The sequence below is a fragment of the Gymnogyps californianus genome, chromosome 6, assembly GCF_018139145.2.
Source record: "Gymnogyps californianus isolate 813 chromosome 6, ASM1813914v2, whole genome shotgun sequence".
NCBI lineage: Eukaryota > Metazoa > Chordata > Aves > Accipitriformes > Cathartidae > Gymnogyps > Gymnogyps californianus.
The window spans coordinates 37816404-37886851 of NC_059476.1; the positions used below are offsets into that span (position 1 = coordinate 37816404).

The following is a 70448-nucleotide window of genomic DNA, read 5'->3' on the forward strand; positions in this document are numbered from 1 at the left end:
TATAAATCAGGACACAAAAGCATTAATACTATTAGCTAACCGCCTCAAAAGCCCGCAAGGGCTAGCAAACCCGTCCATCCCTCTCCACGCGGAGCAACCGGGACACCACACCTGAGAACGTGCTCGAGCAGAAGGAGCCTGAGTGGGGACACAGGGACGTTATGTTCCCTCCCAGTCTCCCGCTCTGCGCGCACGAAACTCACTGAGAAACTATATTGAGACTCAACACACATTTACTCCGGGGACTCGTATATCATCCGAGCAAGTCGGCTGCAGCATCAGTCAATATCCACCAGCCCACCTCGCACAGAGGTCAGGCTGGGCACGCAGAAAGCAATAAACACAGCAGAGGGAGAGAGATTTCCTTGCCAAGATTGCAGCCAAACGCTTACATTTTCAATCCATTTTACGTCTTATGCTGTTAAAGCATGTCTGCTCCATCTCCTCCCCTCGAGGTGCTTAATCCCTTGTTTTTTCTGTGGGAATCTCAGCCAGCAGGTAGGACGGTGCTTGCAAAGAGGATGACCTACATATCCACCCCCATCACGACGGGCTTTCATTTTCTGCAGTTACCTAGCTACAGAGACGGGGCCACGTCGCGTCCGAGCGCGAGAAGGCACTTGGCACGTTTTCTCTGCACATCACTTTTTTTTTTTTTTTTTTTTTTTGCAGCTTTGCATCGTAGTCTTTTAATCAGTTTACAAGCAGGTTCATTTATTCTTCCCTATCAGGAGCTTTACTGTAAGCAACAGGAAATCTAATAATCGCTCCTAGAGGGTCCATATAGACGGAGACATAGATGCCTGCACTTATGGCATCAGCTTAGTGAAGCAGGAGGCTCAAAGCTCTATGGCCATACGATGAATTACAGGAGAAAAGACAAAGCAAAATGCAAAGTTGGCTGCTAAAACTAAGACTTATTTACCAACCTACTTAAAACAAACCTCCAAACCAGCCTGGGGATATTTAATATACTCCCGAGTTAATTTTCTTTTGGGGAGGAAAAAAGACTTTATAACGCTTTCCACCAAGCAGAAGTGTACTTGAAGTAATCCAGCAGAGATGCTGCATTTCGAGCACCCCGGGGAAACGTTCATTCATTCCCAGCAAACGTGCTCACACCAGCAGTGGGAAGAGAATTGGGGAAGCATTTAAGAAACTGAGGAGCCTGCACTGCACTGGGAAATTCTACCTTGCCTTACCCATGGCCAAACCCTGCTGGAAAAGAAAAGCCAAGTAGAAGGGTTTCAATTGCTGCCGTTTCTGTGGAAAAGGAAAGCCCTCACACCACATTTTTAATGCAGCAGCAGAATGGCGGGTGGCAAATTTAATCCATGCCCGGATCAAGGGAAAATACCGGGCTCCGTACTCATCTCACCTCTTCGTTCCTGCTCGCTAGGTGTTAACCCAGCTCAGATGGTAACTCTTCTCCCTACATGGGTATTCCCATGCATCACAGACATGCTTTCAGAGCAAATTTTTGGCTATGCAAGATACACCTAGTTCTTCTCCCTTTCTGTTGAGCCCTCCCTGACCAGCCAGCTCATCTCCTCTGGGCATCCCTTGCTCGCAAGAGCCGAGCTCCCTATTGCCAACATTGTTTTAGAGGAGAAACGCAAACACTGAAAGACCGTCATCCCTTTCCTGGCTAATAATAAATAATAATCCCCAAAGCAAACCTGACATCTTCCTCCTTGCCCAAAGCCACCTTCTTCCCACCTCCGTCTCTTGCGGCGATGGTGTCATCCCTCAGCCACGGAGCCGAGGCACATAATGGAGGCGTTTGACCCTATATTAACCACAGCATCTTCAAACACGCTGCCGTGATGCACGCCGCGCGCTCGGTACCTTAAAAAAAAAAACAAACCCCAAACAAGAACAAAGCATCGTGGTGGCAAATTAGTCACCGGCGTCAGCCGGCGTTGCCAAGATGCTTTTGCAAAGTAGTTTTTATTCTGCTCCAGCCCGGACTCGGCAGCTGGGCTCCCGCCAGGCTGGAAAAGCAATCCAGGCCCACAGTGGCGGCTGAAGGCACCCGAGCGTTACCTGGAGCATGGGGCATGAAATTAGCAGCAGCGAGCAGGCTGGAGCCAAGAGCCGGCTGCCAGTCACAGGCGCATCTTTCCGGAGCTGAGCTCTGTTTGCAGGTAAGCCCTCCTGCCGCAGCACCGGGGCTTGCCATCCCAGGGCAGAAACGGGGCCCGACTGGTTTATTTTTGATCAGACTCGACTGCCGCGGAAAAGCCAGGCTGCTTTTCACGGGAGGAAGTAAAAAGCATCGCGCCACGGCCATGCAGAAAGAGGAGGAACATCTTTTTAACAAAGTAATGGCTGATCCGACCAGGAATACAGCTGTGCAAGAGTTTTTCGGAGGAAGACACCTAGTGATACTTACTCTACTTGAAAGCAGCTTTTTCAAGAACTGCCCTGGATAAGCGTGACGTAGAACCCAGGAGGAGTAGGTGGGATGCAGGGAATGTGGGAGGACATCGCGTCGTGTGGTGGCAGAGCACCCTTCGCCCCCTCTCTGAGCACCCTCGCTAGCACAGGGGCAGCCTATTTGCGATCTTTGGGCACCACGGGGGCTTGCTCTCCGTCAATTTAATCCACCCAGTATCTCGATTTACACCAGCACACCGGTACTTCAGCATCCTGGTACAAGCATTGTCAATGACGCTCTGCTTCCTCCCCATCAAAAACGCAGCCGGCTTAACAACTATTAAAATTAAAACAGCCGTGGATGCCGTACTGGTGTGAGAAATCATAGAGAAAACATGGGCGTCGCACCCAGCTCTGTGTTTTGTATAAAAATAAGATGTGCCCAAACCACTTGAACAAGCTTGGCAATGGGAGGAAGACGGGACGCAGCCTCATCACGCCAACCCTTTTTCCAGCCACAAAGAAATGGCATTGCTTTGTCAGGGCGGGGGGGCACAGGGAAACAATCTTGCTGTGACAGGAGGAGCAAGAGAAGGCGGCTTTTTGGGGGAGAAAAAGAGAGGCCATCACGCCTGCCGCCCCAAGGCCGGCTCATCAATCGCCCTGTGACAAGCTCCTCGTCCCATATGCCAAAAGCCAGATGTTTATCGCTGCAAGGAGATACTCCGGTCACACTTGCCGGATCTTGAAGGAAAAGCAGTAAAGCATCCGGGGCTGGGGGGGGACGACACACAGCTCGAGACTATCGCAAGCCACACGCTCCAGGGCTGGTGCTCCTGCAAAACCCTGCTGCCGCCTCCGAATGACGTGCTGCGCCAGCCAGTGCAAGGGAGAAAAAAAAGCCTAAAACCTGTTCGATGCCTCGCCACGGAGCCAGAAGTTCGGGGCAATTTATCTCCCAGCCCGCAGGGAGTTGAGGCTGAGTCCGGCTGGAAAAGCACAGAGCCCCGCAGGGCTTGGGGGCTCACTGAGCATGAAGGACAAAAAAAAAAAAAAAAAAAAAAACCACAACACCACAAAGAGATTTTTTTACCTTGCACCGCAGAAATTGTCCTATGAAAGGTAGCCTTGCTCATGGGGCAGATTAAGCCAAAGTTTTTTAAACGCACCTGAAACCTTAGCACTTCAAATACTGGTAAAAGACAGACCACAAAGTGCTACGCCTTCTAGTTTTAAGCATCTTTCTCGCAACTATTTGTGCTCCCCAAATAAACCTCTGCCCCTGGTTTGCAGCAGGCAAAACCCCAGAGGACGTTCACTCACCTTCTGGGGAAGTGGAGGGGAAAAAAGAGCAAGTTAGGAAGGAAACCACCTTTTTTTTCCGCCTTGAAAGCGGCACACTTACCCGCAGATCTGACGCTGCCTGTCCCGCCGGGTCTGCCTGATCCGAGCAGTTTTGCAGCTTGTACGTCCAGTAGTGCTTTGCCGTGATGAAAAAATTCCAGGGCAGCAGGGACCCAATGCCCAGCAGGAAAAAAATAATGTAGGCCCCATGTAAGCGGTCATTTGGCTTTTGCCGGCTGTATCTGTTCACCAAGGGCTCCTCAATCAGGGGGTCCTCGTCCGGGGCAAAGCTGCCGGCTGCCGGGTGCATAGCGCTGGCACGCTGCTAAAAAAACAACCACCAGAAAAGATATTATCCATGAGGGTTGCAAACTGTTGCTTGCAAGCCGCTGTGCATGGCTCTCTCCTCCTTTGGCCTACGATTGCCCAGCAAATGCCGGATGAGTGAGCTGAACCGGCTCAGCATGGGGATGGCTGGATCCCCGAAAGGCGTGGGAGAGGGGACTGAGACACGGAGTGGACAGGCTCTGCCGTGGCAGCTCCCATGTTTCCATCCATAATTAATAATTAACCTGTCCCCTTGGCCTTGCAAAAGCAGGAAACCTCGGCTCGTACGAGGCTCCAAAAAAAATTAACAGCTTGTAAACTAACAACGCCATCAGGCTTTGCAGAGCAACCTGTAAACTAGTACAACACCATCAGGCTTTCTAAAATGACTTGTAAACTAATGCAACACCACCAGGCGTTGCAGACCGGCCTGTAAGCTAATATAACATCATCAAGGCTTTGTAAAATGACTCATAAGCTAGCATAACATCATCGGGCTTTGGAAAATGACTTGTAAACTAATGCAACACCAGCGGGCTTTGCAAGGCGAGCGTAAACCACCGCAGCAGAACCGGGCTTTGCAAAACGCCTCGGAAACGACTACAGCACCGTCAAGCTTTGCAGAGCGGCTTGTAAACTCTCGCCGAGCGGCCCCGGGGAGGGGAGGAAGGGCCGAGCCAAGTGCAGGGGGAGAGGGAAATGCCGGAAATCAGGGATTTTGCAAAAAAACCTTCGATTTCAGGAGGAGGAAGCAGCGCCGCATCCCGCCGCGCATCCCTGCATCCCTCCCTCCACTCCCGCGACCCCCCCCCCCCCCCTCCTCGTAGCACTTACTGGGGCGCCGCACGGCCCCGCCGGCTCCTTCCCTGCCGAGCCGAGCCGAGCCAAGCCGGGCCACCCACCTCCGCTCCGCTCCGCTCCGCCCCGGCGGGGGTGGCCCCGGCCCGGCCCCGCGGGCGGTGCTGCGCGGCGCGGAAGGGAAGGAGGGAGGCGAGGGGCGGGTGCGGCCCCGCGGTAGCCGGGTACAGCCTGCCCGCCTGCTCCCCGGCCCTCCAGCAAAGCCTTTTCCCCCTTTATTCTTTCTGTTGGGTTTTTTTTTTTTTAATTATTAAGCCTGGCGCTACTCCAGCTGACCTCTCGCAGATGCCCTGCAAGCAGCCCTGGGCGTCGTGTGTCCCCCCCCCCCCGGTTTTAAATCAGAAGCCATTCTCTTAAAATCGGTGTTATTCACAGCCTGGCTTATGGCGCGGGGATAACAAAAGCTTCCGCCCCCCCCCCGGGCTTGGTTTTTGGTGGAAGTCACCAAAGCGCCAGCGCATCATCCCCTCCTGAGGATGTGAGGGTGGGGAACGGGGAGCATCTTCTGTAGGATGAGGGGCTCCTTACCAGAGCCAGGACACGAGCTTCTCCTTTACTCGCTTCGCTTCCTGCAGTGCCCGGTTAGGGTGAATTTCACTGTAAAGTCCTCAATTTCCTCCAAACTACACTTTAACACTCACCTTGAGGGCACCAAGGGACTGTGAAGGAAAACATCACCAGCCTTCTTCCTTCTTTCCCTTTTTCCTTCCCCAAAGATGGGTTTGGCTCCTCAGCATGTGGGCAGCCACACAGGAAAATGATAAACTGGTGGGGCCCCAGCTTTTCTGCAAGCCTGCTACAATCAGACATGCTTTGCCAATTTGTCTGCACTTGTGTTGGCAATTAGTGGAGTTTTACATCTTGTCTTCCCTGTTGCCAGCTGTTTGCCTTTAGCCTTCCCCTTCTCCAGTATCTAAGGTAATTATAACCAACCTGGGTCTCTTCCTTGCTTTTTCCTCCATTGCACATGTATCCAGCCTTTCTTCATCAAAGCAAAATAGTCTCCGTTTTTTGCAGAAGGCCCCGAGATGATCTAGTCTGGATTTTTTCCACGTACAACTGCCTAGGGGACAAATGCAGACGGACCCGGGTACCTCGTCTCCCAGCAGCACCAGTGCACACCCAGCTGGCCACCGCCTGGGAGCCAGGGCCAGCCACCACCCATCTCCAGCCCCTCTGAGCCTTCGAGGAGAGCAGATCAGATGGCCTTGGCCACCCAGATGTCAAAATAGCCCAAGACACATGCACGCTCTGGGTTTTTTTTTTGTCCCTCGTTCACGAGCAAGCAAGCAGAAGCACGCAACCAACCCACCGGCGACGTGCTGAAATGGAAAAGCTTTAGAGGAGCGCATGGGTTTCTCCCTGGGATTTTCATCCGCATTGACGTGCCAGGCTGGGAAAGCACCTGAGGAGATGGCACAGCCTATCCGAGTCAGTAACCCATCAGCTCACAGGGATTCGCCTGATATTTCTGACCTGCTGCTGTCTATCACGTCAAAAAACCCACTGCGGAGAAGAGCCTCAGGTCACATCAGCACAAGGCACCGTGACAGCCGAGCAGGGGAAACAAAGCCAGTCCACGCTTAACCGAAGCTGTGACGGCCCCTTGAGTCAATATTACCCACACTCGAGAGACCCTCCGCAACACAGACCCCCCCATGGGCTCGGGGCAGATTTTAGGGACACCCCTATGCTCAAAGCGGGGTTCGGGCTGCTTCCCCTCCACCCCAACCCCACATACAGGGCCAGCACTGGTTTGAAAGCAAGGCGAGCTGTGCTGGAGCAGAGAGGGTTTCATGGTTATCCCCAAGGAGTACCGGGCATGCCATAGCGCTGCTTGCCTTCACCGCGCTGGAGGCGTAACAGAGCAAAGGGCATGTAAGTAATGGTTAAAAGATTAAAATTTAAGAGGGACTTACAGAGCTGCTCCCCCCACCCCTCGGTACAGCTTGCTGCTGTATGGAGCAGCTCACAATAAGTGAATTCTAAAATCCAGTGGGACTGGCCCAAAGGAAATTTCCTAAACACGCAATGGAAAAGCCAAGAGACCTTGAGGTGGGCTGCTCTGGGACTCCCAGGCATCCTCTCTCCAGCAGAATAAATCTGTCAACACTTAGTGATGGCACGGCAGTCACTTTTGAACCTGTCATGGGGACTGAATTCAATACATCAACTGCAGAGAAGATTTGGGCCAGCTTAATTTTAAGGGGAATTAGCAAGCTGGGTATTTCAACAGGAGAACATCAGATGAAATCAGGCACCAGTTGGTCAAAGCTATCCACAGATTTGGACCCTTGGAAAGATGGGTTAGTGCAAAAGGTGCCCAGTGAAAGCAACTTGGGAGACAGAGGTTAAAGGAATTAAGATGCAAAGAAAAGAAAAGGTTATCACTTCTGAGAAGATATCTGCCTCAGCATCCTATTTGGAGCTGGGAAGCCCAGCTGGGAGGGTTTTGCATCTTTGTGTGGCTGCGTGACAATTGCTGCCGTGACAGGGCAGCAATTTTCTCCCCGTTTCTTTCACTGGTTGCAGAATCCCCACGCCTGCCCGGAGCACGGACAACGTTGCCATCTCCTGGTGGCACCTTGTCCCCATGAGCTGGGCAAGGCGAGTGGCCCAGGGCAGGGCGGACAGGGGCAGCGGGACCCTCACCTCTCCCTGGGACCCTCACCTCTCCCTGCAAACCCTTCTGGCTTTGCTTCCTCTGGCAGAGCCGGAGCGATGGGACTGAAGCAGGGGAGCAGCGTGGCGGAGCTGGTCCCAAAGCGAGGGATGGGGCAAGGCGAGGAGGCAGAGGAGCGAGGGGGGAGTTGGAGGACAGGGATGCCCGAGTCACAGATTGCAGCTCCGTGCTCCGTTCCCCCCTCCCAAATTAGGCACCCTGGTCCTGGTCCTTGCTGGAAGGGGCATTTCTTTCTGCAGGGGCTGCCAGATATCCCTCGGGGAAGGAAATGAACTGCTTGAGATGGTGGCTTAGCCCATGAGACGCGGTTGTAGCACTAGTCTCCCGCCTTGTAATCACCCATGCGAGTCCAAAACAAACCATAAATCAATCTCTACAGCTTACCTCCATTAGGGACTCCCGACAGCAACATCCTCCCGCTGCCGGCACTGGCACGCCTGAGGCATCCGACCCAAAAACAGGTTGGAGGGATGCTCACGGGGATCCCCACGCTGCCGTCGCTGCTCAGGCTGGACCCGAATCCCTGCAGATGCTAAACCCAGCAGGAAGCGGTGAGTGATGAACATGAGAGGAGCGAGCAGATTGTTTCTTTTTTTTTTTTTTTTTTATTAGACTAGGAAATATAATTTATTGCATAAAAATTAATTTGTTACAATAGGAATGCTAAACTTTATTTACAGTTCTTTAGTTTACAGAATAAACAGATGCGGTTTTAGAGGATGCCACCAGGCCCATCCCCCGGACATATAAATATGGAAACAGATTGTGGAGCAAGAGACGGACACTGCCAGCACGACATGGACCGCGGGTTTGCCTTTGCCAAAACGCCCAGCCAGAGAAACCCCCGGTCGCGGAGGGAGGCACGGAGGGCTCCTGGGAGCTGGCACCCGTGGGAGATGGGCACAGGCGCTCAGAGGACTGGGGGGCAAAAACCCTGCTTCCCCCCGTCCCGTTCCTGACGCAGGTTCCCTGGTCTGAAAAATGGGGAGAACCTCCCCAAACACGCACCTCGGCGGATCCAGGCCGCTGGTGCCCGCCAAAAGGAAGGGGAAGACGAACGTGGACAGATGGGGATGGAGGCAGAGGCACCCGTGGGTCGGACGGACGGACGGACGGACAGACAGGTGCGCATGCCAGCGCAGTGATCCGTGAACCAGAGACAGCGAGAATGAGAGCGAGAGAGATTCAGACACGACCCGAAAAGAAGAGCATCTCGTCTCACGGAAAGCACCGCGGCACTGAGAAAGGAGCCCTACGAAACGCCAGCAGCCGGTTTGATCCATCAGTTCTTCATTTCTTTCCAAATTTGCTTACTCCCCCTCAGCTCAGAGACGGAGTCTCAGAAATCGGATGCTCAAATGCAACCTAAAGGATGGATAAAACCCTTTCTACGTGACACAGGAGCTCACCCAGCAGAAGTCTTCCCATCCAGCACAAATGAAAAAGATCCCCTCTCTCCCACAGCCTTGAAAACCCAGCAAGAAATGAACCCCGGAGACCCCAAAACTCAACAGGGAAGCAGCTCGACGCGTTCAATCACTGCTTCAAGAGCTGCCGAGAGGCATCATACCCGTGCCCGAGCAATACTGAAAACTCCCCCCGAGCCACCCTGCGAAGGCGATGCTCGCGCTTGCGGCAGGGCTCCCTGAGTTCGCTCCGGTCCCCAGCATGCTGCAGGATGCTGCAGGCACCCCACGGCACCGCTCCAGGGCTTCGCAGCCAGGACACTGTGCATGGCAGCCCGAAGCAGGACCTGCTCTCAGACCCTCCTCTTAATACTTCCACTGATGGAGGATCCACAGCCTTGCCGTGCAATCTAGTCTAGTCCTGAGCTTACCATCCCCTTCCTATTTTTTTTTAAAAACCAGACAAATTTCTAAGATATAGCACTTGCTGAGTAACTATTTCTATCTGCAGGCAACCTAAATTCTTACCTTCATTGAGACACCGTATCTTTGTGAGGAACTTCATTCCTTGCCTACCCCTTGATTACCTTCCATTCATCCCACAACTTCCCCTTTGTTATAAAAAGTCTGTTACAGGGGAAAAAAAAAAAAAGGAGCTGCAATGAGAGGATGGAAACCCGGTCACCGCTTATGATGCCGTCCCTCGCGTGAAAATGCTTAGCCTGGCTTGCAACTTGGGGACACCGAGGTCTCTCTCCCCGAATCCCCGCTGAAATACTGCATCAAAAACCGGGCGCGAGCGCACGGACCCGACACCGACGTGGTTTGCAAAGGGCCGCATCCTGACCCGCCAGCCCTCTGCTCTCCCCGGGCCCCTCCACAAGCTGCTCATCACCTCCCTCTGACCCCCGAGCCCAGGTTTGGGGTGCTCACCGCAAAATCCTGGTGGGTTTTAAAACATCCCCCCTTTGGCCTGTGGGTCGGTAGGTTGGTGCAGGACTGAAATCTTTGGTTTGTACTGAAGTTATGTAAATGAAGGCGTAGTCATCCTAAAAAGCTCCCCCAAACGATGCCAGGGAAGAATTCATTAAAAATACCCATATCTGGACACCCCCCCCCCCCCCCCCCCGAACCCTAAATGCAGGGCAGCATCCCTCATCCCTCCTTGCAGGCGGAGGGGGACCCCTCGCTCCGCCGGGCACTGCTGCCGGGGAAAGGGGAGTTTGCAAGGAAAAAATCTTGGGGTGGGGGGGTGGTCTCAGCTGGCCCTGAACCAGAGGGGCGTAGAGGCACTTCACCCTACGGACTCCCCAGGGGTCCCGGGACATGTAAACACGTTTTGCTCAACTTGGATCGCACGCTTTTCCCTACAAAAGGGTGTTCATTGAAATCTCTCTCTCTGCCACCCCGACCATGGCAACGCTCTTGCTCTCACGCACAAGAAAAGATTTATAAATCTGTCTTTTTTTTTTTCTTTTTTTTTCTTTTTTTTTTTTTTTTAAAAAGGACTCATCCAAAGATCTGGATAATAAATTATTTGCGTTTCCTAAGAAACTTTTTTTTTTTCCTTTTTTCTTTCTTATTCGCCTTGTTAAGCTGTCTGAAGCTTTTGACAGAAGTAAGCCGTTCACCTAGATTGTACTCGTCTCTCCAACGCAGAAATGCTATTAAAGGAGGAGGAGGGGAACCCAAACGAAGAAGGAGAAGGAAAGCCCCCGTCCCGACTCGAGAAGCCCTAATTCCTCCCCACGCCACGAGGAGGAGGAGGAGGAGGAGGAGGAGGAAGAGGAATGCTGCGTAACACTTGAATTACTTGTAAACGCTGAGGATGGGTCTCTAAGGCTGACAGTGATGCGGGGAGGGAGGCAGAAGCGACGGCCTCGGCCCTTCCTCGCGCAGCCGCTGCCCGGGGATGGATGTACCTCCCCCCGCTGTCGGGGAAACATCCCCTCCCTCGCCCCCGTTTCGTCCTCCCGGCCCGCTTGCCGCGGGGAGCATCATCAGCAGTCCCCCTCCGTGGCCATGACCACCAGCATCTCGCTCTTGCCCATCTCTTCTAAGGCACTGGCCAGGGTGTTGAGATCGCCGTCGTCTTGGTGCTCGGCTTCCCATAAGTCCAGGAGCACCCCGGTGGGGCTGGCTTTGGTGGCAAAGTAGTTCAGATACCTGCGCAGGGGAAGCAGAGAGGAGGTCCAGGTTGGTGCGGTGCCCTTCGGGGACGGAAGGAGGGAGGATGGCGGAGCAGCAAACCTGTTCACAACATCAACCCTGATGGAAATGCCATAACGCAAATGCCAAAGCCCTTGAGACATCGCCTTCAATTTTTATACAGAGCTGGCATTCATGCAAAAGCAATGCAAGCTTCGTTTTGCTGAAATTACCCTCCCTTCCTTCGGTCCTCAGAGGTGAACCCAGGCAGGAACAGCACAAGCATGGTCCCAGGTAAATAAGGGCCAGTTCAAAGCGACAAAGAGACCCAGGACTGTGGCACAGATCGATGCATGGATATAGATGGGTATACCTATGCATAGCTATATCCATATTTACGGGTGGACCTATATAGCTGGACATAACCTAGCTGGATGCCTGCAGCAGGGAGGGAGTGCAGAGCAAAGCCCCCCTGCCTGGGGCACAGGAGGGGAAAGCAAAGCACGGGGAGACCCACCGGTCCATGGAAAGCTTCTGGGCGAGAAGTCTCCAATCGTTTCCCCTGGAGTTGGGAGCATCCAGGCTGTTGCAGATCTTCTGCCGGATGGAGAGGGGGATTTTGAAGGCGTAGGGTCCCAGCTGGGTGGTGGTGGTGGCGGCACCGCTGTGGTGGGAGCGGAGGGTGTCGAAGGAGCTGGCATGCTGCAAGGGGAAGGACGGGGCGAGATGTTGCAGCACAGAGCGGCTCCCAAGCATGTCCCCTTGCTGTCCCCCCACCTCCCCACCGCTCACCTCTCCCAGCGTGATGTGGAGCTGGAAGATCTGCCCTTCCCCTTCCACCTGCCGGACGCAGATCTTGCAGGTGAGCTCGGTGGAGGCCTGGCTGTACCTCTCCAGCGTGAAGGTGCAGTGCAGGGCTCGCTGGCTGCCGCTCCAGATGTGATAGAAGGGGATTTCCTGCGGACCACCAAAGCATGGGCTCAGCAAAGGCTCCAGCAGCTCCCTTGGGAGATCCCACCTCCTCCAGCCACCCCACGGGGATGAGATGGGACAGAGGGACCCCACAGACAGCATCCCACCAGGAAAGACCAGAAAACTGGTGTGTGTCCCCCCTTCCTCCTCCATCCCTTTGGGAGACAACTCTGGAGACAAGCCCAGGGCACTCACAACCCCGTGGTGCCTGGCTGAAGATGGTGTCCCCGGTCTGGGACCCCGGCTGCCCCCGCCTCAGCCCCTCACCTGGTACTTGGCCAGCAGCTTGCTCCTCCACAACGCGTGGGGGATGTCGTGGATGGAGAGACGCAGGTTGTGGTAGCTGTCCTTGAAGGGCAGGGGCTTGGGCTCCTCCAGCAGGTACCCGCCCAGCGTCCGCTCCAGCTCCAGCACCTCCTGCAGGCAGCGGGACAGGCAGCGTGAGAACCAGGAGAAGAGCAGGGGCTGCTCCTCTCCCCCCTCCATACCCAAAGCCAGGCATGATCCTGCCGAGAGGAGCCAGCAGCAGCAACAAGCCCGCGGGGAGTCCTCCCCGGGAGAGCAGCCTTTGCCACCCCGACAGCTGCTCCCCAAGAACTCGCCAACTCATCTCACACGCCAGCCCCACCTACAACTTTAATTTTATAACAAGTGAGCATCCCTATATGCCTCTGTACTCCTCAGACAATGCAAAGGTGCAACACAAAGGTCACGTAGTCTCTTGAAGAGTGCCACCCTATCTGTTTTTAACACCGTCCCACTACTAACACCAGCAGCTCGTAGGAGAAAAATACAATCCAGGAGCCAGAGCGCTGCCTACATCTCCACCTAGAGGCACTACAGCAATCCTGACACCACGGGACAAGTCACAGGGAATTAAACAGCCACCGCACCGGTGGTCCAGGTAGCCAAAGCATCAAAACTCAAGCTTCCCGTGCTGCACTCCATGTTATCTATGCCACAAAACCCTTCCAAGAAGGGCAGAGACACGTCTCCATGCAGGAATAACAGGATCTATAAGAAAACCAAGGCAAATCACAGCAGCATTTTCTGCGTAGGAAAGAGAAAACCCACCCAGCAGCAGCAAAACCTCTCATGTAATGTCTGCAGAAAGGGGGCCCAGCATAGGAGCCAAGCAACACCCTCATTGTTTCCTTCGGAGAGGGTGAGGAAGGATGGGGAAAGCAGTAAACACGCTTTTTGTTTCATTGTGGTCACTTTGCAGGCAGTTGCATCAGGTTGGCTGCTCCCTGGGGCCAGGCCATCCTGAGAGGCACGAGGCAGCAGCTTGCCACCAGCGCAAACAGCTTTGGGGAGCAGGGGCAGCCCGTGCCGGCGTCGCAAGGCGACATTACCTTCAGAGCATCTGGCGTGTCCTCCAAGCAGTAGACCTTGAGGCTGTACTCCAGGGAGGTGCAAACGGTGGGGGCAAAGATCGCCAGCTGGAGCCTCTTGATGGCTGACCTGGAGTAGGACTCTCCCACGAAGACGTAGGTGCCAAGCTGGTCGAGCAAAATGTGACAGGACTTGGCTTCCAGCTGGCAGTAGCAGGGAGTGTTGAGGGTCTCCTCATCCAGGGTCACAACTTCCTACAGGGAATCAAGGTTGGGGGTCAGCCCATCATCCAGGGGGGTTCGCTAGGGGCTGTGTCCCACAACACTCGTGGTCTCCTCTGGCTGCCGGGGCTGGGTTCCCACCTTACCTCCCAGTTTCCCTGGTGGGACTGTGTTTTCAGCTGGTAAATCCAATCCGAGGAGCCGACATCGGCGCAGTGGGGAATGGTCAGGACGACGGGGCGGCAGAGGAGCAAGCCGGTAGGTCCGCAGGTCACCGCTGGGCTCAGCACCGTCTGCGTGCCTTCGGAGGGCAGGCTGGGGAAGGGAGAGGGGACACCGGTTGGAAAGAAAGCCTCACGGCGGCCAGCGAAGAGCAGAAGCGCGGGCGGCGCGGTGTGACTTACAGGGTGCTCTCTGCCTTGTTGAGGACCAGGTACATCTCGTAGAACTTCCCCTGGGGGATGGCCCCGTGGGGCACCAGCAGGCTCACCCCTAGCATGGCACACACAGGCGTTAGTCACAAAAAGAGGGAGAAACCACCAGGGAGAAACCAGCCCTCCACCCCGGCCGGCGAGCACAAGGACAGCAGTGAGCTAGGGCAGCCCAGAGTGCCCCAGGAGAAGCATCGCCAGATGTTCCTCAGCTGCACCGCTTGCAGGGAGGAGCCAGGCCACTGCATTAGGAAGCAAAACCACAGGCTGGATCTTTTTGCAAGGCACTGGCCCTGGATCGATGGCGGAGCCAGCCAGGGAAGTCCCGGGAGGCTGTGACCTCCAGCCTGAGAAGCCTGGCTTGGGAATGGCTTGCTGCCTTCCTCCCCTGAGCCAGCTTTGGGATAGCAAAGGGCTGCTCATGGCAGGCAAGTCTGCTGAGACAAGAGCAACTCCTTGATCATTCAGCAGCCAAACGCGCCCTCCTCTCCAGCCCGGGGCTTACCAGTGCCCGGTATGGTAAGCCTTCCCCCCAGGTAGCCAAACGTGCCGCTGGCGCTGTTGCCATGCTCCCGGGGCAAGCTGAGGAGATGCTGGGAGCCCAGGGCTTTGCTCCGCATGTTCGCAAAGTGGCCATCCCTGGTGTTGTCCCCTGGATAGGTGCCAGTGGCGGGACCCCCCGAGCAGGTCCGTCCCGTCGTGGAGCCCCGGCGAGGAGGCGGCGGTGGAGGAGTTGTACACCTTGATCTTGAGGTTGGGGAGAGGGTCGAGGAGGGGGGAGTTGGTCATGGGGATCTTGTCGGAGGAGTCCTGCAGGGCGTACATGGGGCCGCGGTACACCCCGGCGCTGGCCGTCAGGTCCGGCTGCATCGAGGGGTGCAGCAGCTGAGGGTTGTCTGCGGGAGGAGGAAACACAGATGGGATGAAGATGGCAGTGGAAACAAGGGGACGTAAAAGCACTGCTTGGCTGGAAGATATGCCTGTGAAAAGCCCTCCTCGCCCAGCAAGAGACAGAGGAAGTGCAGGAGGTACAACGAACAGGTACAGCTCTGCGCTACGTCTGTCCGCCTTCCACCACGCACTTGGAAGGGAACTGCTCAGCATCACGACTAGGCGAGGAGCAGCATCCTACAGTAAATCCTCACTGCATCTGCTTTGCAGCTGCTTTGCCCTGACTCGCACCATCAACACCTGACCACCTCTGTGGAGCCCTCAGCCTTCAAAAATCAGCGTGTTCCCCTAGAAAATTGTGGCTGGGGGTCTACCGGGGACCCGTCCCCTACTGTGATTTGCAGCCTGACTTTCTTTCTGCCTGAGCTTGAGCTGGTGAGCAGGACCTGCATGGGCTACGGCTCTTACCATGCCGGGAGGTCTTGAAGTTGACAGGGTGGAAGCCTCCGGTGAGAGCGGCTGATGAGTCTGTGATGTCCGTGTCGAAATCCCGGCATCTCCTCCGGTACACCACCACCCCCACAGCCATGAGGATCACGATGAAGACGAAAATGGCTACCACCAGCCCGGCGTAGAGGGCCACGTCGCCTGTGGCCTCCAGCACTGGGAGGGATTGAAGAAATGGAGGTGAAAAAAGGAGCGCCAGAAATGCACGTCAAGACCCACCAGTGCTCCCCAGTCCTACCACTAACTCAGGACATAGGCACGAAGGGGAAGACGTGTACTGGGCCTGCTGGAAAGGCTGTGGCAGGAGGATGGAGGGTGTTTTCTAAGAGCAGTCCAGAAGTCAGAGTGATGCCACAGATTGAGATAGGGTTGAACCCCTCAAATGTTTGGAGGACACCTTGCCATGGCCCATGCAAACTTTACTCGAGCACCAAGAAGCCCAGAAACATTAGGTTTGCGCAGCTCAGATTCGTGAAGCTATCAACCCTCACATCCTAACAGAGACAACCCTGAGGAGTACATGTAACGCCTATCCCTGCATCTCACATATGTGTACCTGAGCTATGCATCCATCCAGAAAGATCGAGTGTCACTGTATCTATATAGACACCCCTCAGCTTCCCCATCTTCCCTTCCCCTGCCACAAGGCTCTTGATCTTTAAATGCCTGGTGTATCTTGGATATATCTGCCCAGAAAGGAGAGGGATGAAGCGGGAAGGCAGAGCATGGTAAAGCCTCCAGCAGCAGGAGCTGAGCACGCTCAGCCCATCCTTCTCTCCTTCCTCCCTCCACGCTCGCCCGCGTCTCTTGGTTTCTATGGTTTTGTGCTGGAGTGAAGCCCTGTCCTAAGCCTGGCGATCTCAACCGCGTTAGGACTATGCCACTTCTGGGAGGTGTCACCTCGTCCCCAAGTCCCCCCGCCCCCGGATGCCAAAAACGGGAACCCTGATGCGCCCCTGGGACCCCCAACTCGAGGGAGGGAGTCCTCGTCGGGGGGTGACGATGCTTAGAGTAGCTTTGGTGGTGTGACACCGGCTGCATCGTGGTGCACCCAAGAACCGCAGGCAGCAAAAGGGGGATAGGAGCGGGGGTGGAAAAGTGGGTTGTATTTATAGCTTCAAGCAGAGCACATGATTTAGTGTACCCAGGAGTTCTGGGGTGGGCTTCAGTTGTTCTCTCTTCCCACCCTGTCCTTCCCCAGCTGCCGTGGAGCCCTATGATGGATGTGACAGAACAAAACCAAAGCAATGCCTCGCAAAGAAACAAAATGGCCATGAAATGAGCACTTACGGTGGCTTTTGGGTTCGCTTAGAACTCTTTTATCTGTTAGGAAAAAAAAATTAGAAAACAAAAGGTGAAGGTGGCGATGGTGTGATGGGGATGAGATGAAACAAAAGGCCGAGGGGGCGGGGGGGAAGCCAGCCCGGGGGGCACAAGGAGCCACAGCATGGTGGGGAGGGACGGGAGAGCAGCAGCATTTCCCCGGGCATGCAAGAAGCCGGGTAGCAGTACGGTGACCAGGACATCCCCGTGCCCGGCCAGCATGTCCCCAGCTAACAGGACTTTGGGCATTTCTGGCTGCGGCAGTGGTAAAGGGGACAGTGGTGTCACACAGCAGCAGGTGGCAGCATCGGCTGCGCAGCCTTCCGTGTGCCCACTCGTAGCGTAGCAGCGCCATTATTTTTATTATTATTGGGTTTTTTCCTAGCTGCTGCTCCAGGGCTCCTACCGAGCAATGACCCAGGTCAGGTGTTTTCATGGTGGGGCTGAGAAACCCCCCCTGGCTTGCCCCCACTAACCACAACCAGCCTTATTTCAACAGAGACCCCAAACCTAGCGCCACTTCAGAAGGCTTGGTGGGACATTTAGATCCCACCAAAAATCCCCCAACCTTTCTTTCCACCGGGTGAGAACTAGCTTTGGAAAGGGTGAGTCTGGTTAAAAAAAACCTTGTTAAAGACACAACTTAAAAATCGGGTGCCAGCGGCGCTGCTGCCTGCCCCGTCAGCTTGGAGGCACGGCCAACAACAGCGTGGCCAAACGCCGGAGCACCACGGCCGCCAGCATCACCTAGGGCACGGGTCCCTGCCCGCCTGCCCGCATACTCACTCTGCAGGCAGAGCCCGTCGGTGCAGTTTTTGGAGTCGAGCAGCACGCCGCTGCAGTCCTTGCCGCCGTTGCGGGGGGCCGGGGCGGTGCACTCGCGGCTGCGCCAGTGGGTGCACTCGGTGCTGCACGCCGACCACTTGCTCCACTCCGTCCACGCGCCGTCCACTGCGGGCCACCAAACACAGGCGCGTCGGTACACCCCTCGGCACGGCCGCGGGGCTCGTTCCCCCGTGCCGGGATGTCTCCGGCAGCAGAAAGGTGCCCATGCCCATCTCAGGGTTTCCAGAGACCTTTGGGGAGCGTTATCCCAGCAAACCCAGCCCTGCCGCTATCTGGGAAGGCTAAGTTGTGTCTCTGCAGACATCTCCAGCTCTTTCAGGTCTTGGCAGACTGAAAGATGCTTCAGACCGGTCTCCTGAGCCCCTGTCTCCTTGGGGAGCACCAGGAGCACAGCTGGACCGTGCAACCTGGGGGACGGGCAGTGTGGGCAAGGTTTCTGAACCCGCCTTACCTGGGCAGAGGGTGGTGCAGGTGATTTTCTGGAAAGGCTGCCCATCGCAGAAGGAGCCGCCGTTCAGCGGCGCGGGGTTGGTGCACGTCCGGGTGCGCTTCTGCCAGCCCCGGCCACAGCGGTTGTTGCAAGGAGACCACTCGGACCAGGTGGACCAGCCACCGTTCACTGCAAGAGGAGATGGACAGCATTAACACGTCAATGGAGCCCATTTCAGCAGGGACTGGAGCTCAGCCCAGGGTTCACCGGGTCCTCTGTCCTTCCATCTTCTGTGACACCCTGGAACAGCTCACCCTCACGAAAAGCAAATCATGAGACTCCTTCTCGTGTCGCACACCCCGTGCACAAGATGCTCAAGCCTGCTTTGGTCCTTTTTCCACTTTGCAAATATTTTTGCATCTGGCCACAGCAGATCTTTGGTTTCATAGCAAAGTTCAGCCAAATGCAGCTTTTCAGCTGCTTGGAGAGTCAAAGCAATCCGGCTGGGTCCAACCTCCGCCCACCTTCGTACCCAACCGAGAAGGCTTGGAAATACTTACACCTAATAAGCTCTCCCAATAGCCTGTGCAAGCTAGTAGAGGTTCCTGTTTTGCAGACATTGGCTATTACCTAATTTAATGCAATGCCCTGGTGGGGTTCACTCCCACCACTCCCAGAAAGCACCCATATTTCCCCTTGGCTTGGAGACACGGCCGGCAGCAAAGGTCCCCTCCGCAAGGGCAAAGGGCCGGTACCGTAGACGATGACGGCGGCTGTGGTGCTCCGGCGCTTGGCCACGATGTTCTTGGCCATGCAGGTGTAATTAGCAGTGTCCAAGAGGCGGGCCTGCTTGATGATGAGGTTGTGATCGATGGTGATCAGGAAGTTGGTGTCCTGAGTGGGATCGATGACATCCTCATTCCTCAGCCACTCCACCTGGCAATGCAAAGGAAGGGATGGGTAAGGATGGTGATTAAGCTGAACAAGAACTGAACACTCAGCCAGGAAAAGCTCGTCACGGGTTTCAGTGGAAATGCCCATCCCACGTGCTCCCCACCACGAGGGTCTCCAAGGGCCCCAAAGCTAAGCTAGGACACAACTGCTTAACTAGGCTGTTTGGGAAGGGCTTGAGCCGATACCATCACCGAGCATGGGTGCAGGCAGGAGAAAGGAGAAACGTGAGGTCAGAGGGGCTGAATTCACCAGCCCTGATAGAGAGCAAAACCCCTCGGACCAGCCTATGACCTGCCCCAAAGCCCTCCCCATCTTCATCGCCGAGACCACCGACGTCCTCAGCACCACAACCATTGACTGGCCAACTTTGCCTCTGACTGTATTTCTCCTCGAAAGCTGGGCCAAACCAGGCCTGACCGGGCCACATTACTGCTGGTTTGACCAAGGATGGGACATTGTGGCTACCACGAACGCACAGCTCCTGGGGGCTGACGGAGCTGTGGGCAAGGAAAGCACCGCTACCGTGCTAGGGAAACCCATCTGCATTGACTTTCCCAGCCCTTGGCTCTCACTTGTGACTGCTGCCCTTCAGACAAGTCACTGGGTGCCTCCTTGTTAGATCTCCCCTCTAACGGGTTAACGGCACATCAGGAAGCGTGGGAGAGGCGGGTTGAGCAGGTGCTGAGGTTACGGGTGTTATTAGATGTCAGAATAACAGATCCACTGCCCAAAATAAACAATTCTGCTGAATAATGAAAGCTGACGGTCTCGGCACGAGGCCATCCATCATGGCCGCAAGCCATCTGCAAGGACGTGCCCCGTCTCTCCCCGGGATGGGAAGGGACACCCCACCGGGCATTTCTTCGGGCTGCTGAGCTGCTCACCTCGGCCTGCGGCACCCCCTCGGGCGGGCGACACTGCAGCAGGACCTCGTGCTCCAGCGGGACTTCCTTGCCCAGCGGCTCCTGGTCGAAGTTCTTCCGTAGGTCTGGGAGGGAAAGGAAAACCCAGCGGTTACCAGCCCACTGCAGAAACAGGGCAACCTGCAAAACCTTGGTGGGGAGAGAGCATCGCCTTGGCACCAGGGGCCCACAGGTAGGGAAATCCCTCTGGCATAGCACAGCTAGAACAAAACATGTCCTGGGAGGAAGGAGCCAAAGAAGCATCTTTTCCAGGATGGATTTGGGACAGCATGTGGTGCTTGAGGACGATGCCTTTCCTCCTTCATATGCTTGCAAGCTTATACCCCCTCCTGTCTTCTCCTTTTGGGGCTAAACCTCAGCTTAACCACTGTTTCTTCAACCCTCCCGTTTCTTTCCCCCTCCGGACTCTGCACCAGGGCCCTTCTTTGTTGAAGGGAGGGAAATGAGATTTGCACAACAGCTCAGCTCCCACGCCGGCGCCAAAGCGAACCCCCAAATTTCAGGGCTACGGGGGCTTGTTGCTCGGCTCTGCCCCAGTTGGTCCTGGCTGAGCCACGTCCCCAGACTTGCTGGAAACCCGGCCATCGCACTCCGGTGCCCAAATGGGGAACGGCCGCTGCTGAAAAGCCAGGCTCGCTCAGCAAGGGGTTGGCCAGTGCTTTGGGGAAGGGGGAGAGGCGAGAAGCTCAGCAGAGCCCCCAGGATCTTGGGGGACCATGGCAGGGTCCTGCTCCAGAGCCTTGAAAGGAGCAGGAGCATCACTAGATGGTGCTGCAATCCTCTGCTACAGCACCCAGCCCTCTCCGGCGGCTCCCGCTCCTGCAGGGCAGCGAAGCCTCAGTTCATCTCATCTGCTCGGCTCCGAGAAACACCAAACCCTTGGCTGGGGCCGGACAAACGGACTCCCTCAGTAGCCAGCCCTGTGCCTTGTAACATTTTCCCCGTTCAGACTAAATCCTTCAGCAGCGTAGCTGATTCACCAGCCACCTCCGTTTTGGATAATGTGCTGGATTATTAGCCCTCTAATAGCAAAATCTGTTTACGACTGGGGAAGCCTGGCTGTTCTCCTATAGCTTTGCCATCTCATTTGCTAAGAGAGCAAATTCAGCCGGGTAACAGCCTGATTAACTCGCCCTTAATCAGGCTGACACCCACAAACAGCAGCTTAGAGAAGTGACATATGACAGCAGGGACTCCAGGGACACGGAGTCGCTGATTCAGGCAAAGCATGCAAGGTGCTAACCGCTGGGTTATTAACGATAATAAAGCACTGGGAAGAGCTGAGCACGCTGATGGGCAATGCGGTATTAACCCAGGCAGTGCCACGGCCTCTCGCCCAGGCGGGTTGGGACGATGCCTGCTCAGATGCAAAGCCAGAACTGGGATGGGGAGCTAAGACCAGGGCCATCCAGCAAGGATGGGTCATCTCCGACTGATCAAAAAGCACTGCTTTCAACAGGGAGCCGACTTTTGGAGACGGCCAACCCAACTCAGCTGCACCCACCGTGTCTCGGGGGTCCCGGGAAGCCGGGAATGAACAGCCTTGGCCACTACTTCAGCTGGTGTTGCTGCCAGAAGCAGCACTCGCCAGGCTTGACACCACTGCTTTTTCAGCCTGGGATCCAGGGTCACACCTCAGGCTTTGCAAACAATTTCAAAATCGGTGGGTTGTACCCTCTGGAAACCTTTTAGGGCCCCCAAAGTGGAAAAGAAGGTGGGAGAAGCATTCATTTAAAAGCAACAAGAACTGAGGCAGTGCGGGCGGGCGCAGGCAGCTCTCGCAGAGGGGCAGGGAGCACTGCAATCGCATCTGAGCAAGCACTACGCGTACCGGGCACTTACACGCTATGCGGACGTACGCCCTGCGGCTCTTCGTGGTGCCCGCGGAGCTCCAGGCCACACACTGGCACCAGTAATCTTCTAAGCCGAAGAGCTCCTCCACCTGCTGCCGGGAGACCTCGATCTGCACCTCCCGCACCAGCATCCCTGGAAGGGGACAGAGGGACGGCATCAGCTCGGCAGGAGCACCCAGGAGGAGGGAAACTGAGGCAGCACCCAAGAGGGCTGGCGATGCACAAAGCTCGAGGACAGAGGCAGCGGGTTGGAGGCATCTCAGAGGCATCTGGGTTTGGCACCTCTGCAAATCAGGGAGACTGTTCCCTCTGGAGGGTAATGTCGAGCTGAAGCCAGGGCAACGGCTCATGTGGAAGAGTCTTTTCTTTCTTTTTTTCCCCAGTCTGGCCGGGTAGGACCAGGACCTCTTGACCATTTCAAGAGGCATCACCCTCCTCTACCAGCCCTCAACCCGGGCACCGACGTCCCCGTCTCTGCCCAGACCCCTTCCCACCCACCAGGGATTAAAGGACACCTCCGAGGCTTTGCTGGGAGGAGAAACCATCTCTGTCAGCTGCTGTTTAAATACAAATATAACAAGACAAATAAAAGGTCTTAAGGAAATCATCCAACGATGATGGCATTTCATGCCCACTGACTCCAAAAAGGGTTCCACACCTCCATCAACCCCCCAACACCCCCGTGAAGTCTGCCAGGACACCCTGGCCATGGCAGGGGTGCGATGCCAAAGGTGGCACCACCACATCCAGGACACGGTCCCCTGGACCGCAGGATGCTGAGGCTTGCCTGAAGCATCGACCCCTCGCGGCGCAGCCATCGCCGAGGGCGGGAGGGACTCTGGGCTTACTTTTCCTTACTTTAAGCAATACCTGTGCTTTTTTTTCAGCTTCTATTTATAAAAAGGCCTCAATTTCATGGCGATAGAGAGCCGCATGCTTCCCAGCTGTAATTTTGTTAGCTCGCTCCCAGTGCTGTGAGGAGCAATTACTGTCTCTCTGCCACCTTCCTGCAAAAGAGCTGACAAACGCGCACCAAGGAAATACAATTTATTTTGCCACTATTAAGGGCGGGGGGGGGGGGGGGGAAGGCATTTGGGCCAAGCACTTTTGGAAAAATTAGGGCTTTTAGAAGGATCCAGGACAGAGACGCCTCAAAACCACCTCGTCTTTCTGGAAAGCCCCGGTGGGGTGGGTTGAGCAGCCCTGGAAAGGTGGGGAGCATCCTGCAAATACCCTGCTGTCTCTGTAACCCCCGAAAGCAAAGACTACCCAAAACTGTAGACTGAGCTTATGGGTCACAGGAGTGACTATTTAAAGGGCTTACAGGCATCCAAACACAGCCGCTCCTACCGACCGTCCCTTCTTGTCCGGCTGAATTATCCTCTCTGACTTGGCCTATTTTTGCTTTCTTCCGCATGAAACGTTTTGGATCAGACGCAGTCAGAGCATTACCATGCCCGTCTCATTCAAGACATGTCATCTTAAAAGTTGCCTTTTTTGTTTGTTTTTTTTTAAAGGTCCCTTTTTCCAAGCTTTTAACCGAGGACACTTAAAAAAGCCGTGAACGCCTAACCGTGTTAACCCGTCACTTTGTGGCCGGCTCTCCCCCGTTGCCCTTTGCGGCAGCTTTCCCTACGGAAGGCAGGCGCTGTAAACGCGGATTTTTTAGCACAATAAACCATTTTGGTTCCAGCTCCTTTTTTCTTAGGGTAAGCTGCCGGGCAGATATGCCCACGCTGACAGAGTTTTACATGCACGGCATCGCTTCTGCACTGAAGGTATTGTCAGGTTTGTTCACTGGTAGCAGCAAGACCATCTCTGAAGCCTGGGTGAAGAAGGTGTGCCCTGTTTCCTCCCCAAATTGCTGCCACAGGTTCTGCATCTGCAGACTGGGATCTGAGAGGGAGATGCTGGCCCAAAGCAAATGAGTCCCCCCCAAAAAACACAGGGTAGGGTCCTGCTGCACAGACTTTCTGCTCCCTTTCTGCTATGTTTTCTCCAGCCTGTTTTGCTCCAGAGTTGCGTGAGGCAGGTTATACGGTAAGGGCTATTCACCCAAGAGGTGGATCAAGCGGGGGGGGCCAGAAATACAGTGCTTTTTCCACGCTGCACATCGCTAAGCCATGAAACTCCCTGCTACAGGATGCTGAGGCAACCCAGAGGAGAAATGAGTCCCAACAGCATTTAGACACATTAACAGGGGGAGAATCCATCCGGGGCTGGACCACACTGCTAAGATATCGCTGCCAGACCAGGGAGTCCCTAATCACAGACTGCAAGAAGCTAGGAGGGTAACAGAGCAGGGTCCATCGCTCCCGCCTTGTCCCGGTTCAGTGCTCTTCCCCTAAGCATCCACCGCTGCCGCACGCAGGGCGCACGAACCTTTGGCTCGACCCAGCGCGGCCACACGTTATAAATAAATTAATAATCCCTCGGCGAAGGCTGCTCGGTCACTGATCGGCACGGACTTTGCCCTAGGGCGGTGAGGGTTTCAAATCTGGCCTCCGCGAGAGCTGGGAGGTGGAGATGCACCCCGAAAGAGAGAAAGGGTGCTGCCGGTGCTCCCGACAGCCTCCGGAGAAGCAAGGGGACAGCCTTCCCACGCGTTTTCGGCCATCCTTCACAAAGAGATCCTCCGGAAGAAAAACACCCCAGGAACAGATGAAGCAGCTTTAGGAAAGGCTCAAAAAGCCACAGGGAAAAGAAATGATCTTCCCTTTGCAGAGCAGGTTCAGAGACGCACCTAAGTAAGGACCGGCTCACGGCTAGCACTGGATGAAGAGCCGAGGAGATGCTGGGGAAGGGCAAGGCTGGGGAAAAGAGGGACGAGAGAAGATTCTATAAAAGTACTTGTGCTCCTCCAGGCTGACAAAGTCTCTCCTCTAAGCCCAGCCTGCCTTCTGGGGCCAATGCTGCAGCAGTTCAAAAGGCTGCCTTGGTTTAAAGCCCTCTGGAGATGAGGGATGCCGCGGGCTCAGGGATTTGCAGAGAACAGATCTTACACGGGAAACGTGACTGTTTTCCTCCTCTCCTGATCAGGGCACAGGTACCAAAATCGGTGCAGAAAAGGTGGCAGCTGAGCTAAAGCGTCCCAATTTTAGCAAATCTACTTGATTACACGATATATCCAACCCCCACACCTTGTTCCCATGCTGGGACGTTTCAAAGCACGGGGCAAACAGCTCTGCAGAGCCCAATCCCATGGAATAAGACACCCCCTAAAGTGTCTAAACCACCTTCTCGCCCCCAACATTTCAGGCAGCCAGCAGCTGACTTGTCCTCCGAGGCAGGGAAGAGCTCATCTGCCATTAAAAGGCATTTCAAATCCTACCTGCAAATGTTCTCATTACCCGTTAAACATCTAATCCCTTTGCGAACCTGAGTAAGCTGCCAGCCTTTGCCACCCCTCGTGGCAATGACTCCTACGTGTTGATCAGGCATTTTGTAGGAAAGCGTTTCCTTTTTTTTTTTTTTAATCAGTTTTAAACGTGCTGTCTTTCAAATCCCATTTAACAACCCCAAGTCCTGCAAAAGGGTAAGTGTGCAAGCAGGCAGGCTGACTTCCCCAAGCTTCTATGGGGTATGGTGACCCATACCATCATCATGCCTTCATCAATGCTCTGGAAAGGGGGCAGCTCCTCTACTAAAATTCACTGATGATATGGAAAGAGAGACAAGCTGTGCATGGACCAAGGAGGTGGAAAACATATAGAAGCGACCTCATGAGATTGCAGTCACCTGGGAATGATAAAAATGAATTAAAGAGACCTGTTGGTCTACCTGGAGGAGAATCATCTCCAGCATGGATGTGCAAGAGAGAAAAGAGCAGAAGCGCCTGGAAAGAAGAGAGGGGAAGGGCAGGCAGGGGGATGCCGGGGTGGGTTTGCTCACCGGTGACCTCGTCCAGGCTCTCCTTGGTGACGTGGTCGTTCTGGTTGACCCACTCCCCGTTGCACTTGAAGTAGATCTGGGTGGCGGGGTTGGCGCGGCAGACGAGCTCCACCGGCTTGTTCTTCACGATGTAGGCGTCCTGCGGCTCCAACAGAAAGTGAGGGAGGGTCTCCGCCGGGGCCGAGGGGAAGGAGTCGGGCAGCACGTCGCTGTACTCCAGCCCTGCCAGGGGAGCGAGAGGGTCGGGAGGTGCCCTTAGTCCCGTCCCAGCAGGGACGCAACTCCTACCTACGCCGCTTCGTCCCCCCCCTCTCCTTCCCAGGACTGCCCTGCGCGCGGTGGTGTCACCAACAGCCCTTGCTGAGGATGCTCGGAAAAGCAAAAGAGGGCTGGAGGCTCCCAAAAAAAAGAAAAGCAAATCCCTGCTAGCTAGAGAGCTGTGGCTGCGGGGTGCATCCTGGTTTTGCCTGGGTACCAGCCCCCCCATCCGTACCCCGAGCCCTGGCCGACCCCAAAGCCTGGGTGATCTCGCCAGAGGACACCACAAGGAAAAAAGCAAAACAAACCCAAGTCCGGGGATGGTGACAGGGACACAGAGAGGCCCTGGAGGGGCTGGTGTCCCCCATCCCAAGCCTCCCTCCCACAGCCCTGAGGAATGCACGGGCATGCTCCGAGCAAAACGCCGGCAGGGCTTGTGCTGGGAACGCTGACGACGACCACGGCACAAATCACACACATCCCGCTCTTTGGCGGAGCCACATTTGGGATCCCACCCCCTGCCAGCGCTCGCGCTCCTGCGCGAGGATCTCAGCATCCCACAGGATCCCAGCATCACACAAGGGCTGGGCAGGCAGGGGGACCGGCAGCCCCTGCCAGCGCAGCCCCCGGGGACCGGCCATCTGCCCATCACAGGTGAGCCATCGCTTCCAGCCCAGCCACCTCCAGAGAACATCACCCAAAAATGCAATCAGGATTCACACTATCCCACCCCAGAAACCAGAGGGGGTCAGTGCCCTGGTAATCTCCATCTTCCTGCTTGTTTGCTCTCAAAAACAACTTAAATGCAAAAATAACCAGAAGAAGAGGTCAGGCCAGGCCAAGAAAAGTCTTGAAAAGGGGCAAGCACCTCAGTGCTCACCCAGGGACATAATCCCTGAGGAGCGGGAGCCTCACGGTGGCTCATGCCCAGCACTGGCTTGAGAAGATGCTGCGACCGACATCGAGGAGCATCTGCAGCATCCAACATAGGAAATCTGTTTCCAGCCATTTCACCCATGAAGATCAAGCCCAAATATCGCAGGACTGATAAAACACATACAGGCACTGGGATGCTACTGCTTAACCTGTTGTTTCTGGGCATCTCGCTAGCAGTCAGGTCACATCACGAGGCTCTTCTTTACACCTAAAAGAGTTATGAGCTTTTCCTCCTCCTCTCTTCCCCCAGCAAGCGCTGCGATTCTCAACTCCAAGCACTGCAGCGTGCAGGAAAACAGTAAATATCCCCAGCCCTGCGATAACATCTCCAGAGCTGGCAAGGAAGAAAGGAGCCCACTCCCTTCGTCACCCTTGGCAAGGAGCAGCGCTGCACGGAGAGAATCAGAGAATCCCGAGATGCAAGGAGAAGAAGAAAAAAAATAATCAGATGCGTCAAGAAAACAAGATGACCAAGCTGCCTCCCGAGCAAAAATCAGTGAGGGAAAAAAAAACACACGAGGTCAGTCGTTTAAAATCCATTTAGGAAAATTGACTTTCCATTTCCATTTAACACAGCACTAAGGGAGAGCGGTAGGACATTTGTCATAATCCATTAACTGCTCTTTTGGAAACAATGAATTATACTCCGAGCTAATTTCTCTCTCCCTGGCTGGCTCTTCCCCACCTCTCCACTGCCGGCCATTTCCTCCCCCATCTCATTTGCAGACCTGTAATTTTGCCAGCACCCCGCCGCGGGGGTGTGAGGAGGTGCGAGCCCCCCCACCGTGAACTGTCCCACACTTCTCCCCGTGCCTGCGTCAGGCCACTCACTGGTCCTGCTCCCCTCTCCTGCTGAGCAGCCTCTTACCTGTATCACAGCAGCAAATACAACTTTTTTTTCTTTTTTAATTTACTCTTCAATTTTGCATCCACTGAGCTGTTGTTTTGTTGGCTGGTTTTTGGGTTTTGTTTTTTTTTTTTTTTTTCCCTAAAACCGCTTCGATGCCACAAATCTAAATTCCCTGGCAAAGGGGGCTGGCAGGAGATAATCCAACTGGCAACGGAGGCAGCCAACAAAACTTCGCTCATGGGCTCACGTGAAAACCTCTCTGAAACGATGCTCTCCGCATCCCTGCGGCGCGCAGCCTGCAAAGTCGGACCCCAGCTCGGCGGCTGGGAAAGGGCGCAGGTAGCGTGCGCTGCAGAGCATCCTCCTAAAACCGCTGGTGCAATGCCCGGCGGGGCTCGCTGGCTGCCCATCCCTGGGCCAGGGGTGGCTCCTGGGCTTTGTTTTACAACTCTAAGGGCAGGTGGGTTTAGAAAGCAGGCTTGCTATAAGGAATGTAAACCCTTGAAGCCCATTAGTCTCTCACGGATGCTTGGCAGCAGGGAGCCCGCCCCCCCGCCGCTGCCAGCCCTGCCCCGGGCGAGCACCAGCCTCCCCCAGGCACCGCCGAGGGCAGTGGCAGAGATGATAACTACTCCAAGTTACATCATCCCTGGCCATAACGCGAGCCTGAAGCTCCCCATTAAGTTTTTCTTCTGTATCTGTGCCAGCTACTTTTTCTTTCTTTTCTTTCTTCCTATTTCTTTTGTTTTCTCCCCAAGCCAGGCGTAACACCCCAGGATGCAGGCGAGGAGTCCCGCAGCCCACCCGGCACCGTCAGGGTGACCCACAAAGACCCAATGTCCCCAAAGAAGCCAATTTTCGGAAGGACGTGTCCCCTGACCCAAAACCGCGGGGGGCAAGGAGAAGTCCTCCTCCAGCAGCCAACACCAAAGACACATTTTCTCCCACCCCACCGCCACTTTGGTGATGCTAACCGAGACTTTAGGTCATCCGAGAGGATCTGGGAGCGGGGAGGGGATGAGTCACGGCCCGACAGGGATGAAAATCGCAGATTTGTGACTCACCCGTGATCATCTGCAGCGGGATGGGCGATGCTCTGGGCTGTGGTGGGAGCCACCTTGTTTCCCCAGCATGGGGTTCGGGGCTGAAACACCGCCAGAGGTATTGAAAATCCGCCGACCCCCGCATCGATGGGTCCCATCCAGCCCCCGGCCCCGAGAGGGGGTCTGCCCAAATCCGTGCTGGGGGTCTCAAGCTCAACGCTTCAGGTTTCTTCTCCAAGGGGGCCCAGTGACTTTGGGGACGAGGGTGGTGGAACAGGATGATCTCCCCAGCCCCGGCCAGATCCAGCACCTGCTTTCGGTGGCTATAAAAACCTGCTTGGTTTAAGGTTTGAACCCAAAAAACCTAAACCTTTAAAGCTAGGAGCGTCCTGGCTGCTGGGAAAGTTTAAACCCTGCAAACTCGCAACAGCTGAGAGATCTTTTATTTCTGGCCAAGAGAGATCTGGGGCCAAAAAAGCAGCTCTAACAGGAGACGGGGAAAAAGATGATGGGTTTTTCGTGGCAGACTCATAACTGAGGCCATGCCGCAGAGTCCCAACCCCACGGCTCCCCCAGGCTCCTGCCCGCTCATGGACGGGAGCAAAGCAAGGGGGAGGCTGACTTCTCCATCCAGAAACCAGCCCTATGTGGCCGAAGAAAAGCATTTGCAGCTGGGCAGGGCGTTTAGCTCCAGCACAATATGGCCACTGGTCTTTAAATGCGCTGGGGAAGAATTAAGGCAGAGAAACAACAGGGACTTTGGATGAGAAAAGGGAGGAGAACCATGCTGGGCACATTTATCATAAGCCATCAAGCCAGCCTTTCATCCCCCCTCCCGATGCCCAGCCACCCGCTGCATGGGAAACCTCTCATTCTGCTAACACTCGTGGCAGGGGGGCCCCAAAAAATCCATGTACAGCCATGTGGAGGAACGACTGCTGCTCCTGGCTGCCCTAACTATCCAGCAGCAACTGCAAAATACAAAAAATAAAAAAAAAAAAAGCACCTTCCCAGTGATGCAACACTATCACCTCCGCGTGGTCCTTCCCCCATAGGACGGGGGGGCAAACAGCTCCGGCACAGCCAGGACGAGGTGCTGTCGGTGCCAGGATTAAAAGAGCAGAGGATGGAGAGGTTGGGGAAAGGTTTTGATCTGCTCCAGCGTAATAAGGGCATCAATAAATGGCCCCGTAAAGGTGGGAGAGGGTACCTTCTGCTATGACAACCTTCCCCTGCAACGGTCTTGCATAATATTATTATTAGTATAATATTATGGTTGCATTATATATATAATACATAAGAAACCTTGCAAGAAACAGGTCTCTGGCTTCTCCAGGCTGGGCAGCCAACCTCAGGTTGGGGGTATGCACTGGGACGTTCAGACAGTTTTAATACCAGTGAAGACCTTGTCAGCAGGAGGGTTTGCACGGATGCTTGCAAAGAGCTGGCCACAAGCATCGCCCTTGGGAACGGATGCTTCAACCCACACGTGCACGGAGGCCACTTCTGCTTTGCCCAGGGCTGCTCGGACCCCACCTGAGGTGACAATTTGGCCCGTTGACCGCAGGAGCAGCGCATGTAAAAGAGAGACTTTTGCATGCGAAGCCAGGGAAGGAGCCCCCGCGCAGCCGGGATTTCCAGTACTGCAATCAGACAAGCAATAAAACTCCCAGCAGTGACAAACTAATAAATATTTGAGAGCGCGCTACACTGACTGTAATCATCATCTCCCTGGCAGACGTCTACAGGGGGTTCCCATCTGCCGGCTTCCCTCCTTCCCACAGGAGGTGGGTGCCTGCTTCCCAGCTCCCTTTTGGGGTTTTTTTTTTTTGGAAGTCCCAGGCTGTCGCCATCCCACAGTCTCACACTACTCGGGGCACGCGGTCGGGTGCTACGGCGTGACGTGCTACGGGACGGGCTGGAGCACTGACTTCAGTACTATATCTATATTTAGGGGAGGAGAGGCAAGGAGGGGGGAGCTCCAGGCTCGATGCACGGGACCAAACCCCCCGAAGCCCCAAGGACGAGCACAATAGGAGCAGCGAGGCGGAAAAAGGAGGAGGGGAATAGGCACCAACTTCTTCTTTCCTCTCCAGCCTCTTCTCCCCCATCCTTCATCACACGTTTTAATCTGCTGGGGTTGAGCTGGATTATCTGGAGCATCTGTTCCCTGGGGGGGGGGGGGGGGGGTGACTTGCAGATGTTTGCAGCCAGCGTTTGCAAGTTGGTCGAAGATCGACGACCCCAACCAACCAACCAACGCCGCCAGCCTACACGGGAACAGCACCGGAGCTGGGGTCCAGCATTAACGCCCCCCCTCCATCACCCCAAAACACACGGCACAAGGGATGACGAGCCCAGTAAGCAATTCCCCTTGCAGCAATGGCCGAGCAAACCTCCGCAGGAAAGCGTTAAAATCCTCTCTCCTGCAATTGTTATCCCTCCAAATATTTGGAAGATTACAGGAGCATTAGCGGCAGTGAAGCCGGTGCCCATCACCCACGGCCACCGCATCCCTCCCGCTGCACCAGGCAGGCAGGAATGCGATGTAAGGATTAAGCCAGGATGCCTGGGTTTCTCCAGCTAAATCTCGGTGGAGGTGGGGGCTTAACCCCTTCTGCCTCCATCTCCCCCCATTCACACCTGTCTCGGGGCAAGCGCTATTTTGTGCGAAGGCCTGAGAGGTAACGGTTAAACCCGTTCCTGCCTGCCGGGTGGGTAGAAATCCTCCTGTAGAAATGAAAAAAAAAAAAAAAAAAAAAAATGACAGCTTATCTCCAGCACCGGAGGAACGAGAGCCGCCTGCCTTCCCAATCCCCCGGCAGGGATGGGGACTGCTCCGGCTTCAGGGACCGAGCTGGCAGGGATGCTCCGGCCACCAGCTTGGCTCGAGAAGGTGTCTGAAAGGCTGGAGCGGGGTTCTCCCCTCACCCCAAATCCCCCCTCCTATTGCCTCTGGGGGAAGTGTATGAACAGACTCATTTAGGGATTAGCGCTGCTGCCATTTAAGCTCCAGCAAATTGTGATGCCGGAGCCGTGGCGTGGCTCAGTCCCATGCCAGGATGCCTGCCAGACCGAGGACATCCCGCTGCAAGCCCCGGAGGGACACGAAGGCATCCCCACCCGAGTGAGGGTCCTCACATGGGATGCAGTCCTCATCCCACCACATCTCAGTCCATCCTTGAGCTCTGGGGAGCCGGCATCACCGGTCCGGGCCTGCCCTGTTCCTAAGGGCTTCTCATCACAGAGTGCCCTCCTGGGATAATTTCGGGTCTGGCAATAAAATGTAGCCGAGCTTTTCCTCCTAAAAGCACCCTGAGCACCCTCTCTCCCCAAAACATCATCTTCTCTTCCTTAAGCATCCCCTTCTCCTCCTTGCTCTGCTCCCCATCGCACAAATTCAGCCTCCCGCACCCCAGCGTGGTCCCCCAACATGAAACACCCCGACATGAAGCCCCATTGCCGAGGAGGTGCTGCCGGCAGCTCGTGGCATCTTCAAAGGCAAAGTCTCCAGGAGGCCAAGCAGTGCCGTGCAAAGCCACAGCCCACTGCCCCTTCTCTGGGGACGCGTCCCATCGGAGGCAAAGCAGGGAGAAAGGAGGATGCCCCAAAATAAAGGGTGTCGTTGAGGATGGGTTTGGAAGATTTGAAGCCACTTGCACGGAGCGAAGCTTCCTCCCCAGCTCTCTCCCTGCTACCTCCTTGCAGCAGAGCTCGCAAAAATCTCGCGCCTTCGAAACCCTCCACATTGTTTAAAGCAGGTTCAGACACAAGCTGGGAACCGCTGACGAAAGTGAGATGCAGGGGATGTAACAGGCCCTCGGCACCGCTGTCCCGAGGGCTGCAGCTTGCTGATGTAACCCCCCGGCCTCGTTAACTCAGCGTGGCGCTCATTAACCTCTCCCTCCGCGGGAGGACGGGATGGGACGGACCCAAGCTGCCCGCAGAGGCCAAAAAACTGAGCATGGAGCCTTCAGGGGTAGCAAGGAGAAACACTGGTACCTGGTATCTCATCTCCAGCCTGGAGCAAGGTTGGATTTCGAGGTCAAAAAGCCATGGGGACGTCCGGCCATTGACGTGCTGTCCTGGTTTCGGCTGGGATAGAGTTAATTTTCTTCCTAGTAGCTGGTATAGTGCTGTGTTTTGGATTTAGTAGGAAAATAATGTTGATAACACACTGATGTTTTTAGTTGTTGCTAAGTAGTGTTTGTACTAAGTCAAGGATTTTTCAGCTTCTCATGCCCAGCCAGCAAGAAGGCTGGAGGGGCACAAGAAGCTGGGAGGGGACACAGCCAGGACAGCTGACCCAAACTGGCCAAAGGGATATTCCATACCACATGACGTCATGCCCAGTATATAAACTGGGGGGAGTTGTCCGGGAGGGGTGGATCGCTGCTCGGGAACTAACTGGCCATCAGTTGGCGAGTGGTGAGCATTGTGCATCACTTGTTTTGTATATTCTAATTATTTTAGTATTATTATTGTCATTTTATTATTATTATTATTATCGTCATTATAATTATTTTTCCTTTCTTTCTGTCCTATTAAACTGTCTTTATCTCAACCCACAAGGGTTTTTTTTTTTCGATTCTCTCCCCCATCCCACTGGGTGGGGGGAGTGAGCGAGGGGCTGCGTGGTGCTTAGTCGCCGGCTGGGGTTAAACCACGACACGTGCTCACGGGGTGCCCGTCCCCGTGGCGTCTCACACGTCCCCCAAGCACATGCAATGGTAACTCAGCAAAGGCTGGACCACAAAAACACAGCACTCAACATGTTGCTGTGTTCAACCCTCGCTACCAGCGGCGTGCTGGGGTCCGCAGAAGGCCTTCCTCCACCTTGGGGCTGCGCATTTATAGGGTCTTCCTTTCTGCCTCCCAAAAAAGTGGAGCCCACCCCTCCCGCTCCCACCGGCCGGGAAAGCACCTGCAAGCCTGGTTGTATGGGCTGCGTTTGGGGAACCACTCCGCCATATGGAGCAGCAGGACTCACGGCAGCACGGACAGACCAGCCCGACACGCTGCTCCCACTGCACCTCAGGCTGCAAAGCCCCCTGGCCCCCTCTGTGCAACACAACAGAGCCTCTCTATTCCCACCAATCTTTTATTAATAACTAAATTTGGAAAGAACCACTTAACCTTTTCCCCAAAGCATCTCTGCCTGACAAACCGGCTCATTTTCCTCCATTGAGTGCCCTCTTCCAAGAATTTTACGGTCCCTTTGCATCCCCTTCCTGCCAAACCTGGCATCATCCAGCGAGCCCCGTCCCTTCATCCCATCACCTCCAGCTCCTCCTGGAGCCCACCCAGCCTGGGACAGACGGACACCAGGACAGACAGACATTTCGCAGCAGCATCCCAGATGGGTTATAGCAGTTCCCCTCGCCCGGCGGCAGGCAAACATTATAATTAGAGAGCATTCCTCCCCAGCGTGGGTAATGAGGGGGTGCACCCAGCCAGCCCTAATTACACCCTTGGAAAAAAAATAAGCAGATTCCTCTCCCAGCCAAATGAAAAGCCTGCAGCCGGCCTCCATCGCTGCGCACCTTTATTAAACTGGGACTGGACGGGGAGGGGGGAAAAAAGAAACAAACCAGAAAGCAAAGTCTGTGCTGAGAAAAGGGTGGGAAGAAGGAGCCAGGCAGCGCCAAGGATGTTTTTGCATGCAACGGCCTTATCGATCAAAAACCACTTCACCTGACCGGGGAAAAAAAAAAAAAACCCAACCCCAAAACATCTCTCTAGCTAAATCCCCAGGTCAGGCTTTTGCAAAGCAGCCCAAGAGGAAAACAAAAAGCAGGGTGCCCTCGCACGGGGCGTCCCACCACAGCATCCCTGTGCCACTGCAAGCCATGGCTAAGAGGGTCCAACCCACATCCCGACCACTGCCATCCCCGGAGGAGAAACACCCAGGCTCTGGCAGCAACTTTCCCTGCTGGGAGTTCAGAGGAAAGAGATTCATCTCGTTGATTACGCATTACGCTGGAGTATTTATGGAGCCACTACTCTTTTGTTTATCTTTATGATTACAATAATCAAAGGCGAAGCCTCCTGAGAAGTGTAAACAGCTGAGATCCCTTATGGTACGAACCTCTTCATTTTTCATTATATAGATTTATAACACAGCGCAGGCAGATAGGAGTAAATTGTTCCTTATTTCTCGTTTTAACGGAGCGGAGCTGTGAGCCTCGTGAATCCCTGTAAATACCCATGGAAAAGAGAATGAATTAAAAAAAAAAAAGAACGAAAGAAAAAAGGAGGAGGAATTATGTAGCAAATCCCTGTTACACTCTATTGTGCTCACTTCTTTTGTGCTATTTTATATGTTTCCTTCAGGGAAGCAGTTATGTTTGAAAACTATCTCCAAATTTCATCTAGCGCTGGTTCTTGTTATGGGCACAGACACTTTTCTTTGTGCTATTTTAATTCCATTGTCGCGGTACTCTTGTATAGTTTGTTCTGTTTACTGAGCTACAGCGTTATTTTTAATGGATATAATAATTATATGAACTTTTATTTATTTGCTTTGGCTCATAAAAGAAAAAAAGCCAGCAGCAGATAATGCGGTAATATGCTGTTTATTCACATGTACGGCATGTACTGTGTTTCTGTTGTGAAAAGAATAATAATTTCAACAAGAAAAGAGAGAAGGGAAAAGAAAACAAGGAACAAACAGGGACTTGTTGCTCTGGTTAACGCCAGAAAGTCCGAGGAATTATTAATTATCACGCAAAATGCAGTAAGTCAAGTGCAAGATCCAATCTCTCCCTGGGAAGGGGAAAAAAAAAAAAAAAAAAGGTCTCCTGTTCAAATGAGCAATGCAGTTTTAAAATGCTAACTCCGTGAGAAAGAAAGTTGCCGGTTTCACAGACAGAAAGCGATTTCCCCTTCGCCCAAATTACATACATATTTAAAAATGTAAATTCCCCAGCATTCCCCTTGAGAGTGCAATTTCCAGGCGGCTGTTTTGCAATGGTTTTTGGTTCCTCCCCCCCCAAACGTGCAAATCTGAAGGCGACCGCCTTGGTTTCGGGCACGAAAAGCAACTTTAAACCAGCAGCAACCGGGGCTGTGAACCGCCCGGTGCTCCTCGGGAAGAGAAGGATGCTCTGCTCCCCACCGGGCATCCCCACTCCAAGCATCCCTCCCTGGCCACGCACATCACAGGGGGGCCGTGAGCCGGAGGGGAGCAGGTTTTGCCCTCTGAGCATCCAGATGCCAAACATTGAGAAGGGACAACCCGGCCATGCCCTCTAAAAGCAGCTTACAAGGTTTGATGGTCCTGGGTGGCACTTCTGTGCCAAAATCCAGAGAAGGAGGGCTCTGCACGTCCCACCCCAACGAAGCCGATGCGGGGAAGCGATGGATGGCATGAGCCCAACAAGGTAAAGCAAAAAGTTTAGGCAGCTGGCTGCAAAGAAGGGAAAAGCAGTGCAAAAGGAGAAAGCTTATTTCTTCCCCCCCCCCCATCGTTTTTGTCTTTTTCTCACCCACTCTCTCCTCCCTAGCAGCTCCTGCAAGCCCCGGGAAGCCAAAGCTGGCTGGAAGGATGCTCCCCACCGCCTCCAGCCAGCCTCTTCGCAGGCCCCTCGCCAGACGCTGCCCTACTTTCCCTGACGCTTTTCCCACTCTTCTCCCGCAGCTCGCTCGGCGGCAGGCGTGGGCTGGGAGCATCACCCGCTCCCTGGTAACTGCAGCACCCGCTCCCCATGCCAGGGCTCCCACCGCCAGACCCACCGGCCGGGGTCATCTCCCACCTCACGGGGTATTCAAATTCAATAGAGGAAGGTGCTCGGTGCAATGCTGCACTGATTTTAAATCATTTTAATCATTGCGTTATTTTTTAATCATAAAAAAACGTCCATTCGATGGCCCAAATTCCCCATTAATTCAACTGGGGGAGGAACATCACAAGAGCGGCTGATTAAGGTCCCTTTATTAAACAGTCTTTAAAGTTGCCCTTAATCTTTCAGATTTGTTGCTACGATCAAAAAAAAAAAAACCAAAAAACCCAACCACCACAAATGGAGGTTGTTGGAAATGTTTTGCTTTTCATTGTCCTTTCTCTGCCCTTTTCTTCCCTTCTCATTTTACTGCGACAATAAGGGACAAACAGAAGGAAAAAAGGGGGGAGGGGGAGAACAGGGATAGAAAAAGATTTAAGAAAAAAAAAAAGAAAATAAATAATCCCTGCTGATGTTGAATATCAAATATTAAGACTTTTCTCTCCCCCCTCTTTCAGCAATATCCCTATTAAAGAAGAAAAACCAAACAATCAGCGAGAGTAGCTTAGAGGACAAGGCTTCCCCATCCCCTTGCCTCCATTATATTTTAATCCCTGCAGCCAAGAGCAGACAGGAGAGCAGGTACCCAAGACCAGAGCCTGGCTTTCCCATCGCAGCACGGAGGGAGGTCTCCGGCCGGTTGCAAAAGGATTTTGGCAATTACCTTGATTAGTTTTATTCCTTCCCTTCTAAACCCCAAAGCCAGCCGGGCTCCTAGCACTTCGCACCTGCTTTTACACAGCGCAAAAACCATGAGATTTGATCAAAGCTGGGAGGGTTTTGGGGGGTTTTTCTGGTGGGTGCCTATTTTCAGTGGCTGCCTTCGCCTGGCATCGCAGCCTCCCTGCCCGCACTGGGGAGAGAAACACCCCATGCTCCAGCGGAAGGAAAACCCTACAAAAAACAAAGCCTTTTCCCTCCCGCTCCCATTCCCATTGACGGCAAGGTGGGAAGCCTTCGGGAGCTTCCTAATGTTGTTTGGCACCCTCCTCGCCTCCTGCGCTCCCTGGCACTTAAATACTATGGGACCCCGAGCTGCCGCAGCCGGTTTCTTCCTTTCTCACCACTGGGAATTTCCACCTTTTCTTCTCTGGATGCAGCCCGTGTTCCCGCAGCGCTGAGTTTCTCTTTCCTCCCTTTGTCCTCCGGCACACGCGCTCCAGCTCTGCCCCACGGACCAAACCCCGACTCCCGGGCAGCCCAGCTTCCCCGCGAGCATCCTCCCCTTCTCAGTGTGGGTACCGCTTGCTGCCGGAGGTGCCAGGGCTGGAAATGCCCCGGCTCTGGGGCTCTGTGCCACCCCACATGGGTGGCACCCCACATGGCAGCATCCCCACTGATGCCGTGACCTGTATGGACCCACACGTAGCGATACACCGACACGCAAGTCACGCTCCCTCCCATGCCTTCCCCCCCTCCCTTCTCACTTGGTGCTATAGGACCCCAGGGTATCAATAAAAATTGCCCTAAAAAATTAGGATGCTTGCTAGCAAGGTGCAACGCTGCCAAATTAAATGAAGTTTGGGACGCTGAATCCAGTGACTTTACGGTGACAAATGTGCTGAGCATCTCCAACCTCAAAATTGGAGCATAGCTAGGATGGATGCAGGACAGCCAAGGCATAGCCTTAGCTGGGCTAGCAGTGAAACGGCTCTTGCAGGGCTCAGAGGCACCTCCGAGGGACGTGCAGCAAGAGAGAGGGACCAGAGGTGATCCAGAAAGCTCTCAAGGGAGCAGGGGCAAAGGATCACGCATACTGAGCATCAAGCGCGCAGCACACAGAAAAAGGAGGAAAAAAAGCACCGTGCCCCCCAGCCTCGTCCTCCTCTCCTCTCCGTCCCCCAGTGGCTGCATTTCCATAAGTGATTTGCGCTAATTGCTTTAAATACGGCCATGCTGTGGGCAACCAGAGTCATTAAGTGACCTCTGCTCCGGGAGGGCAGGCAGGGCTGGTGCAGAGCCCCGCACCCAGGGCCACGGGCCAGCCTCCCCCCGAGCAGGGCACGCTCCCGCATCCCCAGCGTGCCGCACTGACGGAGCTTGGCTCCAATTTGCTCTTCCCTGGAGCCCAATCAGTAAATGGCCTCCCTCCTGCCCTGGAGCGGGGAGTCTAGATGCTGCCTGATGCCCGCACTGCAGCAGGGACAGATCCTGATGACGCCTGGGCTACCCCTGCCCTGGCTGGACTAGCTGCCTGCAACGCACCATGAGTCGGCCACCGCGGCTGCCAGCGAGTCCAGGGCTGGTGGTGATGGGGTTGGGTTCAGATCAACCACGTGCAAGCACCCGAAAACCCCCAAATCCCCCCAAAATGGTACTTCTGGATGCAGAAAATAGGTATTGCCCCATCCCCGTCCTGGGGCCGGGTGACAGGAGGGAAGAGCCAGCTGTCACCGCCCAGGGGACACCGGCCTTTAAGGCTAAGCGCCAGCCACCCACCAGCCCGGATCCGCTTCCCAGCATCCCCACCGCACCCACAGATGGCTTTAGCCTGCGGCCAAGGGGCTTAGCCTCAGAAAGCCCCCACCGCCCTGCGCTGTGCCTCCCAAATTAACCCTGTCCTCGCTCAGGGACGTGCCTACCACCACGCCACGCCACGTGTTCAACCCCAGCCAGGCGCCTCGTCTATAGGTGAGGCTTAAGCTGGGGCTTGCAACACCCGCGCTCACCAAGGAGGGGGCAGACGGGGTCGAGGATCCTCCAGCACCTTCCCACAGGTCTCTCCCTGCTCCTAGATAGACGAGTTTTCCTGGAAGCACGCCGAGCTCCTCCGGTTCAGCCGCTTGGTGCCTACAGGAGCCCCCAACCAGGGCTCCTCAGCGCCAGTAAGCAGCAATCATAAAATGCAGACCCACGTAGGGATACAGCCCTTCTGGTTGAATTTAAAGCCAGGGTTTAGTCTCAAATCTAGTGCTCAGTATAAGCTAGAACCTGCTAAGGACAGTGTTGCTTGCAGCTGAGGTCAGAGGGGGATATTTAGGTGTCCTTCATATAGTGCAGGAATTGCACTGGGCAGGGCCGGGCTCTTGCAAGCACAGCTCAAACTGCAAAAAAACCCCACCAAAACCCCAAACCCAAACCAAACAAACAAAAATGCTGCATCAAAACCCAAGCAACCCTCTCCTAAGAGGAGACAGGGTTGCATTTGCCACCTGCAAGCGTGCGGGAGCGCGCCGGGCTCCGCAGCAGCCTGGCCCTGCATGCGTGCGGGCAGCGGGCTCCCTCCCGTGCGCTTGAAATAAAGGCTGCGAGGTGTAAAGAAACGGCTGTGCTTCCAGGAAAATGCACTGCAGCACGGCTTCTGCCTGTCCTCGGGGACCCATTACACTAACAGTGTGTCCACTCAGCCTGATATATAAATTACTAATGTAAATTAATGGATAATTGAAGCCCTTTAGTCCTAAATATTTAAATTATTTAACAGGCAATTAAGAGAGAAGGAGAAAGAAAAGAGGAAAAGGGGCCTTAACCCCAACAGGCAGAAAAAAAAAAATAATATAAATGAAGTGAGAGGAGACCAGAAAGAGCCTAACATACACATTTTAAAGGGACGCTGCCAGCTTCATTCTGTTTCCGCGCGGGTTTGAGCCCGGCAGGTATTACAGTGGATGCCCTGACACCCAGGAGGACAGGCAGGGGAGCACCCGCTGAACGAGCCTGCCGAGCAGCAGGACCTATTCTGCTCCGGGTCCTTTCCAGGAGAGGAAAACTCCATGGCTGCATTTGTAACAGCTCTTGGTTACGGCAATTGCCAGGACTTCCTGACATGCCAGAACATACAATACTCTTAGATAAGTTTTTTTTCCCTCCTCCCTACCCCTAAGCCGACAGCATTCCCTTATATAATACCATTCCTGACCTCTTTTGGATTTTTTTTTCTTTTAACCCCTGCATTCAGCTGATCAATTACATACACCTTTAATCTTTTTTCTTTTAAAAGTGGTCTACATGGCTATTTTGCTCTCTCCGCATCCCCCACATCCCTCTCCAAACATCCTCAGCAAGGCAAAGTGCTAGCACAAGAGCAATCCATCAGGATGCTGGTTACTATCAGTGCAATGAGTTCCCATCCTCAGATGTACAGGAGAACCCTCCTAAGTACAGCCCACGGCAAGGAGCAGGTCAGGACCGAGAAACACAGTGTTTCCTTCTCCTGCCTCCATCCCAAACTGGCCAGGAATATTCCCACCGCTCCCCTGAGCGCTGGACGAGGTCATAAGGAAAAAAGCCCGGTGGCCCATTAAGAAAAGACGTCATGTGGGAAAAAAAACCATTTTAACAAAAGCACCGTGTGAGTTTGTGCGTGCCTGGGGACGACACCGAGGGCAAGGAGAGGGATCGAGACAATAGTGAATAGACTTCAGATTATATCCTGAACTCGCAGCCTCATGGGAATGGGGTTATAAAAACCCTTTTTATTTTGTTTGTAGTCCAAAACAAACAAGTACATAAAAAGCTAAATGCGGAGGAGCCAGACAGGAAGTGAGTAACATCTGGGAAACATCTGGCCCCGGCCGTCCTGCAAGCCCAACCTCCGGCACGGCTCCGGGTACCTGCTCCCGCAGTTCCAAATCAGCAGAGGTACCCAAACCCCCTTCCCCTGCCCCAAAAGGGCACTCCTTGGGGAAAACTGTGCCCATCACTCAGCTCGTCTCACTCGCTGAGCGATGCAGTTCCTGAGCTTCCCATCCCTCTCTGCGCTGGGTGAAATGAGTAACCCCTTGTGCTATTCCCACACGGGTGCCCAGCGATGCATGGGCATCTCAGCCCGTTGCAACGGTGTGCCTTGGCAGCTCCTCTGCCAGAGGGAGGAAAGCCCCAGGAGCATGTCACCGCTGAGCAGAACATCCCCGTGCAGGACTTCAGGCATTGCAGGACACCCCCGAGCAGGGCTCTGAGCATTAAAGGATGCCCCGAGCATTGCAAGACATCCTGGTACAGGGCTCTGAGCATTGCAGGAGGGAGGCAGGCTGCCGGCTGGCACCAGGGCACACTTTCCCAGCCCCGAGAGATGGCCCACATCCTCCTCTGCAGGAGAGAGGAGGTCCTGCCCAGCAGACGCAGGGGCTGGAGGTATTTTCTTCTTTCTGTTTCTCACCTCCTGCTCTTACTCCTCCAGAAGCCCTGCAGAAAGAGCCGCCCGGCACACTACCCCATGCACAGAGCCGGGAAGCCTGGGGAGGTTGCAGGGCCTGATGCTTGGGCAGGCTCCAGCTCGGCTGCGCGGGAGGAAAGCCGGCTCAGCAGGCTCGCAGCCGAGGCCCTCTGCACGGGGGAATTCCCCTGTGGCCGCCAGCCCAAGCTGCCATCCCACGTCTTCCCTCTCCACCCACCCACAGCCAACGGGGTGCTCCAGGGGCGAGAAGAGAGGCAGGCACAGGGATGCAAGCAACACCACAGAGCTATCAGACAGCAGGGGGGAGTTGCAATGAAAGAGCAGAGATGCTCAGGACTGGTCTGGATCACAGCAGGAGTCACTTCTGTGATCTCCGTGCACCCCCAGCTGCATTTATAGCTGGGAAATGCAACCACCACACTCAAACGCACAGAGCAACTCTGCTGCCGCCTCCGCTGTTACACCGGCTGCGTCGGGGCATGGGGCAAAGCACCAAACTTCTGGCGAACCAGCTTCACTCAGCTCCTCGGAGCAAACCTGCTGCTCCTTGCACAGGATGGGATCCCCCCAGCCCACCAGATAAAACCAAAGCAAACCCCAGTTCCCCCCAAAACATCTCCTCTGCATTTCCTACGCAGGCAGAGATGTACTTTCCATTTGCTCTGGCACAGCCCGGGATTAGCTTCTGGTGTTTTGCTTCTGGTGTTTTCCAGTGGGGAGGATTAAAGCCAGTCCAGTGCTGGACCATGCCGGCAAGGAAGCGGCAGCACGGTGGCCGGCTGCACAGCATCTGGCGCCCGCTGCTCATTTCTTATCGTGTACATGTGGGCAGCGGCATGCAGGACCGGTGAGGACGGATGGCAGTAGTGCTCGTGGCTCAGGCGTCCCACAAGAGCAAGATGGACAAGGACATCTCTTTTGGGGTGTTTTGCACCCATGCTGGCAGCCTGCCTGAATTTAGAGCATCTCCCCTTGGAGAGCCAAGACAAGGTGCAGGGGACTTGGGGAATGAAAGGGAGACATTAGGGATAAGAATGGGGATGTCAGAGAGAAAAACAGGGAGGAGGTAAGAAAAAAAAAAAAACTATCAGAGGAGGAAGGACAGTGGTTTGGGAAGGGAAAGAACCAAGGCACTTTAAAGGAAAGAGTTATCCAGCAGGCTGGCAAGGTTAAAAAAGCCAAAACACTGGGACATCAGAAGATATAGAGACCTAGTTAAAGAAGCCTCACCCAGAACATGCCACTAGCAAAAAGCATCCGATGCATCAGGGGCAGAGACGTAGGATGCTGCGTGCCCAATCCCATGTCGCTGCACACCCTGCAGCAAAGGGCACAGCTCCCAAACCCCAAGCATCAGGCACCTCGAGCCACTGCAGCAGCGAGGGTGCCGCAAAACCCCAGTCCTATTTTGTTCCTTGATTTTTGGTCATCTTTGCACCAGCTGATGCCCACCTGTAGCCTTTTTTTGTGCTATTACTTGTCATCTTTAAAAACAGCTAAATTAAAAGGCTACAGCAGCAAGCAGCTGCCCAGACGAGTGGGACCCCATTGCAAGAGGCGGTGAGAGCACCGAACCAGTCCCCGGTGTGCAACGCCGCAGCTAAATTTGGCCCAGCAAGCAGGCAGACAGGCTCCTGAAGATGTCTGAACACATCCAGGCCGTTGGGGCGAGGAGGGTGATGCACAGGAACCCACCGGAGCCGGGCAGCCTGTTCCCACCATCTCTCGCACGTGCCGTTTCCCTGCTTTTTCTTTAAAATTCCCAGCCTAAATAAGGCTTTGGGGAGGAAATTAATGAAAAGCAAAGCTGATTACAAAGAACAATACAATGACTCAATCTGTTTCTTTTACCTCAATTGTATAAAGCTTTTACATTTATAAAGGTTTCTCTCAATACACAATGAAATGGCCTCCGAGGGAAGCGGTAATGGCCCTGGAGACTTTTGAGCAAGACTGGACAAAACACCACAGAAACAATCCCAAAGGAAGGGCCAGATGATCTAACAGGTCTTTTGCATCTTTAATTTTTCACCCTTTTCTTTCTCCTCCTGTTTCAGGCACGTTTTTTTAGCTGCTGCTAATTAGATGTTAATGCGAGAGCGGTTGCATTTTCAGCCCATGGTGTAACCAAGAGAAAAATATCGGGGCCCTAGATGATAAACAGATCGCAGGGTTGGGCGTCCTTATTCTCAGTGTGGAAAATATCTCTCTGGAAGAAAAAGAGGCCATAAAATATTGATATCCTTTCCACACCGGGATGGATTGCTTCTGCACCCACTGATAGCTGCCCGATGCCCATGGGTCACAACGGTGCCTGCTTCAGATCTTCTCCCTTCTCCATCCCCACATCCAACCTCTTCACCAGGGCATGGGAAGGATCTCCAAGGTTGTTTTGTCTAGTTGCAATGCAGCCAGAGACAGTGGAAAACCCCCACCAGAACAACAGACATCCCAAAACAACCTGCATTTAGGTCAACCACTAGCCACAAGACCAACCAACCCTCCTGGCTGCTCCTTCGTAGACCAGCTCCAAGGAGAAAGGCAACAGGACGCTCTTCACCACCACCTCCTTCCTCCTTTCCACTGTTTGCTGGGCTGTTTATTTGAATCATCTCTTATACCCACCTCAGCAAGTCGCAAGGAGCTGAGCTGAGCCGTTTGCAACAAAATCAACGAGGTGGTGCAGAGGCAGGAGTCTGTGCCCTTGCCTGCAGCGCCTGCCCCTGCCGCAGGACAGTCAACGAGGGCCACCGCTCGTCATCGCCAACACAACCGTAAACCCAACCGCGCTCGGAGATCGCTTGGCGGAGGTGCTCCATCATGCTCCACGACGCTCTCCCCTTCACCCTACGCCCAGCTCACCATTATCACAAGAGTTAATCTAATTTCAAACATTGTATTGTCTTTTGTCACCCTCCCAGAAGCTTTATAAGAGAAGTCAACGCTCCGCAGGCCCTGGCTGGCAGAGACGACCCTGACTCCGCACCAACACACCAGCAGACAGAGCCTGTGCAGAGTCTGTCCTTCACTTCAGCTCCACTGGAGCACCATCATACCTAGAGGTGATACTCCGAGGTCCACATGGAAGACCAAGGCAGGGATCAAGAATGGATGGGGAGCCTCAAATTTGTGATGGTGGGATGTTACTCCCCTCGTTAGTGGGGTCAGGGCCCCCCCACCAGCTACTGGTGTCCCTACGGACAGTGACCTCCCTCCAGCCCCGTGGGGGACCTGGTGCCTATGTCCCAGTCAAGACAGGAATGAAAGCCGCTGCTAAGAGACACATTTACGACCTTCCAAGAGGGAGCCCGCTGACAGCTTAACGAGCTTTTTGTTTTTCAAGTAGTGGTTTTATATTTACGACCTGAAAGGGAAAGATGCAAGTAGGCAGATGATCATGGGGCTATCTGCTCCTTCTGCTCCTGACCTGCTGCCGTCCAACCCACATCCAAGCCGTTCCGGGAAGCCATAAAAAACGATTGCATTTCAGCTTTTTCCCCCCCTCCTTCTTTCTCTCTCCCCACTAAAAACAAAAAGCACCTTTTTTTTTTTTCTTTTTTTTTTTTTGGTGGTGCTGGTCATTTCTTTTTAATGTTCACCCCAAGGAAGAGCATCAAATATTAATGTAGGAAGCTTCAGAGAGATCACACCGGAAACCAGAGGCCCCATATGTTGCGAAGCACCCCAGTGGATGCAAGATCCCACCAGTTCATCCCCAAGGCCTGGCTCTTTAATGCCTGGGAAGGAAGGAAGGAAGGAGGAGAAAGGAGGAGGCCAGAAGCTGGGCTTTACGAGCGCAAGAGATCGCATTCCTGGGATATCAGCCCAGAGTTGCACTTGAAGGAGGAAAAAAAAGTTGAGGAAAAAAAAAACCAAAACCCACTACCCCTCCCCAGGACGCTGCACTGTTATTTAGAAGTTTAATAGTGAAAAGAGAGGGCAACACTCCCTAGTTTTTTTCCCCAGATCTCAGCATTAGCACAGCAGAGAAATGCCTTTGGGCTGCAAGAGCATTCCAGCCACCAGCAGGAAGATAAGCCTCTTCCTTCGCCTCCAGATTCCTTGGCAGAGAGGAGACACATGGGGTTTAATTGCATACAGAGATGCCACAGCCGGGACCCAAAGGTGATAAGAGCTTTTGTCTGGGACTGATAAAGACCCTGCCCTATAGCTCACGAAACTCGGAGGGCACCTTGGCCAAGCCCAGCTTGAGGAGTTGGTGGGGGCCGTGCAAGGCCAAGACACGCAACGCAAGGGGCCGGTGGGCAACGTGCAATACCAAACGTGCAACGCAAGATCTGGTGGGGGAAGCGTGCAACGTGGCAACGTCCCATGCAACACAGTGCCCGCTGCACCACTGCACGTGATGTTGGACATGCACGCCTCCCCTTCCAGGGGAGGAGAGCACCATTGCGTGCTTGGTGGGGGCATCCTTGTGCCGAAACCTCACGCGACCATTGTCAGGAGGCAAAGCGCTGTGCTGGGAGGCGATTTGTTGCTGAGCAAAGATGGAAAGCAATGAACCAAGCTGCTGAGCTTGGGACATCATCTCCCTCATCCCTCTCCATCCCCACGCAAGCCCCGTCTGCAAGTCCTCTTCGGCAGCGATGAGGCCCCAGGAGCCCTGGGTGTGCACACACACACGAAAAAAAAAAAGGCAAAAAATTTTAAAATACCCTTTCAAGTGGGATTAACAATTTCCTCAGCGCAGTGGTGATGTTAAGCGAGGTCTGGGGGGCTGTGGGGTGCAGAGCAGAGGGAGCAGCGGGGCAGGGCCGGTGGCAGCCCCCACTCCTCCGCTCCCCTTCCCTCTTTATCTGCTGCCTGGGGCTCTGCCCCGGCGCCTGCTGATAATCAGGGAGCACATATGAAACCCCGGCGCCAGACAGGATCCTTATCTCCTCCCGAAGAGGAATGTGGGATGGGGGCAGCCCCTGCAAGAGCTCCAGGAGGAGGGGGGGAAAAAGGAAGAAACCCCCCTCGCCATGCCCCCTGCGCACGATTAGCAGAAGCGGGGAAGGGGAGGGAGGCAGGGACCCCGCCGGGGTGGGTGACCGCGGCTTGGTCTGCTTGCACGGAGTCACGTTTCCAGCTGAGCCGCCAGCACTCGCTCCCAGGGCGGCCGGAGGGGTCGGAAGCACCCACCGCCTTGCACAAGGGCCGTGTAATTATCCCGAGGATAATTGCTCTGCTTAATTTCCCCATAAAGTCAAGTCCTGGGTAGGCCGGCTCCAAAAAAAAAAAGCTGAGCGAGGAGCCAGGGCCGGGCTGATCCCGCTGGGAAAAGCCCAGGGCATGGGCCTGGGGGACATGAGGCGACAGCCTGGGAGAGCCACATTTCCCCACCCTGGCTGGCAGGCAGCTTTCCCTCCCCTCCCACCCACAAAGATCCAGGGTGAGGGCTGCCAGCCATCCCCAAAAGAGCCCAAGACCTTCAGGGCTCGGCTTGTGGACCCTCTGAGACAGGAGCAGCCTTTAGGGCGGGAGGGAGCGGAGGACTGGCCCCCCAGAGCCTTCCTCCCTGGTGAGGAGGGTGACGGGCTCTGCTCAGACACTGGCGCTCGAGCTGCCCAGGGGCTGATCTCCATTACCAACAGGACCGACAGGAACTTCAAGCAGCCTAATAACAGTGGGGGGGAAGGAGAGGAGGCGAAAGCCAAGCTGCTGGCTTTCCTCCCGCCTGCTGCCAGGCAGGACAGGAGCCATAGCTCCAGCCCGGTGCTCCCTCAGCTCCCTCCCGGTACGAGGGCTGGATGCTCTAACACCCAGGAAGAGCTCCAAGTGGTTATTTTTGCAATTAGGAACCCAGACCTTTCCCCTCAGCGGCTGGAAAGCATCACACCAGCACCCGCGGTGAATGTGTACTCGCCGCGTGGTGCCGTAGGTATACGGCTGCCACGGACAGCCGAGTCCCAGCTGGTGTCGGCAGCCCTCGGCTTCAGCCCTGCCAGGGGTTTCATGGGCACCCACCCAAGAAGGACTCTGTGGATGCCATCAGAGCCCCAAGGAATTTGCATCCAATTAAAGGGATATTTAAAAAAATGATAAGGGGCTAATGAAGTTTAGAAGCTGCCGACACCAGCCGTATGCCTCAAATATGCATGGTACAGTTGGTGCCTAGGTAATGCAACTGCAGGTATCAGCTCGCCTAATTAGCTACCAGAAGAAAGCCTAATTTAAAACAAAGCTCTTATTTTATTTATTTGCTGACAGTAGCAGAGCAATTCCCTCCAGCATGATGTGAAAGCAAACACACTGTCCTCAAAATAAATCGCCATGGGCTTTTTAATTTTATCCTTCAACAAGTGTTCCCTGGTTAGTCTTTGGGAAGGGGGGAAAAAAAAAAAAAAAACCAACCAAAAAAACCTCTGGGGAGTGCCAACCTGCAGCTCCCATGAGCATTACAGAGGGCTTGCAAAGACAGCTTCCCACTTGTCACCTCCCTGCCACAGAAAAAAGCAAGCGCCCACACCATCGGAGCTTCTCTGCTGCACTGGGGAAGGCAGAGAAACTGCCTTTAATAAAACATCTATAAGAAAATGTGTCCCCCCCTCTCCACTGTCATCATTTGGGCTGATGAAAGGAGCTCGGTGCACCCTGGTCCCCTCGCTGCCACCACCCTGCAGATGCCCGTGAGACAGGGCTGCTGCTTGCTAGAGGCCCAGGTAGCAGCACAGGTCGGTGTCCGGCGCCAGACCGCTGTTGCGAGGTGTAGGTCGTCACCCAAACTACGAGACTCCTGACGGTCCCCATCCCTTCCCCGTCTTTGCTTCTGGATGCATCCAGAGGCAAACGGAGGGGGTGGGGGTGGGAAGAGAAATCCTAGAAGTAGGGAGAGAGTACAGGGCCACTGCGATTTTATTTAGTACCTTTATTTATTGAAGTGCTTTAAATAGATATGGATTGACTCTCTCAGCTCTGGCTATTACAGCTTGAAAGGGGAGCTGCAGGCTCTTTGATTAATGCACACAAGGCTGCTTCCATAGATGCTCCGCATCCCACGCCACGCGGTACCTCCTCCTGCCTACCAAACTACTAACGGGGACCCCTGTATCACCCTCCCTGTAGGGGCAGGAGGGTGGCACAATCCCCCACCATGTATGTTTTAGCTCGAGTGCCATGGTTTTGAGCCCGGGTTGCTCCAGAAGTGCCACATCCTCACTTTGCCCAGGCAAAGCTGCCCCAAATGCCCACTTTGACGCCATTTTAAACCACAAATCCCTCCAGCCACCCAGGCGCATCCCAATGGGTAGTCGACACATTCATTTATCACCAAGCAAATGACCCACCCCTCACATGCAGTGGGTCCTGGGCAGGCTCTCCTCAATCCCAGCACTGCACCCGCATCCCACCAGCAAGACCCAGGAGCAGGGTGGGAAGGGGAGGGGAAGATGTCACCTTGGGGAAAAACCCTTCTCTTGGGGCATTGCACTTCACCTCTCGCAGCCATCAGAGGATGGTCCGTACCAAGCCCCATCACAAGTCCGTTTAAAGGGATGCTTCAGCATCTCTCCTCTTGCAAAACACAATGTCGTGGTGCTACCACCGCTCCCCCCTTTATGCCAGCCACATAAAATCATCACGCCCCTCCACCACCACCCCCCGCAAATCATCTCCACAACCCACTGAGACAAACCCTTCATCCTTCCCCTGCCACCTTCTTCATATGGTCCAAGCTCATCTGAATAATCAGAGATTTATTCTTTCCTAACAGCACATCCTGCCACCCACTTATGAATTTATGAAAGCAGGGAAAGGCATCACAAGCCTTTATGGACAACGCTGGCTAGGACGTGCATTTTTCTTTCCACTGATGAAAGTAATTCCGTTCAGTTAAGGAGTAATAAAAATCACACTATTAGGCAGCTGGGAAAGAGGAGGAAAATCCATTGCAGCGACCCTGAACAGGCGCTTCCCCAGGGCTTCGAGGCAGAAAACTTATCAGACACTGCACTGATAACATATTCAGGCTGAACCATAAGTCTTCAGTGCATAAAAGGTATTCCTAACTGCAAACTGAATGAGCAGGGGGGGAATAGGGTTAAAAAACCCACAGAGGCCAAGGGCTGGGGGGTGGCAGCAGGGCTGGGGCTTGTCTGTGGGACAGGCGGCATCCCTGGCACCCACTCCTGGGGGCTAAGCAGGAGGATGCTGATGCCGGGCACCCATCTCCTGCCACTAAGGCATCCAGGGAAAGTTTGTCTTTTGCATGTTTAAAGCTGCAGAGAAATGGGAAAATCAGCATCCATACCACCATCAGGCTGGTGAAAGATTCCCCCCTGGCCAGCATCCTCAATCATCCCCAACAATGTATTTGCTCATTACAGCCCCATTTGCCTCCCCTGCTATGTCCCAGTCCCAATACCAGTCTTACAACACCTTGCCCCCCCAAGCCCACTCCATTTCTTCCTTGTAACTCCAAACCAACTCTTTGTCCCAGGCACAAAAAGCCGTGAGGTTTCTGCTGCGGGTCTCTCTCTGCACTGGTCTCCCATCCAGCTCTTTGGGAACGCCTGGTCGAAGCAAGCCAGGTGTGATCTGTAGCTGCTTTTTAAGAAATAACTCCGCCGGAGTTTTCTCCGTGCCTTGTGCAATGATGGGAGCTTGCAACACAACCTCAGAGGGGTCCCCCTTCTCCTCCGTAGCAATCATCTGCTCTGTTCACCTGTTAAATCCCACGAGGATCGCCCAAGCGACACAAAACAAGCTGGAAACAAAACCCCGTCCTATTTCCAAACCACCTTAGAAAGGCGAGAAGCAGCACATGATGCAGCTATATGGTAACCTGACCCGCAGGAACCACATCCAAAAGGGAGGCTGTGCAGCTCCCGGCTGCCCCGCATGTCCTGCAGCTACCCACAGGTCAAGTTAGTTATTCTTGTTGAGGGAAAAAAAACCTAAAAATCCACATTTGCCATGCCTTAGTACCCCCCATGCATGGATGACAAGCTTACGGCACGAGCAAGCAGTGACCACAGAGCTGCTTTTGCAAGCTCCTCTTCCAACGCCTCGGGCTCAGTCTTCCAAGCAAACCCCAGGCTCCAGCCAAAGGGCACCCCATTGCTAGGGGTGATGACCCCTCAACCAACGACCCACCAGCTCTGCAGCACCGCCGTCCCTACAAATGTTGAAGGCCACCACCTTCCCCAAACCTGCAGCTCCGTGCCTCATCCGAGGTCCACCCGCAGCACCATCTCCACCAGCCTGCACCCGCAGCAGGGCGCCTGATCCCAGCATCACCCAGCCGAAGCCATCGCTCGCTCGTTCCCTCCCTCCGAGGCTGGTTTTCCAGGCAGAACAAGGATGGGAATTACTCAGGCAGCATGTGACATGACCACCAGAAGGAGGGCATTGCATTACTGGAGCTAAAACTGGATCCCAGTTTCTATTGTCTATTCTTTTGTAGTGATGGGAAGAAAAAGCTGCTGCTCTGTAATCAGGCCTCTTCTGGCTGGTTCGCCGCTTTTAGGCCCAACCAGGATAATGCAGCGTTGCTTTCATGTGGCAAGAGAAGCTTATAAACAATACTATTACACTGATACACCGCCGAAATTAAAGCCCTGCTCTGAGTCTCAGTTGCTCCCAGAGGCAGCCTGCCTGCCTTGGACTTAATATCTTCTCCAAAAGTCTGTAATACAGTGAACGGACTGAATTTCTTTCTAAATAAGCACTCGTGAAATTTAATTACTCCAGAAATAATGCCTATTACCTATTTCTGAAAAGAAGAGTAATTCCTTCCAGCTTTTGCTAATGTTCTTTTAGCAACCGCTCTGCGTTTCTTGTTTCACTTATCTGTATGCGCAAAATTACAGCTACAGCAGAGCAGCTCCAGATCACGATTCACCCAAAAAACCTGAAAGTTTTTTCTTCACTGATGCTTCTTCATAGCTTTATTTTACTTTTTGGCCCAAAATTATTGAGATTCTTCCCCCCCCCGCCTCCCGTAAAAATTCAGATTCTGAGCTCACCCATCCAGATTGAGACTAAAACCTCCAGAGTAGATTAACTCAGCCAGAAATGATCTCAGCTGTGAAACATCACAAGGGGCAGTCACATTCTCAGCAGCTTCAAAATAGAGGTTTGTTTTTTTTTAAATTAAAAGAGATGCCATCTCTCTGCATCTGTGTTTTATCTGGAATAAACATCCTGGTACTGGAAGAAAACATGCTTTTGCTTTCCTAACTCCAGTTTCTCATTTTCACCACCTTCTTGAGAACCTCTTCAGGGCTTCTCAAGCCTTCTTCTGCGCTGCATTAAGAGACTGTCTCTGCAAATAACACGGTTTAAAACCTGGGGAACTCTGCAATAGGACAAGGACTCATTTCAGCACCCAAGCGACCTGACCCCAGAGCAGCCCTTCCCCAGGCTCAGCGCCTCTTGGCTTAAAGCATCTCCTGGGCAGCTCGGCTGGGACAAGCCAGGAGGCCACCCTAACAGTGAAGCAAGGGCCAGGTTTATTCTGGCACTTATCTAGGGACAAATGCCAGCCAGATCAAACCCCACGGAGACCCTCAGGACCTGCAGAAGCAGCTGGTACCATGCCAACGGGAAGATGCTCTTTCCCTCCCCATCTTTCCCCTTGATACTCCGTTTTCAAAGAGGTCAGAGACTGCTGCTCCCCAAAAACGTGAAAAGCCAAAGCTGCAGAATACCCTTGACCCAAAGGTCTACGATAATCCAAACTCCTCCAGCCTTTAGACCCCGCAGTTTACACAAATGCCTTTTTAACTCCTTTTTTTTTTTTCTTCCCCTTTACACATGCCGGCAAAGCGAGCCCCAGGGAACCGCCACATCCAACGTGCCATGCGATTTCTTCCAAAGCACATGTGCAGGCTACCGGGAAGCCCACCCTTCCCTCCCCATCTTTCCCCGGCTGACCCAGGTGTAGGATGCTCTCCTCCTGCTTCCCCTTCAGCCGCTCAACCATCATTAGCGAAGGACCATTTCCTTCCGCAACAATTAAAGGTCCTCCGCCAACAAGTGTCTTTTGCCATGACCCGAAGGCACCCTTCAGCGCTTCTCTCACCTTCCCTAAGGTTTTTCCAACATTTTTCTCAGTCCTTCATGTATTTTGAGGTTTACCCCACCTCAGCTCAAACGACGCGGTCCCTCAAGCGGCAGAACAAAACCCGCTTTCCTATAGATCTGCCGCTCAAAATACTCACGCCCACGTGGCATTTCTGTTCCCCAATAGTAGGTGGCAAGTGTTATGCTGGTTTTTTTAGTGGGATATTAATAGTTCCCTCTCACTGGCTGACCAGCTCGCCTAGATAAATACTTTATTGCTGATTTCCTAATCAGGCAGGCGCTTAATTGCGAGACATCTACTTCTGAGTCAAAGAGGGGGAGGGCTGCAGACACACAAACAACACAACTGCAAAAAAAAAAAAAAAAAGTCTGGATTTTTTTTAGGAAATCAAGCTAAAAAAAGAAATCTCCCCCAAACAAACAAAAAAACCAAATAAGCCAGACAGCCAAAAGATAAATCCATCGGGATTTTTCGCGTCTTAGGCACAGGAGCTCCTCTTGGTGCAAGGAGATGCTCTGCCCCGCGGTCCCTTCTGCGGAGGGGCTGGACCCACGGCTTGTCCCGGGGGGGCACGGCAATGCCTCTCTCCTCCCGCGTCCCATATATAGCACGGTTCCCGCGGGCTGTGAGCAGATGGTTACCAAGCTGACAGGTTGCAAACAGCCCCGTAGAGCCGGTCGGGGAATCAGATATTGTCTCCATGCCTTTAGTTTTGGAAACAAAAGATGTCTCCCAGCTAAAAAAGTTTGCTGTGGGACCTCGCCGCTCCCCCTATTTTTGGATTTCTTTTTTAAAAGCACTTCAGTCCAGCTCACGTCGCTTAGGTCTGAAGCCTACACAACTCTCCGGGCTGCCTGCACATAACTTTTTCCACTCCGAGAAGGGAAAATGGATCTTTTCATCTGACTCTCCCCTCTATAGCTGGAAGGAGAACGCAAGGACAGCCGTGGTGCATGGCACAACATCAGCCTTGCTTTTCCAGTGAGCTGCAGGCACTCCCTTCCCTGCAAAAAGTTTCTTCCCTTGACTTCCTATCAAACTTGCAAATGCCGTGAACTCAGGGCAACCCAGAGAAGCTTATTCCCAACATCCCTGCCATTTACTTCTAGGAGCCCCAAGGGCTTGGAAACAGTCCCGGACCCCAGCCCTAAATACGCGGGACAGCAGTGACACCGCAGAGTGCCAGGCAGGGACCCAAATCATCTTTTAGGGTGGGTTTATTTTTTAAAATCATCCTTCAGTAAGCCACGCTGGATACCCCCCCACACCTACCGGGATGCAAAGCGCAGCCAAACTGCAGGACTCCAGCTTCTTTTGCTTCCCTGCTGGTTTTAGCTCTGCAACTTGACCCTCACAGAAACATATGGTTTGCATTCCCCCCCCTATACTTTCCATAGATTCACACACGTTCTCCTTCCCCCACCTCCCATAGGCACACAAATCCAAGCCCTTTTCTCTTTAAGTGAGAAATCGTGCCGGCAGCCCTCCCCGTCACTCTCTAAGGGAAGGAGACGAGCACAGGCAGACCGGGAGAGGCTGCAGTAAAATCCCTCGGCCGAGACCACTAAGTGGGCTTTGCTATTTCATGCAGGGGTCATTAACAGCCCGGCTGGATCTGCTGCGTCCCCTTATAGCCAGTCCATAAATACTAATGAAAACAGAGCCAGTATGTCGTTGGGATATGGAGATGGAAAGGGGGAGGCAGCAAGCGCGTGCACAACAAAAACCCGCTCTGCAAGCGGAGCTTTGCCTTCCCCAGCCGGCCGGGGACCACCGAAAAGCCACCCTGCTCGAGCCTCCAACCTCATCCCTCCCCGCTAGCAGAAGACAGAAACAGCGGCAAGCCCTTAGGATGCGGGGACAGCAAACGGGTACAGCAATGCCAAGGCACTGTGGGGTGCCGGCGGTCAGAGGATGCTCGAAGGGCAGGCACCGGCTGCCATTGGGGTTAAGCAGCAACTTTGCCTCCTCTGTTCCCCCTCCTCGTGTGAAAAAAATCATCTTTCTTTTCCTATTAGGCAGTTTTCATCTAATTTTCTGCTTTATCCAGCAGCCGGGCTTTTCCCCGCAAAGAGACCGTGGCAGCCTAAGCTGGTTTTGTTCAGCCCAGAGGACCGATCCAGCGGGTATTGGCGAGAGGGATTTTTACGGAGCATTACTTTGCCTTACCGACAAGCAAGGGATCGCCTTCCCCTAGCCCGCGTTGCGGGATGAAGTTAAAAATTCACAAGGGCCCTCGTACCCGCTTCTTTTTTCTAGCGTCCTTAAAGCACCGCACTGGAGAGGAGCCTCGCGGAGCCTGGGAGGGCTGTGGAAAGGATGGATGGATGGACGGACGGACGCCCCTGGCCAAAACAGCGCAGGCTGTGATAGAAACCAGAAGCCTTGCGGTCTGCGAGCCCGACTGCCTTTGCAAAGCATACCGAGCATTGCTGGCACGCCTGCGTACCCCACACCATCCTCCCGGCCACAGCCGATGAACGCCGCGGCAAAAAAACCCAAAGATCCTCTGAATTTATATATTTTTGGCGGCACAGGACCAGCAAGCCCAACAGTTTCTTGGAGCCGAGCACAGCATGAATTCCTCTTAGCAGGTATTATAAAACCACACTTTAAAAGAAAAAAAAAAAAAATCATCTATTTTTGACCCGTTGTGTTTTTAGGATTGGCATTACTCAAGGTTTTAGTTGGACAGATGAGGCCCTGCAGTAACCTGTGGCTTTCCCTACCACTTATCCCCCGGGATCATTCCCAATCGGCTGGGACCCCATCTGCAAAGCCGGTGCGTGGGTTTTTCCATCCCCGGCAGGACCAGCCCCAACACGCCCCAGACTCCCGAGGTTTTGTTGTAAACTACAAAGGAACCTGCCCAATTCGCCCCGGTTTGCATAACCAGTTTATCCCAAGCATTTGTTTTAAAAACTCAACTCTTGTTAGTCACCGTTCAGCCCAAACAAAACCCAGCCCTCTTCCCAGCTTTTGGATCTCGCTTTTCCAGCTTTGGGCAGAGCCAACATTTTTATCTTGGTGTATAAATTTTAGAGTCTGAAATATGTGCCTCAATACCTTCTTTTTTATATATATATATATATAAAAATATATATATATATAAAAATATATATATATATAACAGGGTAGCCGAAGTACCCACAACAGGGATTAACCGTGGGGCTGTTAACCCCTGTAATCCAAAACTGGGATCCCTGGGCTATGGCACCGCGGGATTTTAACGTGCAAAGCCTCCACAGCCATACCTCCCAGCCTTGCTTGCTTCACCCAAGCACAGACTAGTCGTTCACCAGTAGCAAATCATTTAGCATAGACACACGTGAAAAAAGAGGGACTGCAAAGGGGGAGAAAATAAGTTTTATAGCCCTTGGCAGCCCGCACCCCAGCTTCATCACACCCTGGACCCTGGTCACCGGAGCAGCTCCGTGCTGCACAGCCGTGCAGGCAAATCCCCTCTCCCGAAACAAATCCCTTTAGTGCCGACGCCGGAGCATGGAAGGAGGTGTTCGCGGGGCTCTGACTGCAGAAAAGCAGCCAAAATGATGGGCAGCGGGCATCACACATCCTCCAGGAAAACGTGCTTCCACAACCAAGTCAAGCATCTCCTCCTAAAGACCAGGGGAGGACGAGAGGAACCGCAGACCCAGGTGGAAATGCATGGGTGGAGATGGCAGGGGAGCCCAAATTGCCACCTCTCCTTCCTTCCAGCCCAAAGCATTAACCCCCCGGCCTCAGCGGTGCCGATGGAGCCGGGCGTGCACCCAGCAGCGACACCGTGTCACCAAGCGCTTGTCCCCAAAGCGGACAGACTGGTGCAACTCAGAGGAGACCCTACAGAGCCACGTAGGGATGCCACAGCCCCAGTGAGGAGCTCCCGAGCACTGGGAACAGCTTACTTCCAGCCTAATGCAGATTTTCAGCAATACTTGATCTGCTCTAGGAAGATGTCCTCCGGCCAGGTCCCAGAAAGCAAGAGAGACAGGACGTTTAAGCTTCTCCAAGATAAGCTGGAAGAGAAAACCCTTCAATGAGCCTGGTCTCCAATGCAGCGACCCAGACCGCTGATTACTTTTAATTGCTGTGTAATTGGACTTAGGAGCCATGCTTTCATTTTAAGCGCGTCTCTACATTTCACATCCATCAAGGGGGAAAGAAAAACCTTCAAAATAATATTCCAGTGCAGGAACACCATAGCACCATCCAGCAACTGTAAAAACAGCCGCACCAGGCGGGGAGGCGAAGGTACCCGCACCCCGAGCAGCATCCCCAGCCTGTTTCGGATAAACAGGGGTGGAGGGAGGCTGCTGGGATCCCACACCTGGGCAGTGGCCATCCGAAACAAGGCAATGGCCCCAGGCCAGACCACAGCAGACAGCTCGGCCACATTGCAAGATCCACCCTCATGACCAGCACTAATTACTAGCTTCACTTGCAGGCCCTGCAAAGCCTTCAGAGATGCCCCTCCAGGTGAGGGTGGGGATGCTTGCTCGGCTCCATTTGGCTACATGGATGAAAAGCAAGCAGCAGACCTTAATTTTTTTTTTTTTTTTTTGGTTGTTTTAAATAGCAACCACTTTCTGGCTGCTGGAAAACACCCTCCTTCTGTTCTTCAAGCCAACCCAAACAGATAGAACCAATAACGCAGCCGGGTGATGGCGTAGGACGGCGAGGTCTCCACAGGGGATAACAGGCACGTGGAGGAGATCAGCCCCCACTCACAGACCATGCAAGGTGGGGATGAGACCGCCTCACGATGGCAGAGAGGCAGAGCCAGTCAACACAGTGGAAGGAAGCTCTGTTCCTCCGTCTCCATAAAACCCACCGAAGCCCCGTTCCTCCGTCCCAATTGCTCTCGGTCCTCCAACTAGCGGTCACCATCATCTGAAGGAAGAACTACAACTTCCCAGCACATCACGTGAGTCCACCAGAAAACCGGACAGTCAATGAAGCAAGGTCTTCCACCAGAAAACCGGACAGTCAATGAAGCAAGGTCTTCTGCTGAGGACCTTCTTGATGCCTTCAGCCTCTGCTGGGCGGATGTGCCCACGTGTGCTACTGGTCATGAATAAGCCCAAAACCTCACAGCCTAGGGAGCATTGAGGACACTCACTGACAGCAACCTCAGACAGGAGGAGACAGCAACACTGCATCCCAGGCGTGTCCCTTCTCCCATTTAAATCTGTCCCGAGGGGTTTCTGGGCTCTCTAACCTCCTGCCTAAGGAAAACTCCCACGCTATGCAATGCAACGCAACCCTTTTAATAGCCTCCCGCCCCCGCGAGCCACCCGGCTGGGAAGCCTGGGTTTCTTTTACAACATCTTGTCCCTCCAGCCTGCCACTGCCCCAGGAGATGCAGATACATCGAGGAGCCCACCCAGAGGTGGACAGCCCATACTGCTCCTTAAGTCACGGAGGAGGACATGTAGAGGCATTTAAATGCTGCCAGACGAGGAGGGAGTGTGGCGAGAAGGGGGCAATCGGGGATAATTTCCAGGCCGGTGGCAGCTCCCAGGGAGGACAGTCACTCCGCAAAAGGGAAGGCTCACAAAGCAACAGCAGGACGAAGGGAGGCTGGAGAAAAGCTTGCTCTAATCTCAGCCGTGCTCTCACCTCCCTGCCCGGTGCAAGCCTCCCCCTTGCAGGGCTCCTATCGTTCAACGGCCACCATGTCCGTCTCCATACAACTTCAACCGGGAGGGATGCCTGGCGGGGAGAAGCATCACCGTGCCTTACAGGAGCGGTCCCCATGCACCATCCTGCATTCAGACCCTCTCACACACATTTTACCTGCACCTGACAGCCGTTTGGTTCAATACATCAAGCTTTGCTGAACCCCATCCCTAGGGCAAGCCAAAGCATCTGAAACAATCCTGCGTCTGCATGCAGTGACATCAATACCAAGAGCATTTCTCCACTTCTATGGAAGTCTTGTGGGGTTTTTTCCCCCTCCCCGCCTCTTTCTAGCATCCCATGCTATCCACCCGCACGGATCCTCCAGTCGAAGATGCCGCCCACAGCATCGCTCCCGCAGAGCCCCAAAGCCCACCTGGGCGCCGGGCATCTGCACTCAGAAGTCCTCGCCTCTCCTCCTGCGGTGGCCTCCGCTCAGACAGGCAGATGGATCTAATACGCATTAAACGTCTCAAAATGAGATTTTCCACGCTCTTTCAAAGGGAAACAATCCCTCAGCTTTCGCACTTGGCGTAGGCTTGTGAAGGAGGGGAGCCGGCGGGCAGCAAAGGTTACTCATGGGACCTTTATGGAAACCGCGCCGGCGGGACCCCCCGGAAGCATGAGAGATGCTGGGATCTGACTTTTGTGTCTGGCTCGATGAGGGGTTTGTATCAATTAGGAGGACAGCCCGTGCTCGCAGCCCCGGGTATTCGGGCAGGGAAGGGATCGCTCGTAGTGCAAACAAGGCCCTTCTCTCCTCCTAGCTTTTACGGGAATAAACGGGGGAGAGAATTGAGGGCAGCTATGCTATACGTGTGTATATACCTATATTGTAGGCCGCTGCTGATCAGACTTGTGGGGCAAAGGGATGGAGGTGGAGAAGAAGACCCCCAAAGATGCTCTGCAAATCTATATAGGTCTTCTTCCCTTCCTGAAGGGACTCACTCCTCCGGGGAAAGGGACAGCCCAGACCCCAAATGCAAGCAGAGAAAAGCTTCAGAGTTTGAGGCTAGAGCTCTGCTAGGTTTGCTCCTTGTATAACCGGGTATATTACTCCCTAATAAGTGTTTCAACTTGCATCCTCCATCTCCCAGGGTAAAAAAAAAAAAAACAAAACAAAACCAACAAAACAAACAGCACTGCCTTTAACTTAAACAACAAGCAAAGCTAAAGGGGAAAAAACTGGCTCAAAACATTTGCTTTTTAGATCCTGGGGGACTGTGTCAGCCCCATCCATCCGGACCGAGCCCTGCGTGGCAGGCAATGGGATACACCTCCCGATAAATATTTTGCCTGCACAAACCCAGCTGCAGGAGGAAGCCTTGTCTCATGGAGACAGCCCAGTTTTGGGACTCCTGTGCCACCGCCACGCTTGCCCCACAGCCTGCCGTCCCCATGCACGTGCCCCAGGCGGCTCCGCAGCCACCCCCAGGGCTTGGGACCTGGTAATTCCTCCTCCTCACAGCAAAAAGCAAGGTCAGTAATGTATTAGCTGGAAAGGGGATATTTCCCAGCACCTAAACAAGTGAGTGCTTGGCCATCAGTCCCCTCTGGAGAGGGGCTGAGGGCTGAAGAAGGAGGAGGGAAGACACCATGGCCTCCATGGATGCTCCAGGCAGGCAGGCAGGCAAGGGACCCACCAGGGCCCGGGCCCGCGAGCTGAGGAAAGATAGGAAGCAGAGTCCACACCAAAGACAAAAACACTTTCTTCCTCTTGAGCTGTAAGACACCCGGCCTGCTGCTGAGCATCGTGGTGGCACGTGGCTTGCTTTGCTTGCGTGCTTTTTCCCCTTCCCCACCTGAATTTCTCCATGGAGCCCAACATTGAGAAACCCAGGGAGCCAAACTTGTCATCACGATCCCTTTACCAGATTTACCCCCAAGGGATACTCCCAACCACCAAGAGTTTGGGTTAAGGCTTACAGCTTCAACCCCCCCCCAAGTTACACCAGGTAGCAGCACCTGGACCCCCAGTTTGGGGATGAGGACCAGGACCCACCACCCTGGGCATTTCACTACAAACCTAACCCAGATACAAAACCCCCGTGTGGGTCCAGGGGAGCTCGCTGCAATGGGGAACAGCCCCCCCCAAAAGCTGAGCCGAGCCAGCAGGTCTGAGAGAAGCCACCAAAGGCAGTGGGGAGCAGAGGAGACCCGAGCAGGGCTGTGCCGGGCTGCAGCAGGGAGGGACTCGCAGGAGATTAAAGGCAGCGTGCAGGACACGCTGGAGCAAGCCCCGTGCTAAATAATTCCTGCTTCCCTTCCCTTTCCTCGTTTTCCAGCGTGGCTTTGCCCAGCCTTTCCCAGCCTGGCTCGCGTTTGATCTCGGGGCTCGTTCTGCCTTTCCCTCGCCTCCAACCAGCCGATGCAACCCAGAGGTGCCTTGCTACGACCCGCTGAGCTGCCCCAGCCCCGTCAAAAAAAAAAAAAGGCAGCCCCTATGTGAAGAAGCAAATAGCAAAAGGAAAGGGGGGGGGGAACCAAAACCCTAAAAATCCAAGCTCAGCAAACATGTGGCTGCTACCAGCCCAGCCCGGCGGTTTGGGAGGAGAGGGGATGGGGAACGGGCTTGGGAGGAGGAGACGGCAGCTCTTCCCCTCCACCAAGGAGCAGGTCCGGGGCTGCCAGCCCAGCGCATTCCTGCGCCGTGAGTCAGGCCTCCGAAAAACCAGGAGGCTTCAAAAATAATACTCCGTGCAGCCGGGATGCTTTGCTTGCCTTCTGGCTCCCCAGCCTCCCCCATGCACGCAGCCCCTGTTTTTAGCGCTTTGCTCCGCAACGGGATCAAAACTGATTTAAACCAAAACCCAGCTGGGACCCTCAAGAACAACATCACCCTCCGTGCTGGGACCCCAGCGTGAAGCTAAAAGAAAACCCACACTCCAAAACTGCCTCGACAGTAAAAATTCAAGCGTCAGCCAAGCCTGCAGGGCTGCAGGGACAGCGAGCCGGAGGATTTAGGGAGTGTTAGGGAGGGTGCTGCATTCAGCTAGGGGCCTCCAGGCTCCCAGCAAGAGAGGTCCCTTGGAGGGCGGGTGTGAAACCAGACATCAGAGCAGCTTTATGGGGCTTTCTGCCTCTCCCAAGTCAAAGCTCCGCACTTCCCAGCCCTACTGCAACCCCGCTGCAGGTCACACAGGATTTTTTTTCCAGCGCCTCAGCCTGACGTGAGGAGCCACATCACTCAAAACCTACCGGTTCACCACTCCTGGGGCACCGCAAAGGCTGTGGTTTGGGGGGAAAGCATCTCACACAACATTTCCTTTAGGTCCTGAGCTCTGGCAGAGCCAGGGAAGGATAACCCGACCTCCCTTCACCCCAGGATGAACAGCAGGAGGAATGAGTCTTCATGCCATCAGACACAGACAACCCCCTGCCCCCCAGCATCCAAAGGGCCAGGGCTGTGTCAGCTCAGTGCCACCGCGCTCTGACTCACGAGCAGGGGTGGCTTGCACAATACAACTGATTACAGCAAATTACAGCTTTGCATATTAAGGAAAACCAAAATCAGAGGCAGTGGGCCTTAAAATGCCACAGCGGGGCCGATGGCAGCCAGCGAGCGGCTCAGGCATCCCTTGCACCCGTATTAATGTCCCCGCTTTCCACGGTGAGACACGCAGGTGGGATGGCAGGAGGAGGCAGAGGGAATGGGCTGGTGATTTATGCCCCCCCCCCGCCTTGCTCCAGCAAATGTTTTCACTTGCATTAGCATCGCTAAAGCCGGGAGGATATAAGTGAATAGGAAACAGCAGGAACCTGTGGCTTTATGGCACCAACATCTGCTGTAATGAACTCCTCGCAGACTCCATACAGCCCTTTCCGTCCTCACCTCGCAGCCCAGTGCTTCCTGCCGCCTTCCTGGCACCGGCCTGCGAGTCAGGCTTTTGCCGAGCAAAGCCCGGCTCACGGACTCTCCGGGGCTGGCAGGCCGATCCCACCGGCCCCAAACATGCTGAGAGGGAGAAAGCCACAGGGCTGAGGACTTGAAAGCACTGCTGCTAGAAATGGAAGCAAAACCAAACTCCTTGCATCATCTTGGCTTGCTTAACTGACCCAAAATACAGATTTATTTTTTTTATTCCTGTATGGCTAGGACAGGGACAGAAAGGGAGCCAGTGTGCACAGCACCAAAAGGACCCACGGGACCTTACACAGGAGAGGAAATAAAGGACACAGCAGGACTCTCCAAGCTGCTTACTGAGTCAGCAGCAGTGCACTTTTGATTTCCCACCAGAGAAAATGCAATGTGGATTTCTCCCCTACCCCTCAACCACCACTTCCAAGAGATTCTTCCTTCTTTAAAGTAGTATTTTTCCATTTCTCTCCTTTTTTGGTTGTTTCATTATTTCATTCTGCCACTATCATGCACAGAGAGCATCCGCTTCTAAGAGAGAGAAGGCTCCATAACCAAGAAGCTAAAGGAGAAGGAGACAAAAAGCCAGAGCAGATCCTTCCACACACCGCTGTCCTCAAGCGAGCAAGCCTCCACCTCCTGCCAGGGCAGGCTTTGCTGACGAGCAACAGGTCTTGGAGCATCTCTCCCCCAGCCATCTGCTCGCGATGACAGCAGCAGGCAGGCAGCCTCCTGCCACCGATGCGCACGAGCCCACGACCCACGCCGGTGGGGGACAGCAGTGCCGATATCCCCCTCCTTCCCTCCCTTCCCAGGTGTTTTCCCCGATGGTGGTACAGCAGAGGGATGGACGGACAGTCCTTCACCGGGATGGCAGCGTCACACTGCCTGCAAACACCCTTGTCGGCTAAGCCCCGCTCCAGCGTCCCCCTCTCGATTTCGGCAGCCCTCCTGCAACCTCCGTGCAGCCAGCCTCGTGGGGAAAGGCCCTCAAGCAAGCTCAAAATCCTCGCACCAAGTTGTTTTCCTATTGGGAGTAGCACACACAAGCAGAACGAAGCACGGCAAGCAGCCCGGCAGGCAAAGCCCCAGGACCAGGAAGGGGGACGCGGGTGGGAGCCGGGGTTCCCCCAGCAGCAGAGGAGAGCACAGCAGCAGTCCTGGGGCTGACTGCTTCTCGGTTTCAAACCCCAATCCAAACCAACACTTCTCCTCCCGCCCTCCCCATTGCAAAACCCAACACAAACAATACGTACATCCTCTGTTTTTTAAAGAGAAAACTATCTTCTGGGTGATGCCTCTCCCTCCCTCCTTAAAACCAGGCAAGGACGGGGAAGGGAGCAGATTATCACCGGGGCTAAGCACCCTACTTGGCTCCCTCCTCTGCATCATCACATGCAATCTCTACGCAACGCTTCTGGAGAAACACTAATTATAGCTCTATAGCTAAAAACTTTATACATGTTTACATATGCCAGATTAACAGTGTGCCTTTAGAAAGCTCCCTAGACTCAAACTGATCCAGCTTGGTCAGGTTTAACTTGTTTTTTCTTCTTCATTCCCTCCCTCCTGCCCAGTTTTATTTCAACCCCTGCATGAACTTGGTGCATGCAAAAATAAAGAGCGCCGCACGGGACAGAGCCAGGCATGGGGGTCCTGCTGACATCCCCCCCTGCCTCCACCAGCATCCCCAGCAGCTCCAGGCTGCCTGGCCACAGCTAAACCCTGACCCACAGCAGCCTGGCTAATCCAGCCTTCCCAACCCCCTGCCACCCACAGCATCCCACGCCGTGCCAAGCCTCCGGGCCCCTCGCTGCCCATCCCTACGACACGGCACTGCTCCCTGGCTGAGCGGGACACCAGTTGCCAGCTCTCAAACCTCTCCCTTTCCAGCAATGGAGAGTTTCTTCTGGCTGGAGGATGCTGCTGCAGCAACGTCCAGGCCACTGAATAAGTCAATAGTGCCATTTCTGTTTTCCATTTGCCGAAACACACTAGATCTTTGTGTGGCGGAGGCGGAAAAAATATTAATCTAATTAAACTCCCTCCCCAAAATTCCTTGTCACCTTAATTACACTTCAGAAAAGAAGGCTTGGTTCATTTTCCTAGAAAATCAGCCTGTCAGGAGATGCTTTTAACTACTAACAAGACTGATCTGTGCTGCGCGCAGCTTCGCAACATGTCCTCAAACCCTTGCCACAAGCTGCGGGAAGCGAGTGATGGGCTCTCCTCCCGAGTTCCCACGGGGATGACAACCTTGCCCATCACCAGAGCCCCGACGGTTATGGTTATGGTCTCTTCCAACCTCTAAAAAGCTATCAAACTTTATAGGGCTCCACTTCTGAGCTCTGTGCTCGAGGACATCTTTTTATACCTGGAGGATAAACACCGGCACCTTTGCTTTACCACCGCCGGAGGATGACAAAGGACAAAGTCCTGAGATGCAGAGGGTGTTCAAGAGTTGCAGGGCGGGGGTAAAATATAGCGGAAAGGCTGAATTTGGTCACAGGAGTCCTAACGAGAGAGGGCAGCAGGAGAGACGAGCCTCTGTTTATTGTCTGTGGCAGGGATTACCAACGGAAGGGCTGGATTTAAGTGCATCTCAATCACAAGATTGGGTTGCGCACAGGAAACTTTGAAGAGCCATAGGAAAAGACCACTTAGCTGCCCGGCCATCAATAGCTCGGTTTATAAAAAGGCAGGAAAAAAAAAAATAAAAAATCCAGGCTGAATGATTACTTATTTGACCCGCTGGGGAATCACAGCCGGCGACACTACAAACAGGGCTGGGTTTGTTTTGCTTTTCCCAAGAAAAATAAATAAATAAATAAATATATATATATATATAAAATATAAGCAGGCGGCAGCAGCACGGCAGGGCGGGCGGCGAGCGGCGCTGCCAGCCCGCATCCCCCGGAGCATCCCCCCGGCCCCGAGGGTAGCTCAGCTCCCCCCTGCCCAAACCTGCGCTCCCCTGCACACCCCTCCACCTATATATTAAAGAAAATTAAAAAAATAAGCCCCAAGGTTGGAACACCCCCCGCCCACCCCGAGCTACCCCTAAAAAAAAAAAAAAAAAAAAAAGAGGAAAACCGCAGTGAACTTTTTTTTTGCGGGGGGGAGGCAGCGGGGGACGCTGCCCCCCGCCCCGAAAAACTTCTGCCCCTCCCCGGCCCCCCCTTACCTGCGGCGGCCAGCGCCCGGCGGAGCAGCAGCAGGAGAAGGAAGAGGAGGAGGAGGACGAGGAGGGCGGCGGGGCGGCGGGGGCCGGGCGGCGGCATGGCGGCGGGGGCCGGGAGGGGAGCGGAGCGGCGCGGCTCTGCCTGCCCGCCCGCCTGCCTCGCCACACTGCCGGGCTGCCCGGCGCCGAGCGGGGCGGAGCGGGGCGCGGCCCGGCGGGGCGGAGCGGGGCGGCACCGCCCCGCGCCTGCGATGAGCTGCTCCCGGCCTCAGCACTCCCCCCCATCATCATCATCATCATCATCATCACCATCACCTCCTGCCCCCATCCCGTGCAGCCGGGGAAGGGAGGGGAGACACACACAAAGCCAAACCAAGAGGGGGGCTGCGAAGCAGGGATGGAAAAACCCCGTTAAATACCAAGCGGCGGAGCCTGCTCTGCAGTGGGGGAGTGCGGGCACAAGGGGGAGCCCCGCAACGCGCTCGGCGCCGGGTCCCGTTCCCCCCCGTCCCCCCCCATCCGCCCCCGACCCCCTCCCCGCGTCCCAGCGGGGCAGAGGTCCCCGGGGAGCCGGCGTGCCCCGCTGTGCCCGCCGAGGAGGCTCGCCTCGGGGAGAAGCACGCCGGCAAAAATACTTCAACGCGGGAAGCAACGTGTCCTTTTGCTGCTAACGATGCGAGTGCCATAGGATCACATCATATGCTATTACATCCCCCCCCAAGAACCGGGGTTGAAACCCAGGCTGCAGAATACACCCGCAGGAGCATAAAAAAACCCCAGACACACACACAAATAATAATAAAAAAATAAAATTCACACATTGGGGGAGGTATCCTCCAACTGCTCCTCAATATCTGTACATCTCCCTTCTTGCAAAGGATCGAAAACAAACTTACAGGTTTGCAAACTCTGAGTGGTGGGGCTGCAGTTTTCCACATGCTGAGTCTCTCCTCAGGCCGGGTTTAAAGCCCACCCTGCCTCCTCGCTCACTGGAGCGGGGGGCAAAAGGGCTCGGCGGTGCCCAGGAGAGGAGACAACCCCAAGTTCGGCGACGTTGCGTTACGATAGAGCAGCGCCTGCTTCTCGTGCAGCAGCGTCCACGCAAGCAGGGCTGCAAAGTGCCGGGTGACAGCAAGAACCGCTCCCTTCCCCTAAGAGAGAAGAGGCTGCCATTGCTGCCTATAAATGGTTAAAATAGCATGGGAACTGCTAACTGCTTTCAGTTGTTGGCAGCTACTCGGGTTCCTCCGGGGTAGGGCAGTGGGGGCGAAGAAACCCTGGCAGGCAGGCAGTAATTACAGCCTGTGCCTCACCGCCAGCCCGGTGGAACCGGGTTTGGCACTGGCTCTCTCCAGGCCCGACGTGCTGCTCCAGCCATGGATTTGCTCCTTGGCCTGAGCTCAGCTGTCACCTTCAGAGGGGTTACGCAAACCCTGAAACTGGGGGACGGCTTCTGCTGCGGAATCGGGGTGTTGCAGGCAGACCATGGGGTTCCGCCCGGGAACGCAGGAGCGCCAGGGGTGGCCTTTGCGCTTGGGATGGGTCTTTTGGGCATCACCCCAAAATGAAAAACCACCTTTGGAAACCTTTCAGAGCTGTCATGAGCTCTCCTTGCTGCCCAGTTGCCTTCTCCCACCTTTGCAGAGCACCCTCTCCCTCGGCCGGTCCCGTGGGTACCCCAGCCAGACCCAAAACGGGGGGTACTTGTGCCACGCTGCTTGGGCCACCTGCACATCGCCAGCAATACAGCTGCCTCAAGTGCTACCTCAAGCATCCCACACTCGGCTGCACTTCAGCCTGTATTTACAGAGCAGTGGGACGTGCCGGAAAAGGCTTAAGAGCAAAAAAAAAAAAGAAAAAAATCTCATTTCCAGTTGCTGTCGACAGGGTGAAGCCATAAAAGAAGAGCCTGGCTGGGCAGGGAGGGAGAGGGATCCACCTGATGCAGACCCGGCGGTGCTGGCATTGGAGGAGGGCTGGGGTTGAGAGGTCTGGGAAAATAAACCAGCAAAAAAGGCTATTTTCCAGCCGGATCAGGCCACACGTCGGGCTCATGCGCAGTTCATGGCAGCGTAATGCAAGGACGCATCGGCACTTGGCTCTGGCCCCACGTGCAGCCCCGAAGCCCGGGCACTTGCACCGGAGCTCGGTGACTGTTCCTGCAAGAGAGGGCTCTGTGCCTGGGCGGGTGTTTATTCTTTTATTAAATAACACCAATAACACTCGGGCCAGTGCGTAAAGCACTTTGAGGGGCTCTGAAGAATGGCTTGGTACCGGTGTGGGGATTGGTATTAACGAGTGGAGGAGCCGGCGGGCGTTCAGAGCGCCTGCTTTTGGAAGCAGAGCGCGCCTTTGGTACGGGGTTTTTTGTAGAAATGAGTGAGAACGTGTGGGTTAAAACGGGTGGCGTTTAAGTCGTTGTCTGGTATTCAAAATATGAATTAAAGCAATGCAAATTAATGGTTAGCCTACCACTATTTTGCAATTTTAGAAAAATATGACATGACAAACTATCATTAAGGCAAAGGGCTGTTTTTCCTCCCAGGTGTTTACATATTACCCCTCGTTTTCCTCTAATGGCCTGGCGTGCACATGTCAATCAAATCCCCAGCGCAGCGGGACCGCTCCCAGCAGCCGATCGGGAGGTGCGACGAGTTGCACAGGCCTCGGCCACCCAGCCGCAGCAGGACCGGCGGGGCCCGGCCCTCGTCACCAGCCCTGGAGGGACGGCGGGCGATGGGGCCAGATGAAGCCGAGGGGAAGCGGAGGGCACGTGGGAAAGGGTCCGCACCACCCAGTTTGGGTATGGCTCAGGAGAGGGGCAGCATCAGACGGGACGCCTGATTTTTGGCATTCTGCGGAGGGCGCGGGGAGGGACTGCTGCCGCTCAGGGATGCGGGAGGAGCAGCAGTCCACATCCCACCGGTGACGCACACGGCATCTGAGCAGGGACCCTCCGACCTCTCTGGTACACGTCTCGGGTCCGGCATTCGGCTCTCTAGCATAGCCGGGAGGGGGGTGCATTAAAGCGTTAAAAAAGATCGCAATCAGAGGAATAATAAACAGAGGAAACTCCCAAAGCATAATCAGGAGGTGAGACAAAGACTCGCTTGTTCAGGCTTCGAGGTCACGGCGCCCTTCAGCCGTGATCGCACTGTCACGGGAGGGGTGGGTAGCTTTTCCCACCCAAACTTTAGAAGCAGAGAGGACCTTAGGTGGGCTGAAATGTCCTCTGTAAGCACCTTTTTCTTTCAGACGGTGACCATGCTCCTCGCTACATATCTCAGCTATCTAGGATAAGGCTGGGCTTGGTTGCACTGAGATGTCAAGACATCTTTATGGTATAAAGAATTTTCTATTGGGGGGGAAAGGATGATTTTTGTTTTCTTTTAAAAAAGTACTTTTTTTAAAGGCCCCACATGCTATTTGCAGCCGTGGTCAGCTGGAAGGGCCGCGGGCAGCCAAGCACGGGGGTAGCCGGAGGTGCTTATCTATTTGGGGGTTCATGGGTCTTCAAGTCAATTTGCATAGCATTATCCATAACTATGCTATCGGGCCAAACAGTCCCGCCAACCTCATTAGGCATTAGTAAGAAGAGAGCGTCTGAAGACATGCACACAAGGGAAGAACAGGGGATACGCAGCACAGCTACAGATAACGTGGGGTCGAGACACTGGGAAGGGCTTCCCCAGCAAGGAAAAGCCGCGGCTGTACAGAGTTTTGCTTTCCCTGGGATGCTGCTGCCCGGACGCCCTGGCATCGGCTCCCCACCGGCTCACCCGCAGCAGCAGGGACCAAATGTGGAAAATTGCACGTTTCCAGCTCAGGGAAAGCAACCGCCACTGAAATCTGCCGGTCCCGCCGCCACAGGAGGCTCGGCCGGCCCCTGCCACATCTCCTCTCGCTCCGCAAATAGGCGCTTCCCTCCTCCGGGAATCCAGCCGGGCTGAAATCCTCCTTTTTTTAAAGGAGGGATTTTTCTAGGGAGCTTGTTGTTACCAAGAGAGCCCCGGCACGAAGTAAACACTGAGTTTAGCAGTGGTTTATTTTTTTTTTTCCCCTGCTACTGACAATTTCCTCGCCTGCGTGCTTTGGGTGCACTGAAGGAGGCTGCGGAAATTGTCGCTGACGGACCTGCTGCGAGGACGCTGTTTACTGCTGAGGAGAAGTCCCAGCCCCTGCCTGTAAAGGACGGGGAATTTGCTTCTCTCTGTAACACGGGGAGAGCTAGGGCAGAAAAAGGGCTGGAAGAGGAGAGGGCAGGTTTTCCTGCAGAACAGGCGGAGCAGTGTATTTTGCTGGGTAGGTTGTTGCTGGTGGGCACCTGGATGGAGCCAGCCTGTCCTCTCGATTCGACATTAGCCAGCCTCCCTGCTAATTTTGCTCTGTGCACAGCTCTGTGGGGATGCTCGGAGGCAGCAATGTACTCGGTGCTTGATGCACCGTCAAAACCTGAACGAAAGGCTTTCTCAGAAACGTCCACCTCCGTCAGCAACTCCCGTGCTCTCTGAGGGTGAAATACCCGGCACCAACCCTTGCTTCCCCCGCTCCGTGGGCTCTCCTACCCCACGCTGGGAAAGGCATCCTGCGGTCCCCAGGTTACCCCTTTCGGCTTGGGCTGGGGAGGTGAAGGCAAGGGACTGTCCTCCTGCCCCTCACCTCTAAACGGGGTGGCTGTATGCGGCACATCCCATGCTTGGGCTGGCAGGGGGTCATGAAGGAGCTGAGCGAGGCACAGGAGAAGACGTAGCATCTTCACGGAAGCCGAGGATGGAGAAGAGCCACTGGACGAGCAAGATGGGATGCATGCCCAGCACCTGCTTGGAGGGAGACATCCCTGCTGGGGAGATGACCAGCAAGGACAGAACATCCCCAAGATGAACACCAAGACCATGAAGCACCATATACACCTCCCAAAATCCCCAGGCCCATGGGATACCTGGTGTGATGGCCCTGCACCAGACGCAGGGCACAAGGTGGGATCTCCAAGCCCCTGC

The 70448-nt window shown here is 54.4% G+C and overlaps 2 protein-coding genes across 3 annotated transcripts in view; both read right to left on the reverse strand.

Annotated features, from left to right (window-relative positions):
* SLC29A3 (solute carrier family 29 member 3) overlaps nucleotides 1-5602 on the reverse strand; it is a 12263-nt gene extending 6661 nt beyond the window's left edge. Inside the window, exons 1-2 of one of the 2 annotated variants that reach the window (XM_050898724.1) lie at nucleotides 5550-5602; nucleotides 3785-4048 (exon numbers count right to left, since the gene is read on the reverse strand). In XM_050898724.1, coding sequence (XP_050754681.1) covers nucleotides 3785-4033 — 249 coding nt within the window. In that variant the 5' untranslated portion in view covers nucleotides 4034-4048; nucleotides 5550-5602. The remainder of the gene's footprint in view (nucleotides 1-3784; nucleotides 4049-5549) is intronic. The other variant, XM_050898725.1, reaches the window with a different exon arrangement.
* Nucleotides 5603-10960: 5358 nt separating this feature from the next.
* On the reverse strand, nucleotides 10961-34150 carry UNC5B (unc-5 netrin receptor B). Its single transcript, XM_050898723.1, is given in 18 exon segments — nucleotides 10961-11163; nucleotides 11663-11847; nucleotides 11938-12102; nucleotides 12385-12534; nucleotides 13473-13706; nucleotides 13820-13988; nucleotides 14078-14165; nucleotides 14610-14779; nucleotides 14781-15000; nucleotides 15464-15658; nucleotides 16793-16825; nucleotides 17612-17776; nucleotides 18123-18290; nucleotides 18857-19037; nucleotides 19940-20043; nucleotides 21821-21964; nucleotides 25723-25944; nucleotides 34090-34150. Coding segments are annotated over 18 exon segments (2820 nt in total). The 3' UTR covers nucleotides 10961-10997.
* Nucleotides 34151-70448: the final 36298 nt, after the last annotated feature.